Source organism: Oryx dammah, unplaced genomic scaffold (assembly GCF_014754425.2).
Source record: "Oryx dammah isolate SB20612 unplaced genomic scaffold, SCBI_Odam_1.1 HiC_scaffold_2, whole genome shotgun sequence".
Taxonomy (NCBI): Eukaryota; Metazoa; Chordata; class Mammalia; order Artiodactyla; family Bovidae; genus Oryx; species Oryx dammah.
In genome coordinates, this window is record NW_024070186.1 from 167657618 (window position 1) to 167729706 (window position 72089).

Consider the following 72089-nt stretch of genomic DNA (forward strand, 5'->3'; position numbering starts at 1 on the left):
CTCCCCTCCCATCCCCAAGCAACAACCACTGATATGCTTTTTGTTACTATATTTTGCTTGATACTGCGAGAAGTACAATTAAGAAAAGACAACTTTTTTCATTAGAATAGAAATTTTATGAGTGAAACTTGAAAAATATAAATGGTTAAAAAAAGAGAAGGAAATGAAAAATTATTTATATAAAACAACAATAGAAAATACACTATTCTCATGTTTGGGATGTGGAGTTTTGGATATTATTTTCATGCAATGTTTAGTCTTTTTTTTTTTTTGACCATGGGCCTCAATGTATGGGGATCTTAGCTCCCTGACCAGGGATCGAACTGGTGCACCCTGCAGTGGAAGCTCAGAGTGCTAACCACTGGACCACCAGAGAAGTCCCTAGAACACATCAGTATCTGGTGGTACTCAGGGAGAAACTGGAAGGGATTTAGAGGCATCTATATGAAGTTTGTGAGGGAAAATGCAAAACATTTTCTGTAATCTGGAATTATATTAAAGTACACCCTATTAGGAAAAATGAAATATTGAATTTTTATAAAAACTCCCCAATAGTAGGTTTTTATATTTATAAATGAGAAGTTTGAACTTGCTTCTGTGAACATTAGTTCTTCTTATCAAAGCTGTTCGAGATATAATTCATGTTAACATACAATTTACCCTTTGCAAGTGTACAGTTCAGAAGGTTTTAGTATTTTTTTCACAAGACTACAACCATCACCATGAATTCCAGGACATTTTCATCATTCCCCAAAGAAACCTTGTACCCATTAGTGGTTATTCCCATCCCCTCCCTCCCTCTGAACCTGGCAACCACTGATCTACTTTTTGTCTTTATGGCTTTACCTATTCTGGATATTTTATATAAATGAAATCTTACAATAGATGGTCATTGTGTCTGGCTCCTTTTACTTAATACAGTTAAGTCCCCTACATACAAATTCCATTTCAAGAGCAATTTCGTAAAGTCCAACGAAGTTAGTTAGGTACCCAACTAATGCAATCAGCTATATAGTATTGTTTGACCACTTCCAATTTACCTTGATTCATGGACCTAACATTCCAGGTTCCTATGCAAGATTGTTCTTTATGACATCAGACTTTACTTCCATCACCAGTCACATCCACAACTGGGCGTTGTTTTCACTTTGGCTCCATCTCTTCATTCTTTCTGGAGTTACTTCTCCATTCTTCTCTGGTGGCATATTGGGCACCTACCAACCTGGGGAGTTCATCTTTCAGTGTCCTATCTTTTTGCCTTTTCATACTGTTCATGGGGTTCTCAAGGCAAGAATGCTGGTTTGCCATACCCTTCTCCAGTGGACCACGTTTTGTAAAAACTCTCCACCATGACCCGTCCTTCTTGGGCAGCCGTACATGGCATGGCTTAGTTTCATTGAGTTAGATAAGGCTGTGGTCCATGTGATCAGTTTGGTTAGTATTCTGTGATTGTAGTTTTCATTTTGTCTGCCCTCTAAAAGATAAGGGGCTTATGGAAGCTTCCTGATGGGAGAGACTGTTGGGGAAACTGGGTCTTATTCCAATGGGCGGGGCTGTGTTACCTCCCTGTTGTTTGGCCTAAGGCCAATCTATGGTAGGGGTAATGACTGTAATGGCCCTCTCCTTCAAAAGGACTTGTGCATGCATGGCTTTACTTTGCTGACAAAGGTCTGTTAGTCAAAGCTATGGTTTTTCCAGTAGTCATGTATGGATGTGAGAGGACTATAAAGAAAGCTGAGCATTGAAGAATTGATGCTTTTGAACTATGGTGTTGGAGAAGACTCTTGGGAGTCCCTTGGACTGCAAGGAGATCCAACGAATCCATCCTAAAGGAAATCAGTCCTGAATATTCACTGGAAGGACGCTGAAGCTGGAGCTCTGATACTTTGGCCACCTGATGCGAAGAACTGACTCATTGGAAAAGATCCTGATGCTGGGAGATTGAAGGCAGGAGGAGAAGGGGACGACAGAGGATGAGATGGTTGGATGGCATCACTGACTTGATGGACGTGAGCTTGAGCAAGCTCCGGGAGTTGGCGATGGACAGGGAACCCTGGCATGCTGCAGTCCATGGGGTTGCAGAGTCAGACACGACTGACCGATTGACCTGAACTGATATAGTGCTGTAGTGTGATAGGTTTACAAAACTTTTCAAATAGTGCATTAAAAGCAAACACAAAAATCAAGGAGAATATTTTTAATCTTATGATACAGGACCTAGGACAGTACAACAGCTGGCATTAAGGGGCTGGCATCGAGTGAACAGGCAGGAAGAGTGACTGATGGAGGAGGCAGAAGACAGTAGCATTGAGGGATCACCAGCAGGAGGAGATGGAGGGCGAGCTACAATTTCACTCACCCCTGATATTGTAGGCACAGGTTCTGGTTCTTTGCTAGATTCAATTCTATCCACCCTCTTGCTTCCAGACACCCTGGGCTTGAAATAAAGATACCGTACTACTGCACTCTATACATAAAACCACTCACAGAAGATGCACACGTGACAGTATATGCCAGACACGTGAGCCACCTTACGTGGCTGCACAGGCACACACATTCCCACCTTCAAAGTTCGGACTTGGGGGTTAACAGGGCATGGTATTTTCAAGGTCTATCCATGTTGTGGAATGTATCAGTAAGTCATTCCTTTTTGTGGTTTAATAATATTCCATTGAATAGATATATTACATTTTGTTTATCCATTCATCAGCTGATAGACATTGGGTTGTTTTTACTTATTATGATAATGCTGCTATAAACATTCCAAGTACAAATCTTTCTGTGGACCTATGTTCTTAACGTCCTTGGGTGTAGACAAAGGAATGGATGTGGTTAACTCTGTCTTACGCTTTTTCAAAAAATGGCCAGACTGTTTTCCAAAGCAGCTGCACCATTTCATATTCCTATTTGCAATGCATTCCAATTTCTTCATACCCCTCTTGTCTTTTAGGGTCAAGCGGTATATCTTGTGGTTTTGATTAGCATTTTCCTGTTGGCTAATGAAGATCTTTTCAAGTGCTTGTTGGTCATCTGTGTATCTCTTTGGGGCTAATGTCCATTCTGACCCTTTGCTCATTTAAAAAATTGGATTGCCTTTTTATTTGTGAATTATAGGTTTATAGTCTTAAAAACACCTTCCCACAGAACCTAGTTTCTATGGTAAACAAATCAATTATGGTAAACCCCTACATTAAACGTAGTATACTCACTTTAAACAGTCTAAAAGGACAATGGAGTGAGAAAATTTGTTTCAAAAGCTTTCATGATTTAAAAACCTGGAGAACCACCTAAAGCTCTCATTCCTTTAGTCATTCTATTAATCAATGACACGATCTTTGAAAGCATGCCTCAGTTTGTCCTTCCTGTGCTAGTGACTGTATCACTTACTACTAGAGACGTACACTCCAGTTCAAATTCAGTGGGAGTCCCTGCAGTCAGTTTACTGCCTCAGGTATGTTTGACCATGACCTGAAGTTTCACAGTCTTTTCTCCTGAGCTTCCTCCCCTAGGAAAGTAAATCTATGTCGGGTGAGGAGTAATCTGGAGGAATAAGGAAAGGCTATGGGAAATCAGTATTTTCTTGCCTCCAATGTGCAGGATTAGATCCAAGGCTTCTCTAATTGATGACAGTTAATTTCCCTCATCAAATGCATGCTAATTCAGTGATCTGGAACCTTGGGCCATGGAATCAATTATTTTATTTCTGATTCAAGGGTCTTTTCCAAGATCCATCTCAGCATGGGGGCCATGAAACTGGAGTTGGTCACCAGCTCCATGGCTGATTCGCATGTAAGTCCACTAGTGGCCTGCAGACAAGCTCTGGATACATCTGCACAAATTACTGTGATGGAGCTGTCAAGTGGACAAATGGTTGAAAGCAGATGAAGAAAAGAATTATTTCATAGGCATTCAAGTAAAACACCAGCAAGATTTGGAATGCCAACAGTGTATCAGGAAACAAATGACACTTTAATAATAATAAACACAACCACGAAGCAGCACTGTACTTTCCCTCTATTATATCAGCAAATACACAGAAGAACAACAAAATAAATGGACTTACTTCCAACTACTGGTTCTTATACACCCATGAATATGTATCAGAATTACTTGTGGAGGTATTAAAAAATATATTGAAGTCTAGGTAGACCTCACTCTGAGGTTGCAGCAGGGGTCAGAGTCAGAACCCAGGTATTTTTTTCACAAGCTCTTCGGATAGCTGAGTTTCCTGCTGGTTGAGTCTCTGATTTTAGGTTGACTGGGGTACTTTGGGTTTTTTGGGTCGCCGTGTTAGGGTACGGGGGACTTTTTTCGCAGAGTTACTAGCAGTGGTGAAGAACTTGGCCTCTGGCTTTTTGGGAGTCTGTCTTGGGTCTTTTTTCCCCAGGGAAGAGTTTCTTTCTTTCTCCACCTCTTCTTTGACTCTGGCCTTCTTCTCTGGGCCTTTCCCTGGGGTCTTGGGCTCTGCAGCTATTGGGGTCTCCAGGGCTGGGGAGGCCTTTCTCTTCTTCCCACGAGCTGTGTTGGGACCAGGACTCTTTTTCGGAGACTTCTTTCCTGTGGCAGCTTTTTGTATCTAAGAAAAAGAAAAAGGTGGGTGAATACGGGCCAGACTACTGACAATGTAACCCAAAGAGCTTCTGTTCCTAAAATTTAGGGAACCCCAAAAAGGCACACTGCAGCACAGAGTTAGGAATGGCTTTTTCCTTCTGCCTTGCAAATATTTTGAAAGGCAGCTGCATTTCATTATCAACAACTAGAAAGGACCCTAGCATCTTCTTGGTGCAATTAGTGGAAAACCATCTTTTCCTATGGCTGGGGCTAAGGGCTCCAGGAAGCACACACGCTGGGAGCACAGCAGGGAGACTTGTGACCTCATCCTGACTCTTCTTCACCCCCAGGAGTAAATTCCCTATATGTGGGTTAGGGCACTGGGTTACCCTGCTGAAAACCAGGTTGGCTGGCCGGTTACCCAGTTAAAACCAACTGTGGGGCGTGTTAGAAAAAAGCAGGGACTGTACTCCAGGCTGGGACGCCTGGATTTTCCAAGCACCCTAGATGATCCGAGGACAACATTCCAGCAATGGACTGTGTCCCACACAGACAGACAATATAGACAAAACTACCAACAGGACTTTGTTTCTGACAATGTAAAACAACGGATGGAAATTTTGGAAAACATTAAAAACATGATGAAACTTTCTTATCTTTCCCCAAATTTCCTAGGTGGTTCAAAAGGCATACACACTTCTACACTCTTTTCCAACCATGCTACACAGCTTGTGGGATCTTAGTTCCCTGACCAGGGATCGAACCCAGGACCATGGCAGTGAAAGCACTAAGTGCAACCACTGGACCTCCAGGGAACTGCCGACACTTGAATACTCTTGAATCATATCACCCCAGCAGCGATGCTTTCCCCTCCAGCATATCACCTTCCAGTCACATTAAAACAAATACAGCTTACTTCTAGAAACAATTATACTGCTTGTAGTAAACTTACTAATTATCAACATTAATTTCAAATATATTTTAAAAATCTCAATTAGCACTTTAGGGATACCCTAAAAGGAATATTTTCACTAACAGAGGAAAAGTATAATTCTGTTGAAGATTTTAAGGATTAATGTTCCAAAAATATACATAATAGGTAAACTGCAGGGACAGCCGTGGGACGACCCTGACGGACTATGCCCAGAGAGGCTGTGAGTCTCCCAGACACATGGTGAGGGCCACCCTCCAATCTCTTAAAAAGGACCCACTGCTCCCCTCTGAGGTCTCTCCCCAGTAGCTGGATGGATACTCTGAGTGAAAACATTAACAAAGCACCCCAAAATAAAAACTCAGTTCCTTTAAACCACCTCCTCTGAAACCTATGAAGTCAGACCTCCGTTAAGAGCCACGCTGGGCCGAGTGTTTGCAAAGGTGTCAGAGGCAGGACCCAGCACCCAAGTTTCCCCTCAGGTAAGTTTTCTGAGATGAATTATGTGGTGACTGAGGTCTGCTCTTCAAAACCACAGGCAACGTGGTTAATTATTAGCATTATTAATATGGCCGAGTCTCCCATGATTCCAAGGTACATGAAGAAAGCATCGGCTGACTACAGGTCACTCCAATATTTAAGGAGAGGGACAGAGTCAGTCAGAGGTTCTTGGGGCTCACCCTGGCATTTTTCATCCCTTACTTCACAAATTTCTACAAGAGCTGCCTCCCAGGTGTAGCACTCCCTGTCCCTCAGCAGTGCCTGCCAGCACACGTGGGCCCCAGAACCCATCCACAACGGGCACCAATATTAATGAAAGTACCTTGGCGCTTCCTGCAGCTGGAGTTTCCTTCAATGGCACCAGCAATGGGATTTCATCTTCAGAATCGTCCTGTGCTTTAGGCAGGGTGCTCACCCCACCAGTCTCCTCCTGGGGTGCAGGGTCCTCGGCTGGAACGCCCCCAGTTTTGGGGGCCACTGCATCTGTGGCTGGGGCAGGTTTGGCCTTTCCAGCCTGCTTTAGAAGCTTCTTTTCTTTCTTTTCCTGCTGTCTTTTAAGAGCTCTTTCTTTCTTTTTTCGGCTTTTCTTTGATACCTCCAAAAAGAACCAAGCGTAATTTATTTAAGAGTGGAATCTTCTTAGCACGTGTAGTCAGGTCTTTTGTCAGCTCCTAAAAGGGCCTAGACCTGCACAAGATCCAAGCAAACGAGCCCCACTGCCACCACTTAAAACCCAACTCCACTTTGCCTCAAAGCCACAGCTAAAGATGCATTTTATGTGGTGAATTCTATCCAGAATATGGGTATGTGAAGCGTGTGGTCACCGGCTGTGTGGAAGTCAACTTCGTCTATAGGTTGAGTTACGAATAATTTGGAACTGTATAGTACATGTTGTGAAATAGCTGGTCTTCCATACATGCAGGGTTCCATACCTACAGACTCAGCCAGATGTGAATCAAAAATATTCAGGCGGGGGGATCCCCACAAAGTTCAAAACAGCAAAACTTAAATTTGCTGCACTCTGGCAACTCTTTACATAGCATTCACAATGCATTCAGTATTATAACCTAAAGGTAATTTAAAGTATACGGGAAGATGTGTATAGTTTAACTTATATACGGGACATTGTTGTTCAGGCATGTAAACAAACAAACACTCACTGGACACATGGATGAACATGGCTGGAGAAAGACTGAATCAACTAGGAGACTGGTCCAAACAATAACAAAAGGGTCCACTTTCTCTCCTGCCACTTTTTACAGTAGTACCAGCAGTATTTAAAACCGACAAGCCAGAACCAAGAGGCATGTCAGCCTCAAGCAGTCTTACATTTTGCGCACGAATAACCAAGTACTCAACAGCCTAGATTTTGGGTTTCCTCTTCCTCTCAGCCTCTCCTGCAGGCTCTTGTGAACCTCTGTTCTCTCTCCTTGGGCTGTGCTTACAGACATGATGAAGCCTGTCCAGGATATGAACTTCTACTAACCTTTTTCAACAGGTCTCGTGTGTGGAGTCCCTTGGCTTCACCCTGACTGCTGACAAAGGAAGAGAAGACAGGCAGGGAAACTGACCGCTCAGTCTTCACGAACAAGAGCTTCACGCTCTCCCACTTCTGAAACAGAGAGAAAAGCAACGTCACCCATGCGGGTTTTGCTTCTTTTATATGAAGGACTGACTGCGAGATGTCTGTGAGACTGTACCTCCGGCAGTTTCTGTGAGAGCTTTTTCGCAACAGCAACGACGTTTTCAACGATGTGCTGAATTGGCATCCCCGTGTGACCGATGCGGATAGTGCTGTAAAAGCATCCGACACAGAGATGTGAAAATGTAATTTGCTTCTCAAAATAAAGCATAGGCTGGTATGTGACAAACAGAAGTACACAACTCAAACATTTTTTAGGGTAGAAGCACTAAGATCTTCAGGCCCTCCATTTATCTTAAGAGAAGATGATCGTCTTTCTTGTTCTACAAGAAATACCCTCCTCCTGAAATATCAAGGGGTGATTAGCGCTGCTCTCTTGTGACCTAGATGGGAGGGAAATCCAGGAGGGAGGGGGTACGTGGATATGTACGGCTGATTCGCTTCACTGTACAGCAGAAACTAGCTCAACTTTGTGAAGTAACTATACCCCCGCCATCAAAATAAGAAGTGACTGAGGAGCTGGCACATAATTGTGTGAGGCTGGGAGGGTCAGTGGGGAGGGCCACAGGGAATTCCACCTCCATTCTGGAGAACACAGGTCCCCGGGCCAGCCCTCAAGCTTTGCTGAGGGTGATAACCCCCAACAGTGGCTGTTCTGCAAAGGACCCACTCCCAGGAGGACCGCTTGCTATCTTTATAGCCCCACTGCCCTGACGCAGCATCAGCTGCTTGTGGAACAGCTTCTGGCCGAGAGCAAAACTATCTCCTCAACTGAAGCAGAGGGCACCCACAGGCCAGCGGAGAGCCTAGAAGTGCCCACAGCTCAGCCACCAGGTCCCCTGGTCCTACCAGCTCCCATTCTCCCTACCAGGGGAGCTGACAGGCAGGCTGGCTGTTGGTGGGGTATCTGCAGAATGAGGGTGACACAGGCTGGTGATCCCACCCCTCTCAAGCCAAAGAAGGGGCTCACCCATTCTGTGTGCCCACTGGCACTGACCTGCAAGCACACCCTGAACCAGGCCTCTGACCCTCAAGCTAACTGATTCCCATCAAGCACTACTTTTATGTCAGCCTATAATACACAGAGTGAGGGGGTCCAGGCCTGACCATCTACTCTACTTAGCTGACCCAAGTAGGACGGTTCCCACCTGCAGGCAGATGACACCAGAGTCCACCAGTCTCCCCAGCCATACCCTGTTCTAACTCGCCTGGAGACACTGCTGAGGGCTGGCCTCCTTAGTGAGCAGAGCCAAGACATCCTGTTTTGTTATGGATGTGACCACTGGGTCCCCATGAGCTTCTGGGGTATCTCTGGGTGGAAAGGCTCTACAGCCCGGCCCTACTGGCAGCTGCTCATCCCTACACCACAGATGTCCCAGTCATCAGATTATGTGTTTTATGAAATGATGTTGAATTATGTTCCTCCATACAACTCAAACTTAACCCTCCCTTCAAGCACTCAAACTCAACCTGCTTCTCAGTCTAATTAAAAAAAAGAAAAGAAAAGAAAAAGGCTGAGCTGCTATCTGTCCACCTGAAGGCTGGGATGCAGTCACTGTTCTTAGAGGTCTTTGGTGGGTGTGGGGATTCCACCCAGCTCAGCATTCCAGGAAAGAGAAGCTCCATGAGACCATGCCGAGATATAAGATGGGCTGGTGAAACAGGAGATGCAGAACTCACTTCTCAAGAAGTTAAAGCAAGACTGAAGTGGGCCTTGACTTTAAAGGACAAATGATGCTGGTCAACACAGAAGCCCAGAACTACTAACATTCCCTAAGCATCAGTTTTATTCTCCTGTTTTCTTGAACATCTGGAGATACCCTATCCAATACAGTAAAAGTCAGCAAACACGCCTTTTTAAATTCAGCTAAAAACAAGTGGAAGTTGGAAATTCGGTTCTTCAGCTGCAGCAGCTATGTCACAAGCTCAGCGGCCACGCGTGGCTCATTCTCCTGTGAGACTGCACAGCCACAGACCATCTCCAGCACTGGGGAAAGTTCTAGAGGGCAGCACCGTTCTAGAGAACTGAATACTCCTAAGGAATAAATCTTAGTTTATCTGAAGAAATCTAATTTCATTAACACCATCTTATAAATGTTTAAACAGCCACCGCTGTTGTTCAGTCATTGTGTTCGACTCTGCAAGCCCAATAAAACCATTACTAAAGATAAAATTAAACAGAGCACACCTTCACGCCTTTTACCTACCTGCAAGAGCCGCTCTTAGAGATGTTTAAGACAGTGCCCCCAATGCAGTCGTTGATCTCTCTAGATAAAGTCTTGGACTGAAGGTTTACAGATACTGGAACCCTAGAACAACACAATGGCTCTTTACCGCAGCACATAACAGCCATAAACATCACGTTACTCAAGTCCAGTCACTGCTGAGAAACTTACTTCTTTCTGTTGTAGAAATGCCTCCCCAGATGTGAAGGCAAGAGCCGCCTGATTCTGGCATCTGTAATGAAGAAGTCAAAACTACCCAAGAGGCGGAGCTTGGCTTCATAGGCTTTATATTCCTTTTTTAAAGTTCGGAGAGGAATAATCTAGAAAATTTAAGAAAATGTAAAAACATGAATATACAAAATAGTAACAGACTCAGTGACACAGCAAACAAACTTATGGTTACCAAAGGGGAGAGGGGAGGGGGAGGGGCAAATTAGGAGTTTGGGATCAACAGATACAAAACGACATTGTAAACCAACTATACTTCGATAAAACAGAAAAAGGAGAAAGAAAGTAGAGGAGAAAAAAAGAGAAAGTATAAAAACACAAAAACACTAAGAACCTGGACAAGAAGAAGAAATACAGGGACAATTTGTGTTTAGATTCTAAAATGCCCTGGAGTCACAGTTGAGTGGACATGAATGTGCCTGAAACAGCACAGGCACCAGGCTGACTGCTGGGGACACAGAGGAATGAGCAGGACCCTCAGCTAAAGAAATTGCACCGCCAACAACAGAACCGGTGAGAGGTGCCAAGCTGGAGGCAAACCCAGGACACCCCGAAGGAGAAAGGAGCAATTTAACAGAGCAACCTTCTGTAAAATCTTCAAGACAGAAACATCACTGATGCACATGTAGAGCTCTTAGGCCAACCAACCTCAATAGCTCATTCGTTACAAGCTAGAGGGAATATGCCCTACCCAAGTGAAAGTGAAGTCACTCAGTCGTGTCCGACTCTTTGTGACCCCAAGGGCTGTAGCCTATCAGGCTCCTCTGTCCATGGGATTTTCCAGGCAAGAATACAGGAGTGGTTTGCCATTTCCTTCTCCAGGGCATCTTTCTGACCCAGGGATTGAACCTGGGTCTCCCGCATTGCAGGCAGATGCTTTAACATCTGAGCCATCAGTGATTTTATGCCCTACCCAAAGCCAATGAGAATTTAAAAGGGAAAATTACCTGAGAAATGGTTTTGATCCCATGCTTGTTTAGAAGCTTCTTATAATAACGTTCTGTCTGTTCAGAGCTTAGATTTGGTTCATCTTTGGTAAATAAACACACATCTGCTAAATCTGATCGAATACCATGAGGCAAAGACCTGCAAAATACATGAGACAGACCAAAGAATAAAGCATTATAACAGATCATATATACGTTTATATTCCACAGAATACACAATAAATCCAGTCATTTTAATAAACTTTATTCATGGTTTTTAAACAAATAAGCTACTGAGCACAGCACACACACACACAGTTTTCAATGGCACAGAAAAGTTAAGATTCAAATACTAAATCACCACAAATATCCACAGACCGAAATAGCATTAACATCTGGGATGCGATTAAGAGTTAAAATATATCAAGGACACTCAAAATAGTACAAATGTAACTATTATTTGGCCACAACACACATGGTATTTTAGTTCCTTCCAGGGTTCAAACCTATGCTTCCTGCATTGGAAGGTGGAATCCTACCCACTGGCCCGCTAGGGAAGTCTGATCATTATTTTATATGTTTGGTATATATAGCACTATGAAGCGCTAGAATAATCCAGTTTCATCAGGGCAGCTGTGGTTCAGAACGCCACCTTGCAGAAACCTCTGGGCTCCATAATCATAACTCTTTAAGAGCTGAAACAGAAACCGGAGCAAACCCACAGGGACCAGCAAACATGCATTATGCTGAGTCTCAAAAAGGGAAAAAAAGGCTTAGCTCGGGCGCTAGGTCTATGTGTCCTGAGGAAACACGTCCTTAGTTTAAAAGGAGAGCAAGCCACAGCAGCAGGACTTGGACAATGAGGTGGCAAGTGGCAGAAATCACAAGAGCTGAGTGGCTGGGAAAATAACCTGGACAACGTGAGGGCAAAAGTGCGGAATAAACAAAGAACACATCCAGACATGTGAAGCAGTAACTAAAACAACATGGCTAGGGCTGCTCATGGCAATGAGTTAAGAGTCTGAGGGTTAAAGGGGTCTTCCCAGTTTGTAATCATTCTTTAAAAAAAAAATTGTTTTTAGATGTCTTCATTGACTTTGTTACAATGTTTGTTTTTTGTTTTTGGCCAAGAGGCATGAGGGATCCCAGCTCCCCAATCAGGGATCAAACTTGCACCCCGCTGTATTAGAAGGTAAAGCCCTAACCATTGGACATCTGGGGATAACATCTCTAATTGTAGTTATTCGTAACCCCTGTCCTCCACTCTTATGGGGGGGAAAAAAAGCTATCCTGCATCTTGCTTTCTATAACAGATCTAGCTTTGGAAATGAAGGATTCCACAGAAAGGAAGGTTACCAGACAGAATATAGGACACCCAGTAAACCTGAATCATTTTTTAAGTATAATTATGTCCCCATGCTACATGAGACCTACTTACACTAACAAAAAAATTCCCCCGTATTTTTATTTGCTAAGTCTGGCATCTTTGACCTAAGAGTTATAGCAATAAGAATGTGTAATCTTCATGGGTTTCTTTTCTGTAAGGAATTCACTGTCAAATTTTTAATAGTCTCCGTATATAGGAATGAGTTTAGCGCCTCGGTAATTTTAGCTTGGAACTAGTTGGACATGGAAAGATAACAGATTCTATGAAAATACAAAAGCTGCTTCATTTATTCTAACCTTTGTCCTCTCAAAAACCAGGTTTTCAGATTCAACAGAATTGAATCTGGCTTTGGTCAAATCACCCACCAACCATTCAGAAAACTGATGGAATTTTTAGAAAATTTAAGCATGTCTAAATCCAATGGTTTTCAAATCAGATATTTTGAGTTTGCAAAGTTTCCACCAAAAACTAAGTTGACAGTTGTTAAAAGTTCCACGAAACAGCCAAGCAGTTAAGACCAGCAAAAGTAGAGAACAAGAACTTACAATCTGACCCTCAGTTCTTTACTTGGAATTTTCCATAATACCACCATTAAAAAGAAATTTTCATTCTCATTCAGAAGTAATCCATTCGCGTTTTTCCTGGATCTGGAATGTGCCAACAGAGCCTCCACTGCCTTCTTAACCTGCAAAGTGGAGATACACAAGTCAGTCAAATTTCAATTGAATTTAGCAAAATTCAAAATCTAGCCCGTCCCCAGAATTTGCCCCTGCTCAATTTCTATTTTCGCAGGTAATCTCCACAACCATACTCATCAAGATTGTGCAATCTGTAATCAGAGGAATGCAGCCACCTGAAGTCCAGTGGTTAAGACTCTGCGTTTCCACTGCAGGAGGCACAGGTCCCCGCAAGGCCAAAACAAAACATTAAGCGGGAGCATGCTTCCCCTGCACTCAACAATGAAGGCAGCAAACCCCATAAAAGCACAATACATCTGCATCTCACATTTTCTGAGTGCCTATTATGTGCCAGGCCCCCCTGGCCCCCTTGCTTTGTTTGCATCACCTTCTCTGATCCTGGAGAGCAGAGCCCATTTTTAAATCCGAGGAAGTTACCAAGGATCAAGTGACTTGGCCAAACTGCAGGGGGTATGTGTATACATACAGCTTATTCATCTTCCCGTACAGCTGAAACTAATACAACGCTGTAAAGCAACTATACTCCAATAAAAATTAATAAAAAATAAAGCTTTCTAATTTGCAGCTTTATTTCTAACAAAGCCTAATCAGAATGTTAAAGGGAAAACCAGTCCATCCTAAACGAAATCAGTCCTGAATATTTATTGGAAGGACTGATGCTGAAGCTGAAACTCCAATACTTTGGCCACCTGATGCGAAGAACTGACTCATTGGAAAAGACCCCGATGCTGGAAAAGATCGAAGGCAGGAGAAGGGGACGACAGAGGATGAGATAGTTGGATGGCATCACCGACTCAATGAACATGAGTTTGAGTAAACTCTGGGAGTTGGCGGTGAACAGGAAGGCCTGGCGTGCTGCGGTTCATGGGGTCACAAAGAGTCGGACGCGACTGAGAGACTGAAATGACTGATCTGAAAGGGAAAACTTGGTAGGACATTCCTTTAGGATACCCAGAAGGAGTCAAACCAGTCGTGTGGTTTTCAAGGTATAATCTGGGCCTGTTTTAGAGACATTCCCTTTTCTCTTGCCCCACTCTACTGCCGTTGTAAGGTGATTCCTTTTGTGTTCTGATACCTACTCACCTTGTGAAAAACTTACACCATTTAACCAATGTTAAACTCGGAGAAGGGGACAGCAGAGGATGAGATGGTTGGATAGCATCGGACTCAACGGACATACACTCCAGGAGATAGTGGGACAGAGGAGCCTGGCATGCTCTGGTTGGAGACGACTTAGCGATGGAACAACAAAAACTCTGTGAGGCAGTTCAAAATGGAGTCACAGTGGCCAGCAGGAACTTCGTATCAGTTGCTTTAAGACATATGCTAGCAATTTCCCTGGTGGTCCAGTGGCTAAGACTCTGTGCTTCCAACGCAGGGGCCTGGGTTCCAGCCCTGGTCAGGGAGCTAGATCCACATGCAGCAACCTAGAGTTTCCACATGAGGCCACTAAGACCCGGCTCTGTCAAATAAATATTTTTAAGAAACCTGCGCTAAGACTGCAAGTGTCTCAGAGTGATAAACTGAGAGTGTTACTTTAGATGAGAAATTTGATGGGCAATGTGTGTGGAATAGAAGGAGCAACTGATAGAGCCATGACCCACTCCCCTGTAATAACTGTGTGTGCTAAGTCTCTTCAGCGGTGTCTGACTCTTTGGAACCCCATGGACCCACCAGGCTCCTCTGTCCATGGGATTCTCCAGGAAAGAACACTGGAGTGGGTTTCTATTTCCTTCTCCAGGGGATCTTCCCCACCCAGAGATCAAACCCTGCGTCTCTTATGTCTCCTGCACTGGCAGGTGGGTTCTTTACCACCACTCCTCAAAAAGAGACTCTGGAGCCGAGAAACGTGAAGTCTCCTCGCTGCTGAGAGCTGCTCCAGACGGATACTGCCGGAGGCCTTGTTTCAGTAGGAGCCTGCTTCCCTCTCGGGCTTGTTAAGAGACCAGCTGCCGGACTGCTGCTTGTGCTGCGATGCCTCCTCCCAGGACTTCTCCTTGGAGGCTACTCTGTGTTCTGCGCTAATTATTTGCAATCAACTGAGAGGTTTATGAATTGTCAGAAACAAAAGCAAAAAAGGCAAACGGCAGGGAAGCAGAGCCAGGTGGGCCTCACTCCAGGGCCCCAAAATATACCTGAAATCCAATTCAAGGTAAGGGACTCGCCTGGCGGTCCGGCGGTTAGGACTCTGAGCTCACACTGCAGACGGCACGGGTTTCATCCCTAGTCGGGGAACTAGAACCCCGAGAGCCGCGCGGAACGGCCATTAAAAAAAAAAAAAAAAATCAACTCAAGAGAACCAGGCCGCAGAGCTGGAGGCGAGCGTCTAGCCGGCTGCTTAAGGCAGAGGGAAAGCGGAGGACACTGCGAACGAGCGACCCTAAGCCCAGAAGGCGTCCACACCGGCGCGGAGCCCGCCCTCGGAATCCGCGACTCACAAGGCCTCGGCCGCCCCGCTTCCAAACTCCCCGCCCGGGGGCCACTCACCTGCTCTTCGTCCAGCTGCTCCGGGCCGGCCGGGGTCTCCGGAGTCGAAGCTGAAGTCTCGGTTGAGGCTGACGGCGGGATAGAAGCCGAAGCCTCCATGTCGCCTTCACCGCGTGGAGACTCGCGTGCCGACCCGGGAACTCGCTCTCCGTGCGCACGCGCGGACACACGGCCGTAGCCGGAAGCTGGGAGGCGGGAACCGGACGCTCGCGTCACTTCCGGGAGCGCGGGGTCCAGCGCTTCGGCGTCGGGGCGTCAGAGATTGGCGGGCTCGAGCAAACTGAGGTAGGCTCTCCCTCTGCGATCTGAGTCGCTACGGCGAGGGGCATAGATGCCTCTCAAGTTCCTTCAGCTCCCAGTGTCTGTGAGGCGCGGGGAGCAGCCTGGCAACGCCTGGCTCTCACTCTTCCGCGAAAGCGGGCGAGCGCCCTGAAGCGGAAAAGAAGGCCCGCTGTGGGTGGACCCCCGATTTAGGAGCAGGAGGCACGGGGCGTGGGAAGTCTGGCTCCACCACCTACCTGCTGGGTGACCTGGGGCGAACCCCCGCCGCTCCCCAGGCACAGGCCCTTCCCCGCCTGACAGTTTCGTGCACGGGAAACACCGTGCGAGTCGTTAAGCGGTGTGGGGCCCGAACGGTGAGCCGAGGCCGGTCTCCTGAGCTTCGAGTTTCACAGAGGCGGGAGGTAAGAGCAAGTGCAGGTAACGGTGCAGACTGCAGAACGGGAGAAGGCCCCTCTCCCCGCGGCCCCACTGGAGACCACTGGCTACCTGTTTCTCTTGGAGCTTTCCAGGGATGGTCTACGTATGTTTGCTGCTGCTAAATCACTTCAGTCGTGTCCGACTCTGTGCGACCCCATAGACGGCAGCCCACCAGGCTCTGCTGTCCCTGGGATTCTCCAGGCAAGAACACTGGAGTGGGTTGCCATTTCCTTCTCCAATGCATGAAAGTGAAAAGTGAAAGTGAAGTCGCTCAGTCGTGTCCGACTCTTCGAGACCCCATAGACGGCAGCCCACCAGGCTCCTCCGTCCAAGAGATTTTCCAGGCCAGAGTACTGGAGTGGGTTGCCATTGCCCTCTCCGTCTACGTGTGTTTAGGAAGTACTTATACTTTCTTCTCTTTATGGATGGTTGGGCTTCAATTTAGTTTTTTTTTTCTTTTTTAAGACAAGTAGTAGGCTCTGTGCCCATTGTTCTGTACGTTGCCCGTTTCTCTTAAGGTATCTTAGAGGTTGTCCAAGTCAGTACTTATGGCTTTGCCTCTTTTTTTGTTTTTACAGCCATATGGCCTTTCACCACGGAGGTAAACCAGAGGTTTTTTTTAGGAGCTTTTTGATGGATAGTCAGGATAGCTCGTTTTGCAAAGAGCTACAGATACGTGTGTATGTATGGCTGAGTCCATCTGCTGTCCACCTGAAACTCACAACATGGTTAATTGGCTATACTCCAGTACAAAATAAAAAATTAATGAAAAAGATTAAGTACAAAATACTGTACATAAAATAGATAAGCAGCAAAGATTTACTGATAAAGAAATTAGCTGAATCGCTGTGTTGTACACCTGAAACTAACACTATATTATAAATCAAATGTTTCTTAAAAAGCTATGAAAATTTTGATATGAAAGGATGGGAGTGGGATGCTTTCCATGTCAGTTGCTTTCAAGGAAAATGCTCCTTCCCTGTTGCCAAAGCTGAACAAAGGGGAGTTCTGCTGATCTCTAATACTGACTTTGTCTTAAAAAAAAAATAAAATTATTGAAATACAGTTAATTTACAGTATTATGTCTTGTTTTATCTTTAACCAAAAACTTGTAGGAAAAATGTTCTAAACCTTTGGCACCAGTTCCCACTTGCCTGTTTTAGAATCTGGAATTCTTGCTAGCAGATTGGAATTCATTTTAACACGATAATGAGCTGTTACTTTAGGCTTCATATACTGTGTCTCCTAGTGTTCTGAAAAGAACATCGGGGCTGCCACATGTTGTGTCATCGGAATTCAAGTCAAGAGCCAGACTTCCAGGCCAAGGGAACAGCATGAATTCAGGTAAAAGAGGATGGTGGTGTTTGGAAGTAGTAAGTGGCTGGAGTAGGGATGCCCAGAGGGGAGAAAGAGGAGATGAGGCTAGAGTGGGTAGCTTAAGGGATTAATTATCAAGCTGAAGTTTTATATTTTGGAGAAACCATACGGATACAAGGTTTTTGAACTGGTGTCAGGGAAGAAAAGGAATTAGTAATGAATTAGACTTTCGGAAAGTTGATCTTTCCGTGGTATTATAGTGGTTAAAAGAGTCATATGCCCACAAATTCACTGAAGCCTTAAGTGATGGAGTTTCATTCCCCTATCCCTTGAGTAAGGGCTCGACTTAGTGATTTGCTTTTAGTAAATAGAATAGAGCAGAAGTGAGAGGATGTCACTTTGGAGATTAGGTTATAAAAAGACTATAGGTTCAACCTTAAGTGTTCTTTTCCCCTCCCTTTTTCTGTTCAAATTACTTGCTCTGGGTGAAGCTTTGAGAAGTCCTGAGACTACTCAGGCAACCAAGTGAGACTTTGCTGGTGGTCCCATGGTTAAGACTCCAAGCTTCCACTGCAGGGAGAACTAAGGTCCTGCAGGCTGCACAGGAAGGCTGAAAAGAAAAAAGGAAACTGGAAATTAATGAGACTGCCAAACGCAGCAGCAGAGAGTCAGAATACAGGTATGGAGAAACCCTGTTAGGAGACAGGAGGAAAAAGAGCCTATAAAATCGAGAAATTGTTTAGGATGTAAAAGAAAACCAAGAGGGTGCTTAGGAATGGAGAAGTGAGGATGTGTTAATACCGTAAATACTGAAGAACTTCTGAAAAGCCATTTGTTGGGCAGTTAAGTCATGGTGACCTTACAGAAAACAATTTCAGTGAAAGGATTATGAGAGTTACGAGTGAGAGAGGAAAAAAATGGAACGTTGGTATATCTTAAACTTTTATTTACCATTAAGGAAGATGAAAGTGAAGTCACTCAGTCATGTCTGACTTTGCAACCCCAAGGACTGTATAGCCTAACAGGTTCCTCCGTCCATGGGATTTTCCAGGCAAGAATACTGGAGTGGGTTGCCATTTCCTTCTCCAGGGGATCTTCCCAACCCAGGAATTGAACCCAGATCTCCCTCATTGTAGGCAGACGCTTTACCATCTGAGCCACCAGGGAAGCCCGGGCTAAGGCAGATGAAGTAAGTGAAACTATTTTTGTGTCTCAGGGAATTCTTTATATCGCCAGTTCTCCTTACTGTCCATGATAACACATATAATAGCACTTGGTTGTCTACCTCTCTGTCTTCCCTGGTGACTCAGTCAGTAGAGTCTGCCTGCAATGCAGGAGACCTGGGTTCAATCCTTGGGTCAGGAAGATCCCCTGGAGAAGGAAATGGCAACCCACTCCAGTATTCTTGCCTGGGAAATCCTATGGACAGAGGAGCGTGGCAGGCTACAGTCCTTGGGGTCACAAAGAGTTGGACATGATTATATATTTAAATATAGATTTATATAGGTATAAATGCTATGTCAACCTCTAAAGCACTGTTGAATTACTAGTTAGCATTTTTTATTTCTCCACAGATTGAATATCTGTGGTCTTTTCCTATTCACTTTCAATAGGTCGCAACTCTTGTATCTGCTTACTACCAGGGAGTTTACAACTTAACAGGGCAATAGGGCAAAGTAAGACCTATGAGGCAGGATGTGATCAATGCTGTAATTTTTATAAGCTGCCACATGAACTCAGATTACTTACACACTGAAAGAATAGCAATAGTAAGAAGAGTTCTTCTCTAAATTTAGTGTTTTCACCCTTGTGTGATAGTGACTGTTGATTAGTTTGTTTCCTCTATGCACTAGATTGAGTCCTTTGAGACCAGAACTGGGGTTCCAATTTACTTGGTACACACAAGGTCTGCGTGGCACGTGGTGAGTGGACACTGAATCTATGAATCCCTTCTTACCTTCTGAAGGCTTTACTCTTTTAATTTTCCTCCTATTCCATTGTCTTCATTTTCCTTTTCTCCAGTAGCTGTCTTTGTGCTTCATGTGTATTCTTAAGAAATAGTGCCTAGCCAGGATATGGAAGCAACCTAGATGTCCATCAGCAGACTAATGGATAAGAAAGCTGTGGTACATATACACAATGGAGTATTACTCAGCCATTAAAAAGAATACATTTGAATCAGTTCTAATGAGGTGGATGAAACTGGAGCCGATTATAGAGTGAAGTAAGCCAGAAAGAAAAACACCAATACAGTATACTAACACATACATACGGAATTTAGAAAGATGGTAGTGATAACCCTATATGCGAGACAGCAAAAGAGACACAGATGTATAGAACAGACTTTTGCACTCTGTGGGAGAGGGAGAGGGTGGGATGATTTGGGAGAATGGCATTGAAACATGTATACTATCATGTAAGAAGCGAATTGCCAGTCTAGGTTCGATACAGGATACAGGATGCTTGGGGCTGGTGCACTGGGATGACCCAGAGAGATAATATATATAGGGAGGGTGGTGGGAGGGGGGTTCAGGGTTGGGAACTCATGTACACCTGTGGCGGATTCATGTCAATGTATGGCAAAACCAATACAGTATTGTAAAGTAAAAAAAAAAAAATAAAAAATAAACAGCAAAAGAAATAAAAATACTGAAGGGGAAAAAAAAAAAAGAAATAGTGCCATGCTATTTTTTTCCCTACCTTTTTTTGTCTTTGTAGTCAAGTGCTATAAAGCGCTTTCAGCTTTCTCTTAACTCTTTCATTTCAATCACACTATTACTATTCCGTCTAAAGTCACCAATGACGTTTTAATTCAAATAATTTTTTTTTAATCTTCATTCTTTTTGCTCTGTTGTATTTGAAACCATTCTCATGTTCAGTGAAATTTCTCAAGGAATTTTATCCCTTTCTAAATATCCATGCCTGCTATTTATTAAGACCTAAATTAGCCGTTAGTGAGCACTAAGTTTTAAATGTGAATTGTACTTCATTTGTTTCTGTATAGATGTAGTTGCCACAATATGTTATTTAACTTTGGGATTTATGCTGGAAAATATTTTACTCTTATCAATTAGTCTTTTAAAAGAACTAACCTTAAACATCCACATTATTCTATAAAATTTCACTCAATACCTGAGGGTAAATATTTCATTCATAAATTAAGTAACTTAAATTTTTCTTAAACTCCTGTCAATTCTACCTCTTCTTTTTAAAACTTTTTAAACTCAAGATACTGTTGAACATACACAAGATTAATATTCTGTAAACTTTATCCAGACTCCACCTACTTAATTACATTATTTATGCCCATCTATCCTTTATCCACTTTTAAATGAATTAAATATGATAATTGCCAGCCAAAACGAAAATTGTACTTGTAAAGAAATAATAAAAGCAGTTCTATTAGTGGAAATTGAGTTAAAGGAAAAGTAATAAGTATCTTGAACCGTATATGCAAATTGCTTTTTAAAAATTAATACATTAACATCTTGGGGAAGAAATCAAAGTAATTAGCATGTACATTTCTAATGAGACAATTACTAACTCTTGTAGTATTTCTTTTCTAGTAAGCATATATTAAGTAAGAGTCAGTCCCAGATCTCACTGAATACTATTGTTTCCCTGAAGGTACTAAAAGAGGTTTCTCTTTATTTTTGAAATTTTTTTAGTAGTTGCAAAATCTGCCTGCTTATTAACAAAATGGCATCAACTATATGCAAAGTAGTATATAATTATATAAAGGATTTAATAAATCATAATGCAACTACCTGCAAATAATGTATGAAGATGTTGCTGGATGGTAAACAAAGTTAAATAACAAATATAATAATGGAGCTCAAATTCTAGTTACTTGAAAATAAATATTTGCTAGACTCAACTAGTAAATCTAGACAGCCCTGCAGAGTTAAGATAATTATTAGTACAAATGGCAAAACAAGCCATATATAGTTAAATATCCATGTCTAAGTTATCTAAAAGCAATTTTTAAAATGTTCTGTCAGTGTCCTCAAGATCCATCCTGGTATTGAAATCTGCTAGGAAATATTGATATAGGCATGAGGTGAAACAGTGTTGCTAACAGTATAGAGTGTGACATAAGGGAAATAGGAAGAATATAGTCTTTTTGGTCAGAAAGATCTGAGTCTGGATCCTAACTCAGTAATATAGTAGTTTTTTAGCTTTGGACAAGTCAGCTAATCTCCCAAGCCTCAATTTTTTTTTTTTTAATGTGTAAGAGGAAACTAGTTCTCCACTGGAATTGAATGAGATAACGTATATATGTACATAGTACCTGGCACATACTGTAATAGGACAGGGTTAGCCCTTTGCTGAAAATATTCATTATTAAAAGAATTGGAAAGTGGAATGTGCATCTTAGGGTATGAAAGAGGGGAGGCAGTGTGCCTAAACTCAAGGAGGGAAGAAGAGGTTGTTAAGAAATTACTAGATTCTGATAATTAAAAAAAAAAAAAAAATTTAGGGAATGAAGGCCCTAGGGAATGAGAAGCAGGAAAACAGTGAAACCAGAGAAAACTTCAGTAGGGAAACTATTAGCCTGTTTGCTGTTCCTGTTTGGCTCTCTCCTTGTATCTGGGTACAGCTGTGTGGGTGCCTTGAGCACCCCATTTAACTCTGTCTCACAAAGGACACCAGTGCCTCCTTGTACACCATTTAGGAAGACAACTTTTTAATCCTATCAGCCTTAACTTAGAGGAATTATATTCCCTGAGAAATGTCATCAAGACTTCTCAGAAGTGATTTCTAGGCTTAAAAAAAAGTGTGTGTGGGTAGGTGCTTTCAGCACCATTGATCATCTTTTATTATTGAAGATAAGCAGCTGACAACTTCTTGGAGGACTGTGTTCATTTAACCATAACAGTATGTAACTGGTAAATGTTATTGATAGTCAAAGTGCATCTTTACTTAAATTAGGAAGGTTTTCAATAGCCTCAATATTTGGGCTTTCCTGATAGCTCAGTTGGTAGAGTCAACCTACAATGCAGGAGACCCCAGTTCAATTCCTGGGTTGGGAAGATACCCTGGAGAAGAGAAAAGCTACGCACTCCAGTATTATTGTCTGGAGAATTCCAGTCCATGGGGTTGCAAAGACTTGGACAGGACTGAGTGACTTTCACTTTCAGTAGCCTCTGTGAAGTATTATGATAGGTCATCAATAAGCGATCAATAAAAGAACTTCTAAAAGTTATTCATACATGTAATTTAATAAGATCTACCAAAAAAGAAAACAAGGACTTAGCCTTGAGATTTAAAGAGTTAATCAGCAGAGGTACAAGTCAGATGAACTTGGCTCTAACAACATGAAAGTCTGATAGGGACAATCTAATATTTTTTCTCTTAGTATTTATTTATTTGGCTACACGGAGTCTTATCTGCGTGGGTTCTAGTTCCCTGACCAAGGATCAAACCCATGCCCCCTGCATTGCGTGCACAGAGTCTTAGCCACTGGGCCACCAGGGAAGTCCTGGGACAATCCAGTGTTATAACTGACAGGGCACATCAAAGGGAACAGAGTGAAGCAGGCACTCAAGACTGATAGATTGGGAGGGAAGCTCAAGTTATTTCGCCACCTTTGAGGAATACTAAATGGTCTGTGTGTGGTAACAGCTTTATAAAAGCAGATAAAGGGGGGAGATGTGAAGCTTTCCTCTCTGGCTTATTTACTCATTTGCATTTCTAATGATAATTCAAACAAATTACCCAGCAGTAAAGAGAATAAACTAGTGATAAGACAGGTGGGTTAATTAATCTCTGAAACACACCCGCCGCCACCCTGGAAAAAAGAACTGGGTGCATAACATGATTCCATTTACCTGGAGTTCAAAAACAGGCAAAACTAATCTATGGCAGAGTAGTGATTGCCTTGGCAGGAGGAAGGGATGGATTGGAAAGAGGCAGAAAAGAACTTTCTGTAGTGATGAAAATGTTCTATATGTTGATGGGGATGTTAACATAATTGTATACACCAGGTAATTCATTGTTAAACTTGAGATCTGTGCATTTCTGTGTATGCAAGTTTTCTTAATAAAAAAAATTCTCCTTTGTGTACACATTCTGTCTGCTGGACCTTCTTTATAAATAGTAATTACTCTTCAGCATCTACTCTTTCAAAATTTCTTTCTTTTATTCTAAAATTAAGTGTATTTGCCAGGAAAATAGCAGAGATGGCAATGGAGATAGTTTTTGTTTGAAGTATAACAATTTGTGTGATTTATTAGCAAACACAAAGTTCTTTAGGAGGACTGTACTGCTCAATTCAGAGGGGTGAAGTCTCAACCTAGACAGTCACAAACAAGAGTGCAAAGCAATTTCAACGTGTTTCTTTCATTATGCCCCCTCTAGCTAAACTATTGTACTGGTAGAAATTATCAGTAGCCTCGCTCTTCACTAAACTCATAAGAACTTTTGGTGAAAATGCCTTAGAATGCAAAATAGGTTCATATAAATCATAAAATCACAATTTCTTTTACTGCTTATTCTTGTTTATTTCACTTTTAAGACTAATGTTGAGTTTAGAGGACAAATTAAATACAAAGAACCACAAAAAGATGCCATGACTGTATGTGACTTTTCAAAATCATGCTAGCATCAAATTTTGGTTCTTTTAAAATTCAGAAAACTTAAAATCTAATTCTAATTTCGTCATCATTTATTCTAGACTGGGGGATAAAATTCTCCACTACAAAGCTAAAACATCCAAGGTACTAATGCTATTTTTCCACTTTAAGATGTCAGATACAACTTTTGTATCTGACACTGGTTCCATGGGCCATGAAGTATAAAAAATACTCTATTGTCAATCTTGCACACACAGCCTGTGTGTCGTCTGATGCCTGAACACGACATTGAGAACTGTAAAGAAAGCAGAGACACTCAGAGTATGACAGAATACAGTAATTATAAACAAACGGACAAATCCTTCAAAAGGGAAGATGACAATTTTTATTGTTATTACAAAAGCAAATTTTTTAAACTTCAGTCATTTGAATAATTGCAAGAGCAGACTAAGGGCTTAATCCTCACACAGGCACCAAGTCAGGCACAGTAGGTAGCTACAAATTATAAGAAAAAGGTTTCTTTACCTTGGATTCCCATAATTCCTACCTAGAGCATTCTGCCATGCTTTGGAATTAGGTTAAAAACCCAGCAAACCTAATCAGTTCCCTTCAATTCTGTCTTTTAAAAAAGGAGAGCTAGGTATTAACCTGCCATCTAGTGAAAACTAGTCACTAAATCCTGGCCTGAGAGAGATCCCACATTTCTTCTAGAACAAAGAGAAGAAACTAGTTACCTAAGACGTGTGCCAAATGTTAAGTCCTTAAAATGTAGAGCTGGGCTCAGACCTCAGTTTCACCTAACGCATGTGGGTGGTCTGGTCGCCTGAGGTGTGCAGGAGCTCCAGCTCCAGCACAAACACTCTTCCTGGGCAGCAGGCAAGGAGGTAGCAGGGACTTGGGCTGACAAGCACTAGGCTAATGTGCCTGGCAGAGGGGAGCCTTGGGAAGCACGTCATTCTACCTTTGCTGTCCACAAACCTGAGGTTTCCACAGTAGGTAGTAAAGGGCACAGTGGCATGTGTGACAAGGCAGAAAAGACTACCACCATTCTGAGGGTCACTTACATCCTGCCTAATTTTCTGCCTAATCAGACATGGTGCCTTACTGCTTCTCCCTTATTTTGGAGAATACTCCAGTATTCCCACACCTTCATGCCCTTAAAACACTTCTTAATAAACAACTCAGCTAGCACATTACTGTTTCAAGGAAGCATAGGATTAGAGGTATGTGAAAAGTGTATTTACTGAAGGAAGACTCAGTTATGTCCTAGGATATTGAAAATTAAGAATATCCTAGAGCCAAAACCATCGTAAGTTGAACCAAATTTACCCTATCTGAAATTTGGCAGTACACTGGTTCAAATGGAAACCACTGAACTACAGGGAAATAGAAACACTTCCTATTCCATTTACTATGAAATCTAATATAACCGACTGCTAAATTTAAACCTACTAGTCTTTGAGTTGTGCACGTGTAAGTACATTTATTTACTTAAGTTGCTGCCATGGCAAGATCTCTAGAGGAAAGAAACTAAGATCATAAACGTATTAGATGACATCTGCTACAATCATGGAAAAAGTCAGCTGGAGGAAATATAAGCCATGTTATTTGGAGACAGAAAATTGTCCCCTAAATTCTGTTGATTGCTATCTACCTTATGTATGTATGTCTGTGAGAGGATTAATGGCACAGTTTATTCTGTTAAGATAGACCAACACTGAACATTTAATCATTCCACAATCAGCTATCGTGCTGTTACCAGAATTTTCACAAAGGGTTTTTAAAAGCTGGAAGTTGCTTGATGTTAAGAGCTGTAATAAAAACTTTCCTACCCAAACCAATGGAGCTGTCATCCATGAAGCAGCAGTCCATAAGGAGTCCACGCCAGTGAGGAAAGGTGCGAGTGCTGCCAGATGGAACAGCCGTCAAAGACCACGGGGTAACTACAGTCACAACTAGTGTTTCTGAAGATTGCCAGGGAGTTTTCTTGATTTTTTTTTTCAAAAGTTCATCATGAAAGCAGTTTTTGAGCATAAATTCACCTTTTTCTTGCGTTGCAAAACTGCAGCTGGTTGAACATATGACCCCCAATATCTGTAGCACTTCAGCTGAGGATGCCAGTATCTGTCAACTGCATCACATTCAAAGTCCATCCTATTTTGTACAAGTAGTTCTTGTAGTTTATGTAACTAGCAGACAAGTATGAACTACCTCTTGTTACAGTAAATAACCTTATTCTTCTACAATTCACAAAGTTTTTACATTCAATTATCACATATTTCAAGACTCAGTTCAAAACAAATATACATGGGCTTAATTATTCAAGAATACCTTACTATTTGTCACTTAATTTCATAGCATTATATACTCAGTCCATCTCTTTTAGTTTGATTTTACATAATTTTCACTGGATGAATTATGCTTACAAATTAAAAACAAGAAACATATTTCCCCTTCTCCCGTAGTAAGAAATAAAGGTTGAAAAATGGCAATTATTTAATGTTTATTTCAATTATCTTAAGTTTATTAATTTAAAAAACTATGATTAAATAATCTAGCATGAAAGCTGTATAAAGAATATCATTAATGTAAAAAGATGCAAAGAAAATTGTGATTCTAACATATCTATGCTAAAGACAAAAGAAAAATGTTTAGGTCTGTAATATCCTAAGTCTATAGCCAATTACCCTGTTTTTGCATTGTCAACAATATAAACACACTTGCACTTGCAGAAGACAAAATGACAGCATAGGAATCTGTATATTGCTTTTCATAGGTCTAACATCTCCTCACACTGCTAGTTCACTTCAGACACATCTGCCTGTGCAAGGAACCAGGCAGTGTAAAGAAGATTTTAAAATCCGTCAAGTAAGCATTCTTCCCACAGAACTTCAAAGCCAACAAAAATGTATGGTGTTGGTTAATTTAACAATGAGGTTTCTTCTAAATAATCTTACTTGCATAAATGTGCAAGAATCTATCAAAAGTTTTATTTCATAATTATATTTATTCTCTTCATTTTTTTTAGAGGTAGGCCCTTCACAGTTGATATCCAAGTCATTTTGAGTCTTGGCAACATGCACATAATATTCTAAAAGTGTAACTGTTTTAATAGCAAACATAACTTTTTTAAAAAACATGTGTTCGATTTAAAAATGGAAATATATCTCTGGAAATAATTTCAGTGACTCTTGAGCTTTTAGAGATTCATTAAAATCCAAGCAATTGCTAGTACTTTGTTCTTATTAACTTGGAAGTATGAAAAGTTATAATGTACTGATTAAAGCTCCCACATATTCCAGAAAACTAAAAGCCCAGATTTGCAAACATAGTATAAATTAAATTTCATGCAACTTTAATAACCATGAGTATAGTTACAAGAAACTGTAGGACAGTAACTGTGCTCTGTCCATAAGATATAGCCTCATTCATGAAATGAATGGGAATTTTACAGTTATGAAAACATGGTTAGATTTAATTTTTATGTTTTGTGGCTGGAAATAGTCAGAGGAGGCTTTTCTTTTCTAAGGCAGGAAGATTACAGGGAAGGGACATGTCATTAGATACACAATTACGAAGTATCTTATTTAGAGATTAAGCCAACCTAAAAGAGGCTAAGTCTTCTGTAAAAGGCAACACTCAAAATCAAGGTGGGGCTTCCAATAAATCCAGAAAAAAATCCCTGAAAGTATCCCTTCCATTTTCCATTTATTCTCATTAAAAATTTCAAAATCATGACAGTTGTAGCAGAAGGTCAGGATTCAATCTAAAAACCACCACAGTGCTGCGCTCTGGGCCATCCAAATCATAATTGAGCAAATTTCAGCAATATATTTAAGAAAGCAGTTTTGAATAATTGAGAAAAACATAATTCTACTTGTCATTGTTAACTTTAGTCTATGCAGATTCTGATGGTTCTAAATATGTGTTCATTTAGTTACTGGATGAGATTTAGCTTTAACCAGCAAGGGTCAGCCTTTAAAATTACTGATATAAACAATAAATAAACTGAGTAATTTGTAGAACTGGCACTTGCAATTGATACGGTTTTCATACTAGTTGCATGCAGCTCTTATAAATACTACAGGAGGCATTTTTGCCAGGTCTCAACATGCTGTCTTTATTGTAAATTCCACTAATTTAATGAGTTAATGGAATTTTTTGTAGGGGTACAATTTCATTATGCTTTATACTTATGAAAACTACAGATATGCTGTTCCTGTGTCTTAAAACCACTTATTTTGCTTAAGAAACCATGTTAAAATATCAGTTGGCAGAAAATAACCGAGACCTAATAAAGCAGTGTCATAGTTGCATAAAGATATTGTATGTATGCATTAACCATCAAAAGAAGGGGTCCATCTAATTCTTTCTTTTAATACAAACTGGAACATGGTTTCTAAGTGCCTCATTTAAGTAGTGGAGAGGGAGAGTTTAGAAAAGTCCAAGTAATGTACTCAATTACTTGGTCAAGTTAAAAAGCTAATGCAACAATGTTACATCCAGATAGAAAACAGTATTCAAAGCAATTCAAATACCGAAAAGGGTTTCAAATTGAATATTTTATTAACATGGTAGTTGTCTTTGTAACATGTGCACACACACTCGCACACTCAGAATGATCTGCCTGGGGGAAAAAGCCTAGGAATGCCTAAGGGGAAATGAAAAATAAAAAAATTCCTGGTAGGTTTTTCATTATTGTAGGCGATTATGTCCACATCACTTACAAAGCTATTGCCAAATCTGTCCAAGGAAGCAGAGTTTGAGAGGGGAAGAAAAAAATCTTGGGAAGAATTCAACAGTGGCATAGCAGAGCTCTCAATATGAGAAAGCTGACATAATGTGGACTTTTGCTGTGAATTTTGTCTTTGCAAAATATGGGGAGAGGTTTGTCAATGGGCAGAAAATAAGAGAAGGCGGTGTGAAGTAGGCTTTTGCAGTCAATTTTCCTCACAGTATTGTGCAGGGTCATCAAGAAAATGCTTAGTCTTTCTCTGGCACCAGTTTCAGAACTTTTCCAATTGCAATGGTCTTACCTAGAAATGAAAATTTTAAGAAACCTTTTCAGTAGTTAACAGCAAGGCTATGTTAGATATTAAAATTTTATCATTATTTTACAATGTAAATTACTAATTAAAACCTATGCTGAAAAGTAAAGTGTGGATATATCCATACAGTGGTATTATTATTTGGCAATAAAAAGGAATGAATTATATACATATCACAGCATGGGTGAACCTCAAAAACATGCTGTGTGAAATAAACTACACACTAAAGGCCACAAACTATATGATTCTATTTATAAGTCATGTCCAAAAAAGGCAGGCAGAGAAAAAGTAGACATATGGTTGCCTACAACGGCCAGAGGTAGATAGGATAATTGGTGGTAACTTTGTAAACAGGTATTTGGGTTCCTTTTTCAGATGTTATAAATGTTATAAAATCAGGATGTAGTGATGACTGTACAACTCTGAACATACTAATTCACTGAACTATATACTCCAAACAGGTCAATTTCACGGTATTTAAATTATCTCCATAAAAGCTGTTAAAAAGGGCTCTCAGACCCTATTATTAGAAATACAAAATCCATTTGGTCTTGTGAAAAACCTAAAAGCCAAGCTATTCTTTAGGGGAAAAAAAAATTCTGAAGTTAAAAATTCTTGCTACATTAATTTCTAATTGATAAATAAAATTCTCATTTTGTTATATTAATAGGAAAGCCCCAATAGCCAGTTTCACTATCATCAAGAAGACTTTTAAGATAATGATTTTAAATGTATACCATCTTTATATAGTTTCCTCTGAAATAAAGCTCAGGGACCATATCCATCATATTCCCAGTGCTTAGCACAACTCCTGACATTCAGCGGATATACAGTAAAGATTTTGCTGAAATGAAGTGGAACTAATATGTGAACTGACTATTAATAATCTATAAGAGAAATGTTCTGTTAAACACAAAGCCATTTTGTTTCTATGATACCAAAGTGTCATTGCTGTTTGAAACAGGAAAATTACAGCTATTCCAATTCACTTAGGCAGAAGTGGACACACACACAAAAGAACATGAACATTAAACCTTGAAATAAATATTAAAAATATAATAAAATATTTTTATTTTATATTATTTTTTATTTTAAATATTTTTATTTATAAAAATATAAAAAATATAATGAATAAATACTAAACCTTGAAAATATTAGGCATTAAGGCTATCAGTCAATGCACTCCTTTATCTCCCCCCATTTCAGTGCAGTTAAAGTTTATCATATTGGATTTTAAAGTGATTTTTTCTAAAAAATAAGATGTCTACCTCAAAGGTTTGCTTATTAGCAAAAATTTGCTCTATCGGATAAAAACTCTTCCAGATGAGTTTTTATCACACATATTACAGAGGATTTTATCATAGAAATGTCTTATTTAGCAATAAATAAAAGGACTCTCAAAACCTACTGCCTGCAAAATATCAAGATTAAGGTTCTTCATCTAGAGCATTACTACTAAAGTGTATGTTCAAGTCTGTTTAATTCATTCAACTCATAAAACATATGACATATAAACAGGTATCCAAGTTTGCTATGAACTTCTAATGTGCACTGTACTCAGATGAAAACTACCAAAGCTAAGCACCTTAGACAGACCTCTGGACATCAATTTAAAGGCTTACCCTCATCTCTTAAAGTAAAGCGACCCATCTGAGGGAAGTCTTTAAAGGTCTCAAGGCAGATGGTTCCTGCTGTCCTCAAGCGGGCAATGCACACTTGATCCTGTTTCACAAAACGGGGTCGAGTCTTACTTTTTTCTCCTGATTTCTTGTCTACCAAGCAGATTAAGGCCTATCCAAGAAAAAAGGATGAGATTAGAATAATGCCTAATAAAAGAATCTTCAAGACCTGAAGTGTGAATAATGGTCTTAAAAACCCCAATTATCTTAAAACTCACTGTTATTTCGACTTCTTCAATACAGGTATGAATATGCAGCACCGCATTATAACCTGGGCAGATGATGGACTTGTGCTCTATAATCACTATCTGTCAAACAAAAAAAATTATCGTCTTTATCCCTAGGTAAAAAAAGAATTGATGTGTAACTCACAATTTCAGTAGGCCACCAACTTATTTTTGTGTTAGAAGTGATAGGTCAGATTGGGTTACCTCAAAGCATGAATTTTTGATACTTTAAAAACATAGGCATACTTTCTTCTCTGGGAAGCCTTTCCTCTATACTCCCCCACCAAGGCATTCACTGCTGCTCACATGCTAGAATTTTCCCTCCTGATATGAACTTAGTTTTATCTATTTCCCAGTATCCAAGCTCCAAAGTTAACAACCTTGTATCTGACATAAAAATCTAACTTAATTAATCATCATATAACAACTCAAAAATTCTGTGAGTTGTACCAATTACTTACTCTGTCATCCTCCTGGGGAAGTCAGGTTGCTAATAGCATGGAGAAATTAACTGTGTTTTCCTATTTGGAAATTTGCTTGCTCTAAATGAGCAGACAAACCATGACTTCCAAGGCAACTATGCTCTACTTGAAGTGAAAGACACTTTGGGCAAAATATTAAGTATAAATATATATTATCAACAGAAAATAAAAAGTAAAAATGCATACTTTCTACCCAGGACTTGTACCATCAAAGACCTTATAGGTATGAGATGTACATCACAGCTGTTGTAATCTCTGTATATGGTTTATCCTATTTCAGTTCCCCTTCTGCACACAATGGCATATCACCAATAATCAGGACAAAGGGCATTTAAATCCTAGTCTCATTGTGACAGTAAAGGTCATCATGATAACTACAATATCTGGTTTACCTGGGCATCAAATGTGCGACCAGAATGACAAAGATTATTCGGATCACAAAGTATGAACCCTGGAAGAATCTCCTCCTCTTCAATTCCTTTCAGTCTGATTTTGAGGTTTTCACCTGGGGCTACAGAATCGGTTTCCACATCATCGGAAAGGATTCCAAGAACTTCCACATTGTGCTTAAAAAGAAACCAAGATTGGAAAACTTTTGATACATTCACTACATTATAAAATGGAAAATGATCTGTTTGCTGAAGACTTGCAAGTCACATTTTTCTGTGGTTGTTGAGTAGCCAAAGTAATTCTTTTGAGTTTAAAACTTTGTAACATTTGTATGACACAGACTTACTGAAAATCATATCTTAGAATTACAAGCTGCCAATTAAAAGATTTATCTGTCATCTTTTAAATATCACATCCTAATAATTTCCAAACAGAATATCTGCCTTTTTTACTTTTTTAAAATTAAAACATATACCGTTTTAATTTTATAGATATAACTTTTATTATTCTTAAATTTCAGGAGTTAAGAGACATAGCTTCTATTACCTATCAGTCCCCAAACATCTGAAGAATGTATTTTTCTAAGGTTATTTGAACAACTAAGCTTTAAAAGCATACTGACTGTTTAATAGGTAGAGGGTTTCCTTCTAGGGTGATAAAAATGTTTTGGAACTAGACGCTGCACAATACCATGAACGTACAAAATGTCAATAGTGGTAAAATTTGTCTTTTACTACAATAATTTTTTTTTAAAGCATATATATGGGGGGAAATGTTAAAAGCAATACCCACAAAGTAGTCCTTATTTTACTCCATTTCCTCCCTTGGAGATAATTCATATTTTTAAAACACATGCCAGAAAACAAAACAATATAACAACCTTTAAGACAAAATGAACTTTCTCATTGGATGGCAGATAAATAAAGAATCCAGAATCACTGTATTCCATACCAGAATTCTACAAACTGTCATTTGCTAAACTCCAGTAGTTTCTCCCTCATACACATACACAAATAATGGCTTGCTTTCCCAAAAGGTAGCTTATACCTTACTGATACCTGTCTTGAAATTCATTCCAAAAACTGGTAGTACAGCCATATTTGCTAGCAAATTCTTTAGAGTAATGGAATAAAGAGGTAGAAACTAGCAGTTCCATCATATATAACCAAACAAGTATGTTTACTACTTTTTGCCCAAATAATCCAGTGTAACAATTCCTTTCCCTAAATGAAGACTTTTATAACTAAACAAAATAGAGCAAGTCAAATCTGTAATCCATACTTATGAAAAATTAAGATTAATTTTTCTGAGAGGTAGTAAAGATTTTATCTGCTCAAAGTACTTCACAAAAGTAGAGAGTCATACATGATTTATGTATGTATGGCTGGCTGGCTTATTTTACTTAGTAATAATGCCCTCCAGGTTCGTCCATGTTGTAGCCTATATTAGAATATCCTTCCTTTCTAGCTGAGTGATATGTTGTTTTATGTATACACCATATTTGTCTGCTTCTGCTTCCATGTGTTGGCTGCTATGAACATTGGTTCTCCAAGATCTGCTTTCAGCTTTTAAGAGTGTGTACTCAGATGTGGAACTGCTGGATCATGATTATTCTATTTTTATTTTTGAAGAAATGCTGTTAAGTTTTCCACAGCAGCTGCACAATTTTACATTCCTACCAACAATCCAAAAAGGGTTCCAAATCTCGACATCTTCACCACCATTTGTTATTTTCTGGGTTTTTCTATTTTTTAAATAGCTATCCAGATGGCTGTGAGGTATTATCTCACTGTAACTTTGATTTGCATTTCCCTAATGAGCGCCAAAGAATTGATGCTTTTGAGCTGTGGTGTTGGAGAAGACTCTTGAGAGTCCCTTGGACTGCAAGGAAATCCAACCAGTCCATTCTGAAGGAGATCAGCCCTGGGATTTCTTTGGAAGGAATGATGCTAAAGCTGAAACTCCAGTACTTTGGCCACCTCATGCGAAGAGTTGACTCATTAGAAAAGACTCTGATGCTGGGAGGGATTGGAGGCAGGAGAAGGGGACGACAGAGGATGAGATGGCTGGATGGCATCACTGACTCGATGGACGTGAGTCTGAGTGAACTCCAGGAGTTGGTGATGGACAGGGAGGCCTGGTGTGCTGCGATTCATGGGGTCGCAAAGAGTCGGACTCGACTGAGCGACTGAACTGAATGATTAGTGACGCTGAGCTTCTTTTCATGTGTTTGCTGGCCACTTGTTCATCTTCTTTGGAGAAATGCCTGCCTTAAGTTCTTTGCTAATTTTTTAGTCAGGTTCTTTATTTTTGTTGTTGAGTTGTAGGAGTTCTTGATATATTATGCATAGTAACCCCCTTTATCAGATTCATGATATACAATTTCTTACCCCCATTCTGTAGGTTCCCTACCTATAGTTTTTTAATGTAAAATAGTCTTACATCCGGGCTTCTCTGGTTGCTCAGACAGTAAAGAATCCGCCTGCAATGCAAGAGAACTGGGTTCAATCAATCCCTGGGTTGGGAAGATGCCCTGGATGAGGGCATGGCAACCCACTCCAGTCTTGCTTGGAGAATCCCCATGGACAGAGGAGCCTGGTGGACTACAGTCAATGGGATCGCAAAGAGTCGGACACGACTGAGCAATTAAGCACAGCACAGTCTAACATCTTTTAAAACATAATTCTGTTCCACTGAAACTCAGGGACTGAAGTAAACTGAGTTCTTAAGGATTGATTAACACCTGTAAGATATGCTACACTGACCTGTTCAGTAATTAGTGTAAAGTGATAGTTTCTAAAGAGAACTAATATAAGTCCCTTCACCTTTAGCTACAGCCCAGCACTAAGTTCACTTGCCCATAGTAAGTACTTTTCTATTGTGATAAAATACTCATATTTACCTTTTTAAACTGTTTTACATCGTACAATTCAGTGGCATCGACATTCACAATGGTATACAACCATTATCAGTATCTGGTTCCGAAACATCATCACCCCAAAAGGAAGTTCTGTGCCCATTAAGAATCCACTCCCCATTCTTCCCCCAGCCCCTTGCTTCCATCTCCACAAACAAACTTGACTTCTGTGATTGCTCAACAGACAAAATACAACAAGGATTCAAACTGACCATTATTTTCACTCGTTTCACTGCATAATTACCTCTTAGAAAAAAGAGACTATGATAGGATACTCTGATCTCCAATGCATAAGGCATCAAGAAACCCGAAAGTATAATTTGTAAGGTTTCAGTTAAAACTCAACAGTACATTGACAATTATCTTTTGTAATATTCTTTGCCTGGAATAATCATGGTAAAGAAATTCTCAGTTCAATCTAACAAAATGTCTATTTGGAGGTTCTGATAATCCAGGCGTTTTCCTACGTAAACATCATCTTTGGATTGTTAGAGAAGTCCTCTGGAGAAGTTTCTTAGTAACAGGTCATCTGCAATTACCAGCAACTGACCAGTCAAAAATAACACAAAAGAATATAGTTTATTGAGATTTTTTTCATGTTATTTAATGAAACCCTCTCCTATAATGAAGAACTACAATAAGGTATTAAGAGTCAAGAAAAGACCCATTTATGATTTTAAAAATATCCCTTTCTCCCCAAATAAATTGGGAGCATAGCTTGGACACATTTTATAGTATCCACCATAACTACTATGTACAAAAAATAAAAGAAAGCTAATTATATTAATGTTAAACCTGAGTTTTCATCCCTGGCTCACTAATCTAGAATGTTAACAGAAGCAAATCATTTAACCACTTCAGATCTCTATTTACTTCCTATAAAGTAACTAACTGAAGCTCTCATGATGACGTACCTTTTAACTCTGATACGGTGCTAATACTGTCCCTTCTCCATTTGTCAATAAATAACGCCACATATTCTTGATTAAATTTTGCACTTGACATTAACTAGCTCCAATATAGCTCAGTTGGTAAACAATCAGCCTGCAGTGCAGGAGACCTGGGTTTGATCTCTGGGTTGGGAAGATCCCCTGGAGAAGGAAATGGCAACCCACTCCAGTATTCTTGCCTGGAGAATCCCATGGATAGAGGAGCCTGGCGGGCTACAGTTCATGGGGTTGCAAAAGTTGGACACAACTTAGCGACTAAACCACCACCACCACCAATGTTGGATTTAAAAAGTGGTTTCTTTGAATGAAATCCCTAAGATTGAAAAGTTCTGATTCCTTACTAATATTTTCAAGAGAAAATTTAAATGAACAAGAGCATTATGAATTCTTACCTTGTTTGGCATCATCACAAGCTGCTGGCCTTTACAAATAGATCCTGATTCCAGCTTTCCCAGGACCACAGTGCCCATATCCTGTTTAAAATAAAAAGCCAAATGTCAGACTTCTGTTACTAATATACAGGGGTTCAACAACCCAAAGTGAAATCTTGCAAGGCTTATTTAGAAAAGAAAATCTTTAGCTCAAGTGGTAGAATGCTTAGGATTAATCTTAGACACAGGCAACAAATACTCTGTGTCAAAAGCACACATATATATATAATACTAATAAATAAGTATGCCTAGGATTTAAAAAGAAAACACACTGCAGGAGACAGAATTTTAATTGAAGATCTAAATTTCTTGTTCAAATTGAGCTTCTCTCAAAACTGTCTGAGACATTCCCTATTTAAAAACTAAATTTCAAGAAATTCAGCATGAAGCTAATGAAATGATGTATTTGAAAAAAAGCAAAATACTACATATTGATAGTGCAGTACTTAAAATGAAGCTGAAAACATAGTTAAAAATAGTGAAGCTTATTTTTTTCTTTATTTGAAGCTTATTTTTTAAAGACTACATCCAGTTTTGGTTAGGCTATAGTAAACAAGTTCATATACTGCTGGTGGTCATGTAAATTAGCACTGTATTTTGGAAGGCTATTTGTCAGTATCTATCAACTTTAATGTACAAACTCTTTCAGAAGTTTTACTTATAAGAATCTCTCACCAAAAAATGATCACTGGCTCATAGAAAAACAACCAAAATAAACTAAACTGATTTAAATTATGGTCTATCTATATCACTGAATAACATAATCTTTATTAAAAAGATACCTGTGTTATGTTGTTAATTATTAAAGTTATTTCACAGTTTAAAACAGAAGACAAAATAATTTGTCACCTCCCACAAAACCCAATTTCTTGAACATTTTGGGTACCTTGTACTTATCCACAATTGGCAGCCTGATTGGTCCATCAACTGATCTATTGAAGTTTGGCAAATTATCCAGATATGGAATAAATGGCAGTCCACTGAGAATATAATAAAATTAAAGAGTCAACATAAATGTTAAAATTTTAAGAAATTACATGGCTTTAACTTTAGTTCATCTCACTTATTCCTCAGAAACATTTTCTAAAAAAATAACAAAATAGATCAATATAATGAAAAAGTTTCCCTGTAAACTTATAAAAATATTTAATGGCAAATAACCCACATGTTGTAATAAATTGAAACCACTCTATATAACTTAATTTTTCATGGACTTTTTCCAGCTCTGAAATCAAGATTCTATAATTTCCCCTTTAAAACTACAGTATGTGAATTGGGAGGTATAATATTGCCAAGATCGCAATGTTCCCCCCAAACTGATATACAAATTCAGTGCAGTTCTTATTAAAGTCCCACTGCCTTTTTGCAGAAATTTGACCAGCTGATCCCAATGTTCATATGGAAATTCAAGGGACCCAAAAAGGCAAAATATTCTTGGGGGACAGGGGGATAAAAGTCAAAGACTCACATTTCCCAATTTAAATACTCACAAAGCTGAAGTATTCAAGACTTTACCTTATAAAAAATTAATCCAAAAATGAAACACACACTTAACAGCTTCAATAGGCTTAAATGAAAATAACAGGTCTAACTCTTTATGACTGGATTGTGCAACAATTCCTTAGGCATGACACCAAAAGCACAATTAAGGGAAAAAATAAACAAGACTTCATCAAAATTAAAACCTTTTTGTATTTCAAAGGACACTATGAAGAAAGTAAAAAGATAGCCCACAGAATGGGAGAAAATGCTTCCAAATTATGTCTCTGATAAGGGAATTGTACCCAGTGCATAAAGTACCCTAACAACTCAATAACAAAAAAGAAAACCCAGTTAAAACACAAAGGTCATGGCATTTTTAAAGCCAAAGTTACACTCAATATTTTCTTAAATTATTGGGCTTCCCAGGTAGCTCAACCCATGAAGAATCTGCCTGCAATGCAGGAGACCCTGGTTTGGTCCTTGGGTGGGGAAGATCCCCTGGAGAGGGGAAAGGTTACAGTATTCTTGCCTGGAGAATCCCATGGACAGAGGAACCTGGTCCATGGGGTTATAGAGTCAGACACGACTGAGCGACTAACACACATAAACACACTGGGCCTTCCCTAGTGATCCAGGGGGCACGGATTCAATCCCACATGCTGTGTGGCCAAAAAATTTAAAAAAAATATTTACTTAATAAGACACAAACTTTTAAAAAGATTACTTACATGTACCAAGGACAGAAATCTGATTGCTCCTTAAGATTTGCTCCCGTCAGTCCTGAGCATGGCATGAAGTGAATGTCCTTTTTGGGATTAAAGCCAACTTTTTTCAAAAACGGGACCAGTTTCTCTTTACATTCTTCGTATCTATTAATATTTATAAATAACTCAATTATAATGTAAAGCAACTGAACTTTCTAGTTTCAACATTAAACAGAGTATGAACAAACAGTAAGACGTCCAAGCTTGCCTCTCATTGCTCCAGTTTACTGTTGGGTCGTCCATCTTATTAATGAGCACAATCAAGTGCTTTACGCCTGCTGTCTTTGCCAGCATGGCATGTTCTCTTGTCTGTCCTCCTTTCTCAAATCCAGTTTCAAACTCTCCTTTCCTGGCAGAGATTACCTATTCCAAGAAATCAACAGCTTAGTCTTACACATTCAAGTACACTCTTCTAGCAATACAACATTTTTCTTTTCAGTTTCATCAGAAGCATCTTGCAAGAAAATAGAAGTGAGTGAGTTAGTCATTCAGTGTGTCCAACTCTTTGTGACCCCATAGCCTGACAGGCTCCTCTGTCCACGGGATTCTGTAGGCAAAAACATTGGAGTGGGCTCCCTTCTCCAGGGCATCTTCCTGATCCTACATTGCAGGTAGATTCTTTTATCGTCTGAGCATATATATACTTTTGAACGTCACAATGTCTAAATACTTTAAAATTTCAGTATATGTTTCTTCTCATTCCCAATTCTCCAAAATCTAGTACGCCTTTATATTTTACATTTCAAACATATATGTGATTTAGTGCTGGTACAATAACTACCCCCAAGTTGCAAAATGACTGAAGATCTTAAACAGATAATTTCTTACTCGATTTTGTACTCACAGGATTGAGTACAAAATGGATTAGGTTTAGCAGTCAGTGGACACCAATTTCTCACACAGAGATAATAGCAATAGTAGAGAAAAGCAGAAACATTTTCATAAGTAAATCAAATTATGAAGATTTCTTGGGCAGATTAGTGAAACAAAGTGAAAACTGTAACTTTGTATACTTCACAGTTCACTGTAATCTAAATTCTAGATTTTAGAAGGTAAATCCAAGTGTTTACATTTCAAGTTGGGCTGCGAACAAATACAGGGATGAACTGGAAACATCTTTCCTTACCAGTACAGCCAAATCAGCTTGAGAAGCACCACCAATCATATTTGGGACAAAACTCTTGTGGCCAGGGGCATCTAGAATTGTAAAATGCTTCTTTTCCGTTTCAAAATAGGCACGACCCACTTCTACTGTTTTACCCTTGTCTCTTTCTTCCTGATTTGTGTCTAAGGCCCAAGATAAGTACCTGAAATAATTTTAAAATAACAATACTGGTAAGAACATGAGTTTTAAAAATATTCTTCTACCATTAAATGTGTAATTAATGGTAGAAGAATTTTATGTTCAACATACATTTAAATCATGAACAGGACTGGGTAGAAATAAAAGTTAAATGACTAAAACTTACATTCTTCTGATTCAAATACTCAAGAGCTTTTATATATATCCAGTGTCAATTATACATTCTGTAAGCAAATATTATGTATAATAACAAGATGACAACATACACAGAAAGACTATTTAGTACCAATGCCAATATCACTATGAGTTAAGTAATGAGTTCCTTTATTTTCATTTTAAAAATCATGTAGCACAAAGTATGATACAAATAAGGCTGTTTAAGGGTACCTTCTACAAGTGAAGGCCACTAGCCCACCATTTGGGAACAATGGTTACTTGCTAAAAATTATTTGGATATTTCTTTGCCATATAAAAATTAAATATATAAATTCAAACCATCCACAACAGTGTTAATTTAGATTTACTTCATCACATCACCTGTATTTCATAGTAAGTAAGAAATATCAATAACCTCAGATATGCAGATGATACTACCCTTATGGCAGAAAGTGAAGAGGAACTAAAAAGCCTCTTGATGAAAGTGAAAGAGGAGAGTGAAAAAGATGGCTTAAAGCTCAACATTCAGAAAACTAAGATCATGGCATCTGGTCCCATCACTTCATGGCAAATAGATGGGGAAACAGTGGAAACACTGTCAGACTTTATTTTTGGGGGCTCCAAAATCACTGCAGATGGTGACTGCAGCCATGAAATTAAAAGACGCTTACTCCTTGGAAGGAAAGTTATGACAAACCTAGACAGCATATTAAAAAGCAGAGACATTACTTTGCCAACTTAGGCCTATCTAGTCAAAGCTATGGTTTTTCCAGTAGTCATGTATGGATGTGAGAGCTGGATTGTGAAGAAAGCTGAGCGCCAAAGAATTGATGCTTTTGAACTGTGTTGCTGGAGAAGACTCTTGAGAGTCCCTTGGACTGCAAGGAGATCCAACCAGTCCATTCTAAAGATCAGTCCTGGGTGTTCAATGGAAGGACTGATGTTGAAGCTGAAACTCCAATACTTTGGCCACCTCATTCGAAGAGTTGACTCATTGGAAAAGGCTCTGATGCTGGGAGGGATTGGGGGCAGGAGGAGAAGGGGACGACAGAGGATGAGATGGCTGGATGGCATCACCAACTCGATGGACCTGAGTTTGAGTGAACTCCTGGAGTTGGTGGGAGGCCTAGCGTGCTGCAATTCATGGGGTCGCAAAAAGTCGGACACAACTGAGCGACTGAACTGAACTGAATCCATTTTTTAGTATTATATTGATTAGGAACTTTTCCCCTTAACACAGAAATACAATTAAAAAAAAATAAAATACCACCAATGTCCTATTGAGATAAAGCTTGTTAACTTAAGAAAAAATAAGATAAGGTTAGAAAGAAGAAAAGAGCTGACCCTCTCTCCATGCAAAGGCAACTACTGTCAATATATTATTCCATATATTCTTTTATCTTTCAGGTGTTTACTCCCATAATGATCATACCCTTAAGTACTATTATGTTATCTGCTTTCTCCCCAAATCCCACTGTAACATCTGTTCCTGATTATTATAAATTCTGTGAATGAAATTTTGTAGCCAGGCAATGTCTCAATTAAATAGATGCTTTATAATTTATCCCACAAGCCTCCTCTCATGAATTTATATGTTAGTAGACTACAAAAGCATTAAATAAGTAGTTTCCTGAAAAGTAACTTATAGTGTCATAAAAGTTTACCAAGTTTCTCTGTTTTTTTCTTTAGCTTCTCTTTCATATTTCTCAAGTGTCCTTTTGTCAACCATTCCAGTCAAATACCTGAAAATGTTGAAAGAAAAGAGAAACAAACATTTAATTACTCATGAATTGCTCAGTTGTGAAGTTAGGAAATCTTTAAAGCGCTCAAAGGGAATTTGAACTCCATAAAAAAGCTACTTTAAAGTACAAGTGCCACTGGGGTAGATGCTGAAATCATGGAAAATTTCAGTGGAAAAGACATTTACAGTCTCAGATTACCTCCCCCAAGATAATGGGAAAAAAATAACTTTACAGTGCTAAATTCTGGCAGGGGACACCTTAACCAAGTAATCATGGCTATTATCACCAGTAATAGATAAAACATACTGAATATTGTGATCATCTGCGCTCTCATACGAGCACAACATACCTTCTGAGATATTCTCTTCCAAAATGCATACCCTCAATCTAATTATTAACATCGTCAAACCCAAATTGAAGAACATCAGATAAAATAACCAAACAGCACTCTTCAAATTATGAAGGTCATGAAAGACAAGACTGAGGAAATGTCACACGTTGGAGGAGACTAAAGAGACATAACAACCAAGAGTAAGGTGGAATTCTAGAACAGAAAAAATGATGCTGGTTGAAAAACTGGTGAAATTCAAATGAGATCTATAGTTTAGTTAGTTAGTTTGTACCAGTGATAACTCGCTAGTTGGGATGATTATACAATGGTTATTTAGTATGTTAACATTAAGGAAGCCTGAATAAAACTGTCTAACAATTCCACTACTGTTTTTGGAACCTTTCTATAAGTCTAAAATTATTTCAAAATAAATGTTTTTTTAAAACAGCAAATGTAAATACTAACATAAAGGAATTCTGAGTGCTATCCAAGCAATTAAGTCTTACTATTTAATATTTAAAACATACTAGTCAAAATGAGATCGTAAAATAATTCCTTAGTAATACCTAACTGCTTCCCTTGACTCTATCCAAATCAAATCCTTTTCTAAGGTGTCTCTGGGTGTTCTCAATAGTCATCTAAATCAAAAAATATACACTCTCCTAAAACACAACATCAAATGGGCCTGCCACTTCTTTCCACAGAGTCTTAGGTAAGAATCCCTGTATAATAGCCTGCTTTAGGATCTGTTGTAGAAATTTTCAGCAGTAACTGGCAAATTTACTGATTAAGATTTCTTAACAAAGCAAGACAATGAAGATATGCAGTCTAGACCCCATGTTATCCTTTAAGATAAGAGCTTAAAGAAATGAGTCTACTTTAGGAGAGATTAAAAAGATATTTTAATTAAAATATTTTTCAATTCTAGAACACATCACTAAACATCAACCATGGCATTTTCATACCTAGATACCTTCTATATATGATAAAAAAGAAAAAAAAAAGCATGTTAGCCAGACATTCTGATTAAATCCACATATATTCAAGGAGTTGATGAATGAGGAAACACCAGTTCCCCCAGATTCATTATTCCCAAGAAAATTATATTTAAAACAAAGTAAAATTTCTTATAATCTAGGGTTCTATATTACTTTTTATTAACAAATCTAAAAGACAGCTTTTAGAAATACATTTAATTAAGGTTTCATGAGAGTCTTACAGTGATAACAAAAAATATTTAACAAAAAATATACTTACATTATTTGTCCTCCAATGGTTGACTTGCCAGCATCTGAAAGTAACAACATGATCAACAACAGGCAAACCAAAGGTGTAGTCAAACCAAAACACAAGGACTATATAGGAACACAACCAAAGGCCCATTTAAAATACCTAATTGCAGCTTACAAAAGCTACTGCAAAGAATAGAATCTGGGTCAGAAGTTCCGGTTAGTTACCTTCTCTCCTTGAATCTAAGAACCCCCAGCAGCTCTGTAGTGACTTAGGACTACTTTACTGATAATATGAATTACCCAAGGGGAGCCTCAGAAGAACAAAAGTAGCCAAGACCCCTGAACTACATTTAGGTAGTCTGCTTTGCACTTTTAGCCAATATAGGTGTTCCTTTACAAATTTCAAAGGAGTTCTTGCTACTAAAAAAAGCAGAATGGTGTATCATCAAATTCAAAAGAGGGCAGAGATAAGAGAAAGGAAAGAAAACGGGGCACATAATTCTGTTATTTTCTTTTTACACAAAAAAATAGACTTTAAAAAAATATATTAACTAACAGATGTCATAACAGGCTGAGCTATCACCAGTGGCCTACAGACCAATTATGTATCACATACAAATATACTTATTTTCTGCCAGCTACCATGCCACCACAACCTCCAAGAATACACTGCTGGCAATGTTCTGCCAGCTAAAAAATCTATTGAGTTAAAAATCAAGACATTTTAGCTTAGTTCAGTTTCACTAAATACTTCAAGTAGCTAAATAAGATGTTCTCTGTCTGATGGATTCAGTAACTTTGGTCATTTCTTATCATTGCTACAAGTGCAACTCACCTACGTGCCCAATGAATACGACATTTACGTGTTCCTTCTTAGGAGCGCCTGGCGGCGCAGCCACAGATTTAGGTTTTGGTATTTCCTCTTCCTCCTCCATCATTTCCTGGGCACTTTCCTCTGCGGGCCTTCCATCTCCCAAAGAACCACCATCTGGCTCTGCTTCACTTATTTCTTCTTTGTTCTCCCATGATTCTTCTGGGGACATCTCTGTCTCCCCATTTTCTACTGAAATAAAACATTTTAGTTCAGTATTTTGAAAAAGGTTTATCATCTATCTATACATTAAAACACAGATGCTTTTAAACAACAAACAGAACTAACATATTCAGTTCCATATCCTAACATCTAGTAATACACACAGACAAGCCGGCCTCACAGGTGACATCAGAGGTCTGACTCAGGTTAGGAGAGACTGTTTTAATGGAGCTTCATCTTCATAAGGACGAACAAAATATGAATAGGACATCTAACACTCCCAACAGCCCAATTATTCTGGCATCAAGATGTCCTGACAGAAAAGGGGAAGTTCAAAATCAGAATGCAAAAAGATTTAGATTTCTGTTTTTCCTTTGGAAGTGTAAAACTTCAGTATCAATGTTATTGAACACCTTGGGAATATGAAACCCTTAAGGGTAAGAAAGTTACAAAATGGAAGAAAATTTTCACAAACGTAAATTAAGTACACCTATTCAGACTGATTTAGCATTTCCTCCACTTGATTCTTTTATATTTGCCATCACTAAATTTATCATGGCAGTGTTAATGCCCCATTAGCTCTGCTTGCTAAATCCTAATGGCAAAGACTCAGTTGTCAATGTAGTTTCAAATGTAGGCATTATAATAATGATAACGCTTAAACATTTGTACCTTAAATCTTGAGACTGAAAGAGTTTCATATTACTGTATTAATATGGTCAGAAATTTTCTTACCAATAGGTTCTGAAAGTTCCATGCTAACAGCTGAATTTGAACCTAGACAAGAAATTGAGATATATATTTACAAAACACTATCTAGATTTACACACCACAGACAATTTAATGCTTCCTCAATTAGTTGTTCAGAGTCACATCATAGAAAATTACCTTCACACAACAATGACTGTTCCTCTTGAGAAGATTCCACAGGTGCTGTTTAACAGAAATAAACTCTATTAAAAATTGAGACCTATACATCCATTTTACTTATCTTTTAAGAAACAGGAAAAACAGAAGTTCAATAACAAAAACCTCAGTAATTCAGAACAATGACAACTAACCCAGGCTTTCAAATTACAAATCTGTTTAACCTAAAAAAAAAATCTACTAACTACAGCAAATTTTAAAACATTTTCAGTAATTGAAATGTATTCACAAAAGCATGTTTATTCTGACTCTACTTCATAAACTTTTCCTTTACAGATACTGTAAAAGTAACCTGCAGCCCAGCCCAGATCAAATTAGATTTTACTCACCACATACACATTACTACTCTAGATTTTCTAGCCCAAGAAGTAATGATTAGTCTTTGTTAAGATTCTATAATATATGTTATCATCAAGATCCTTAAATAAATTCTATTTGATACCAATAAAATGAAAAGGACATTGTATATAGTATCTGGAATGCATCCTGGCCATTACATCATCTCAGAAAAAGTGGTTATAATGATGCTAGTTTTGTCCTATATTAGAATTCTAAGGTCAAGCAATAACCCAGTTTCCATAAATATCACATTACAAATTTTATGACACCACTGGAAGGGATGTATGTGAAATATACACTAATATCCCAGTCCATACATTTATTTATACTAAATACTTCAATACTTAAGTACTCTTGCTTTAAAGAATCTATAAGAGGCAAAAAGACATCAGAGAATCTGAAGTCATGTGAATCCTCCACACCAATAAAGAACAGTGAATTCTTAACCTGCAAGACTCATATTTAAATCAGTGTCCAGTCTGCCTCCTTAGCAGAGTAGGCAGCACATCAGTCTCATAAAATCAGTGCCCAGGAAGTAACACCCGTAAGTCAACAAAAAGCTTGGGGCCCAATCTCCAACAACATGAAGTGCTGAAGAAAGTTAATTCCTGAGAGTTCCCTGGTGGGCTATTAGGCTTTCACTGCCACAGCCCTGCGGTTCACTCTCTGCTCAGGGAACCGAGACTGCACAAGCCACATGGCATGGCCAAAAAAAGAAAAGAAGGAAAGAAAGAAATTCCTGTCCCTGAAAGGTCGAGGGCAACCGATTTTTTTTGAGGAAGGAAGTGACATGCCAAGTGTGACTTAGGGAGATCATTCTATGGTAGTACACAAATGAACCAGAGAGGTAAAGATACCACAAGTCAGAAAGACCAACACCACCACTTACAAGAAAGTATGCTATCAGAACAAATGAGTGGCACAACCAGAGAAGGAGTTCAGTGCAAAGATAAAGGGAGCAAAGATCTGACAGGAGCAGGGAGGAAGAATGAAAAGTCTAAGATGACCCCACCCTATGTGATTAACAGGGTATTTTAACAGGAACTGGGGGGGAAAATCCTTTTAACTCAGTCCACAAAGTAAAAGGAATTGTACTTCAGATACAATATAGATTAGTTTTTGTTTGTTTGTTTTCCTATTAAGAAAAGCTTATAGCTTAAGATAAGGAAAAACTACTCAATTTTCAGAAAAAGTCAAGTTCATATGCCACCCTGGGAATGGAAGAGGCGGCACAGGGTAGTAGCAAAAGGACAGAACTGAGCTGATTCCTGGCTTGAAATCCTGGCTTGTCATTTGTTAGTTTTCAGATAAAATTATTTCACTGGAGTCATGAAGATGACATGCCACTGCCAGACAGGATTAAATGAAAGAATAATTTGTTTAGTTATCAAATAACTCATGGCACCTAGATATTCAACAAATGAGTCTCTACCTCCTAACATGGACTGAGTATCAATTCTATCAACTAACATACTGAGTGTCTATTATGGTCTAGACAGGGATTAAGAAACACTCCCCAAGTGCTGGAGGTAGGGAGGGAGTTGGTGGCAAATTACTCCAATTGCAATTAACCTTTCTTGAGCCCTTATGTGCTGACTGCTGTCTCTTCTAATTCCCCTGAAAACCCTATGAAATAGACAACTACCATCTAACATTCAGATGGTATCAGACTCAAGTAGGCTTTTTCAGGTTATATAAGTACCATCCTGTCCTTCCTCAGATGGCCCCTGTTGAAAATCACTCAGAAAAAGTGAACTGAATAAATGATGGTATACATATATTCTAAGGCAGGAAAAGACTAAGATAACTGGTATAGTAGACTCTCCTGTCACTTAGTAAGATAACCCAAACTGCAACTGAGCTTTATAAAATGAAATAGTACGTACACCTGACCACCTAGTTCTAGAACCAACTGTTAAACTTACAAATACACAACATATGCGTTAGGCTGTAAGACACTTCTCCTGACAGTGACATCAGCCATGAGTTCACCCCCATGGGTGCATAATGCAAAATCTGTTCATGGTTTTATTTTTCAAGGTGTCTTACTTTTATTGAATATTTGTCTTAAGTTTATGAAGCTTAGAGACAAAGTACCAAAAGCAATCAAGTGCTTAATATACACCTAATGATATGCATTCACACCACAGAAGATGTTATAAACTTATTGGTAATGCTGGTGACATTTGCAAACTGATGTTTTTGGAATTAATAAAGCAGAAAAATCACATATAACAAGATGTTCCTTAAATTTGAGCTTCTCAGTATCGTTGTGCCCAGGCTTTACACATTCATGTGTGCCCTTCTTGTTCATTTTACTCTGGTCTTATTCACCATGTGCATCACACCCAGATTTCACTGGCTACTAGTAATCCTGGGCTTAGAATTCTACTAGACCCAAAGTCCTTTGTTCATGGTTAGCAAACAGGATTATTAGTGCTTGATTTCGCAAGTCTTGCACAGTTCATACCAATCAGTGAAAGAGAAGAAAACCCTCCCAAGGAATGAAATTATGGTTTCATATATTCCAATGGTATCTCCATGTTCAGACACACATTCTTATTGAGTATTCAAAGGAATAATGCTAATAAAGTAGGAACGTTATCAGAGTGTACAAGTGATTAAAACTGCCACACCTTAAGTTAAAAGGAGAAAGTAATAATTGTGGTGAAATTATTACAATTTTTAAAACATGACTTTACCAAAAGACAGCCAGACAACAATACTGCCTGTGTTTTAACACAGATGATAATCTGGGTCTTAAAACTGCTAGTTAAATATGATCATGGTGAAATAAGCCAGTCACAAAAGGTCCCATGTTATACCATTCCACCCATGAAATATTCAGAATAGGTAAATCCAGAGAGCAGAAAGCAGATTGGTGGTTAGCTGGAAGGAAAGGGAAATGGGAAGGGGTGGCGAAAATGCTTTGGAACTAGACAGAGGTGACAGTTTTTACAACACTGAGAATGTTTTAAATGCCATGAATTGTTCACTCTAAAATGGTTAATTTTATGTTATATAGATTTCTTTTTAATATAAAAAATTTAAAGATACAATCATGGATCAAAGGACTTCAACATGGCAACTCCTATTTTGCCAGCTTATAGTAAGGACAGCACAAGTTAGTCAAGACCATACATGTGGCAGGTAATGAAAGCTATGTTTTAATTTAAGTTACATATTTTAAACATAAATGATGACCAATTCTCAAAAAGTGCTTAATCCATCTATTTCATAAATCAGCAAGTTAAATTTGTACTGCTTTAGCTATAAAACCAGTCTCTAATCCCCTTTACATACTAAAACAGCTATTTATAATGCCATCTTAACTAAAATATCTTATTCCTGTTAGCTAAATGGTGTGTTCATTAAAGAAAAATAAAAACAACTTCAGTGCTGTCACAGAAGTAACAAGTGTCCCACACTGCACAGATCTGAGAAACAGTGTGATGATTCTGAGTTTCTACAATGATAGAAATATCTGTGCTGTGATAATAGCCACTAGCCACATGTGGCTACTGAGCACTGGAAAGGTGGCTACTGTGACTGAGGAACTGAATTTTAGATTTTAGTTTTAAAATTAAACACCCACATGTGCAGTTCTGGCTCCTCTGAAGGAGTCACCTCAGTTGCCCTATGAACTTGCCTTATCTGGTTTTCCACTTTGCCCTATTCTCCAACCACTCTCCACCTGAAGGGCTAATGAGCTGGCTTCTTGACTCCTCTAAGATATGACCCTCTTTCAATTATAGATCACCCACATACACAGCTTAGTTCTTGTTTCTTAGGAGATTATGGACTTCTAGAATGACTGGTTTTCTGAAACATGGAGACTTTTTCCTCTACTTTGTCTCCACAGGTAGGCACAGTGTACTGTATAGGATAAATACACACTTAATTTTTACTGAATTAACTTCAGCAGTAGGGTTCAGAACAATTTTATTTGTGCCAATTTTCTAAGGGAGTTACAGAAACAATATCCAAGAAATGTTAAAGAACAGTTTGAGTAAGGAACTAAAATTCCCTGGCACACAGGTGACCACATGGTCTCACAAAAGCTGAGGCATTTTCTCCCAGACAACACTGGAAACTAGTAAAGGCAGACATCAGAAAGAAAAGCCTGCAGAACATGCTCAAGAGCCCACGGTTTTGCCGTAACTACCTAACCCTCTAAAAAGGCACAATGTTACAGATAGTCGTGATCACAGCTGTTTATTTTACATCATTTCCTAAAATGTTTTAAATAATTTCAAAATGTTACTTTAAATTATAGCATTGCGGGCTTCACTGGTGGCTCAGTGGTAAAGAATTCGCTTACCAATGCAGGAGACACAGGTTTGCTCGCTGGTCTTGGGAACTAAGCCCATGCATTCCACAACTACTGAGCCTGTTTGCTGCAACTGCTGAAGCTTGTGAGCCACAGACAGAGAAGCCACTGCAATCAGAAGCCTGAACCGCAACTAGGGAGTAGCCTCCACTCACAACTAGAGAAAAGCCTGCACAGCAACAAAGACCCAGCACAGCCAAAACCTAAAATAATAAAATTCTAAAAATTAGAGCATTGCCTACTCATGATGTGTACCCAGCTACTGCTGAGAAAGAACACAGAGGCAGTGCCGTGGCGCACACTCATAAGCCCCGTGTCTCAAACAGTGTCTCAGCCAACAGACTGTGTAACTTCCAATTGCAAGGAGTTACTATTGCTAGGATAAGCTTGGAAATCAGATCTAGGTTCCAATCCCAACTCCTCTGTTTATTCATGGATGTCACGTCCCCTATTTATTTAGCTTCTCTGAAACTTAATTTTCTTATCTGTAAAAATAGGTCATCAGTATCTATACCTCAAGAGGTTGTGAAGGGCATTTTAACCAAGTGGTAACTGCTCAATAAATTTATTATTATAATAAGCATTTCAATGTCCCATAATGACTATAGAAACTTTTAAGGATGAAATGTAAGAAAAGCAAATTCCAGGGCCACTCTCTCAGAAGATCCATTTGTAGTAATTAGCTCTGGGCCTGCTCCCTTTTTTTGCCATTATTAAACAGCATGGTGTGGTGGAGAGCACTAAATTAGCAACTGGCAAATTTGGATTCTAGACTCAACTGTGTCTTTAAGTCTGTGAGTGACCTTAGGCATTCACTCAGCATCTCTTATTATTACTGCCAGGTCACCTCTGGTCCTAACACTCTAAAGAACCTATTTACTCAGTCACTAAAGCAATATCAACCTGATACAGCTTTTCTATAGAATAACTTAAGTTCTACTCTATTTTTCAAACAATGCTAAAGGATAGTCTTTATAATTTATATACTATCTGCTGCAAAAAGAAGGAGATATTAAATTTCAGATACCACAAAAAAGTACAAAGATAACAGAATACCATCCAGGTGAAACCAAACACCACAAAGGAGATGGGCACAGACTGCTTAGTAGTACTATAAGAACTCCTACTGGAGTTCTACAGAAACAGGCAACCCGATGACATTCTAAGGTACGTACTTTTTTAAATAAATTGAGCGATAGCTGATACACAATATTGTATAAGTTTTGGATGTACAACACAGTGACTCACAATTTTTTTTAAATTTATTTTTTTATGATTCCAATTTTTAAAGGTTATACTCTATAATTATTATAAAACACTGGCTGAATTCTCTATGCTGTACAATATATCCTTGTAGGTTATTTTATACACAGTAGTTTGCTAAGGTATGCTTTTTTTATTTCAAGTGAAGAGAAATACAGTTACTTAGAATATGGTCTGGAATTAGGTTTGACCACTCTCAGACAAGGCTAGCTCAAAAAATCCTTGCTAAGTGTTCCTCTCACCTAGGAAGGAGAGTATGATGGGGATTGGTTTAACTTGGAGTAGTAATGTAACACCTAACCTTTCCTAAGAACAAAGTCATTTATGAAAAAACCAACAACACATCTGTAGCCTAGCCACACTTTATTAAAATCTACCGAAAGCAGGAATAAAACTTTTAAGTTTCGGTATGAACCATCAACTGACAGCTTAAAAAGGATTATGAGGACCTCAGAACAACCAAGTAGCCAAAATCTGGCTTCTCTCAAAATTTTAAGAACTGTGAATTCAATGATGAAATTCTAAATAAGGAGCCAGAATCAAAGTAACTCACCCATGTTTAATACAAAATAAGTCTTTACTTAGAAGTGTGCTCTCCTGGTAACTCACATGGTAAAGCGTTTGCCTGCAATACCGGAGACCCGGGTTTGATCCCTGGGTCTGGAGGGTCTGGAAGATCCCCTGGAGAAGGAACTGGCAACCCACTCCAGTATTCTTGCCTGGAAAACCCCATGGATGGAGGAGCCTGGCAGGCTACGGTCGATGGGGTCGAAAAGAGTCAGACATGACTGAGCGACTAACACTTACTTACAAGTGACGATGACTGGTACTCTAGCAAATTCCTAGGAAACTTGAAGTACAGAAATACAAGAAAGGTGAATTTTATGTTAACTGTACCTTGGATAGTCACAGAGAACACCTAGTAGAAAACAGATCTGTGGTTTTATGATTAGGGTGACACGAGTGAAATTATTTATATAAGGGGACCTGTGAACAGTGCTTCCCAGCTTTGAAAGCCCTCTCTATGCACTCTGTGTATGGCCCTCTTACCATGAAGTGTCTTCCAATAGAGTAGACTGGGTATCTGATCCCTTTCTGGACTCCTTGAGAATCAGTTACCATCTTGGTGGTATCACTCTGAGTGCCTAGCACAGCATCCTGCCTTCTGCAGGCAGGCAATGTCTGTTCATTAACTGCCATACACATACCTGAGCAAAACCAGAGATTCACATCTCGAAAAATTCCATTCCAATACAGCTAACTCACCAGGAAAGATGATCAAATCTCTTTTTCATTCCTTCCTCTCCAATTAGAAAGACAACACTATTTTAACACTTTAAGACATTTCCTCCCCAGCAAACAAAACAAGGCTCAAAATGTGTTCTCTACAATATTTCCCAACACGCCATGTTATGTTTTCATCATCTTTTTATGCAGTACAATTCCAGAAAAAAAGTGAAAAATAAACAAAAGAAAAAAAAAAAGCAGTGACTAAAACCTGCTCTAAAATTCCCATGGGAATTCCCTAGCAGTGCAGTGGTCAGGACTCCATGCTTCCACGTCAGGGGGAACTAAGATCCAACAAGCGGCAATGTGACCAAATAAATAAAAAATCAAATTTATTCCCAAACAAAGTTTCTAACAGTTGAAACAGCTGCTCAACATAGTGCAGCCCTAGTGGATGCCCTCACTTGTTCCCTGAACCCCCACATCTGAGCCACTCCACATGTAAAATCATGAAATGAGAGCCAAAATGGAATGATCTCTAATAATCAGTATGACGCGGTAGGAAAAGAAATAATACTCCAGGAACAATACTTTCTCTGATCTCCTCAGCCCACTTATTCCATTCACTGTCTCATCTGAAAAGTCCTTTCTATTACAATTGTTACTGCAGAACAATTACAAGGAAAACAAAGGGGCAACCATATCTACCATCTCTTTAAACTTAACTATCAGTCAACTGGTATTCTTTAACATAAAAAAGTGTTAAGAGCCCTTCAGGACAAAACGACTATTACTTTGAGTCTGTATCTTCTCTACTCTGGTGGCCCAGAAGAGGTCAGTCACCTTTGGGAAAATTCAGTAAATAACAGCATCCACCAAGTGACTTAAACCCCTTCTAAGGACTAACTGGCTTCCCTGGTGGATCAGCAGTAAAGAATCCGCCTGCCAGTGCAGAGGACATGGATTTATTCTTGGATTCCCTGGAGAAAGAAATGGCAACCCACTCCAGTATTCTTGCCTGGGAAATTCCATGGACAGAGGAGCCTGGTAGGCTACAGTCCACAGGGTCGCAAAGAGTTGGACATGACTTAGTGACTAAACAACAACAAGGATTTACTGAGGACTGCTGGTTTTGTTCCATATCCATTTCACAATGGCAGTTTTGAAAGGCAATGCGGAGGGATGATAGAACTCTATACCATTACTTTAGAAGCTCTGGCCAAGTTCTATGGCCTGTTTTGTGTTCCTCCCCAAATTCGTATGTTGAAATCCTAATGCCCTAAGTAATGGTATTAGGTGGGGTCTTTGGGTGGCCTTAGACCATGAGGGCAGAGCCTTCATGAATGGGATTAGTGCCTTAATAAAAGAGGCCCCCAGAGAACTCCCTTGCCTCTTCAGCCCTGGGAGGACACAGAAAGCAGTCAGTCAGGAGTCTGTTATCCAGAAGAGGAAAGAGAGCCCTCACCCAACCAGGCTGGCACCCTGGTTTCAGACTTCCAGGCTCCAGACTGTGGGCAATAAACTTCTGTTGTTTACAAGCTACCAAGTCTACAGTATTTTGTTATAGCAGCCCAAACAGACCAAGACACCAACCAATCCTGATGAACACTGCTGAACTTGTTTCTCATTTAAAAATAAAAAAGCCTGAACTTGGTGCAAATTGGAACTGAAAATAAGTACATTCGATTATAGAAAATGTTTGTTCTGGCACACACAGCACTGGTCTACATTTTCATTCATGTGAAGGACTCTAAATGACCATTACTTAGCCATTTTACTTGGATCTGGAGAGAACTGTACTTAAATGAATTACATGTAATTACACTTACATGGGTTCTACTTAATCATTTCTTTGGAAACTTATGTTAAAAATTTTCAGAGATCCAAGGTCAACACTGAATCCCAAGCTGTGACTCAGGATATCCTATAGCTGGATATAAAGATTAACTAGCAGCCTGCCAGTGAAAGTGGATGACTTTTTATGCAAAAGCATCTCGCCTTACCGGTTGCTCCAAGTACCACTGGGGGAAAAGAAAAAAGGAAGAGAAAAAAAGAGAAAACTAGCCTTCTTTCAGGAGAATGACAGATACTCATCCTACACACGTACATTTTAAAAACTGTTGATTCTAGGGCTTCCCTGGTGGTCCTGTGCTTAAGAATCTGCCTGCCAATGCAGGGGACCTGGGTTCAATCCCTGGTCCAGGAAGACCCCACAAGAGGTGGAGCAAGTAAGTCTTTGCACCACAACTACTGAGCCTGCAGGCCTACAGGCCCTGCTCCACAACAAGAGGCCGGTGCACAGGGAAGAAGACCCAGTGCAGTCATAAATAACTAAATAAAGTCGTTTGTGATAGTGCTCTACCTCTAGACTCCTTCAAGAGCTCTCCTGGTATCCAATTTAAAAACACATCCACCACTAGTTTTAGCTATGACTTAACAACAGAAGAACACTTAACAGAAGCTCTGACTTAACAACATGCTAGCCCTACAGTTGATTTCCTCACAAAAAAATACTTGCACACTTTATGGGCTTCCCCTTCACAAATTTCAACTTAAGTGCCATTTCAATGTTTTCCCTGCTTCTTCCAAACACAGTTCTTTGCTCTTATGCTGGTATAATCTATGGGCCTGAATTTATGCTGGAACATGCAATCCAGCAGTGCCACATTAACTCTGGACCATCCATTCTTTCCCAAATAGACATCCTACAAAGGATGGATGAGTTGTTTTTTAAATATTAACTGGCATTTTGTAGAAACAGCTAGTAAGAGTCAGTAACACCAAATTAGGTTTCTGACTTACAAAAAAAAAGAAAAAACTGACCATAATGTAGGGATCCCTAAGGTAGGGACAACCACTCCCCTACACGTATTCTACATCTCCAACTTCTGGCAGTGTCACAGAGGAAAGGATTAAGAGTAAAACTTCAAATCAGCAAATAAATATCAGGAAGAGAAAAAACAGTCCTTCATAAGAGGCAATGCCTACTCATTCAAGAATGACCACCCTTCCAGACCACTGCTCTAATGACTGCCATCCCTTGATGACTGGCTGATGGCTATATAGGCTGGAAATGGAGTCCTAGGTCTAGTCACAGTGATACTAGTAACTCCAGATTTACAAGGGAGGGTCAAAAAAGAAAATGGCCGGATAAGAGCAAACTGCATAAGGTTTGGGGAACTAGGCATTTTTAGGAGATGCTAAGTGCAGAAGTTTATGTAGACCAAAGTAGTAAGCAAAGCTACGCTTCTGTTTAAAGGGAAAACATCAAGAGCTTCACACAAGTAAAAGAAATACCAGTCAATAAAATAACTAAATCCAACTGTGTGCCCAAAAGCATTTCCCCAAACTCTCTTTTTGCCTCAAGAGAGAAAACTGCAGGCAAAGTTTCTGAAGAAACTAAACTCCTAGAGCACTTTTACAGTGTCTACCTATCCAAGAAATAGGGCAACAAAGAACTTCAGAGAGGAATCAAGTTCACTCATTTGACACTCCTACAAAATAAAATCAGTCCCTGAAAGCATGCTATCACTTAAGCAGCCCTAAGTACAGTGAGATTTTTGAAGACTTAACTTGAAGTCACAGAAAGTCACTCGACTAGCCATGGTCAAAACTGCATGTGACTCCTAAGAAGTTTTAACAAATGCTCAGGTGTCTGAACAGACTAACTCCTGACACAAGAACACAGAGAATGAGTTACACCAAGCAACCTGAATGAGGCAAACGATTTTTAACGCAATAAAAATTCTAAACGTGTCATCAACTAAGGGGAAGAATCCAAGTCCCACTTAAGAAAAAGGGCACAAAGATCAACGTCATTTCCTACACAATTTAATGTTAAGTACAGAACTCTAACTTTGGGACACTCTATTAACTTCACAGTCTTACAAAATGTTAAGGATCTATTGACAGCCAAGAGTTTCAGCCCGGTGGCAGGGCTGCAATGCATCCTGGGATTCCTTCGGGACTGTTCGGGTCCGTGGACATTTAAAGCGTAATTACCCTTTCGATAACAGGCATTGCAGCGGGGGAAGCTCTCTCGCCTAGGCCCAAGGTGAAGGGAAAACGCGAGCTTTCGTCCGCCCCAACTCCTCAGCGCTCTCAACGCCCATCCGGCCGACTCCGGGCTCCATCTGTCCTGGCTTCTAGGCCTCGTGGCACTGACCCGCTCTCCGTCCCATACGGTTCCCACTTCCCAGCAGGGAACTGCGCCCCTGGGGGGGGCGGTGAGAGGCGGACCCCAGGCCTCACCCGTGCGCCCCGCACCCTGCTCCCGCCCCCCCACCCCGCCGCGGTCGCCCCACGCAGGCCGCCTCCCCGGCCCTGGGTCGCCCCACCCAGGACAGCCGGCGCCGCTGTCAGCGCCCCCACGTGTCTCCCGGCCCCACGGCCACGCGTCCCTCGCCGGGCGAGGCGCGCCCCCGATCCTACCCCGCGCCCCGTCCCAGTGGGCTCCGGCCCCAAGGCCAGCTGCCCCAGCCCTCGCAGCACGGCTTCCTCCCGTCCCGGGGGCTGATCCCGGCCCTTTACCCGAAGGGCCTCCCGCGCCGCTGCCGGCTCCGTGGTTGTTGGCGGCGGCGCCAGCTGGAGATGCAGGCGACTGGGCCGGGCCCCGCAGGAAGGACGGCACGAACTCGGCGGCGTGGACGTTGGGCACGAAGGGCTTGGCGTTGACGTTGAGCTGCCGGCTGAAGGCCGCGCTGAGGTGCTCACGCTGGGCCTCGGCCGCCGCCGCCGCCAAGGGGCCGCCGGCGCCGCCGCACGGGCCTGGCCCGGGAGCTTCCATGTCCGCCTGGTCCCAACAGTCGGGCGCCGAGTCGCTGCTGCTGCTGCTCCCGCCGCCGCCGCCGCCGCCACCGCCACCGCCACCACTGCCGGGATCCATGATCGGGGGGGCCGTGTGTGTGGTGAAGAGAGGGCGGGAAATGGAGGCGGGGGAGACGGGCTGGGGAGGAGCAGGCCGCGCTGACCCAAGAAAGCGGCAAGACAGAAGGGCCGGGGGCTAGCGGCACAATCCCCGGCGTCGTCGCGGCGGCAGCTCAAGTCCCGACTCCGCACTCGCGACGGCGGCGGCGGCGGCGACTCAACCCTCCTCGTGTGTGCGCGCTGATCTCCACCCACCCAGCCCCAACCACCTCCGACCGTCTCAGAGCCAACCCCACGCCCGGCGCGGTTTGACCCCTCGCCGCCACCCGTACCTTCGCCTCGGTAGTTCTCGGCCCCGGGCGACCCCGTTTCCGCTTATGAAGCGCGGCAGAAGGCGAAACTACGAGTTCCGGCAGCGCCCGCGCGACCCCGCTGCAGTTTTCCCGGGGGCTGACGGGAGTCGGAGTTCGGGGCCGACAGCAACCGGAAGCGGTGCCGGCTCCCGACAGGCAGCGCGAGGAGGCGGAGGTCTGGTTGCCGCACGGCTGCCCCACCTGTCACCGAATGGGGGCGGGGATGGGAGCGAGCCCTGGCGCGACTCAGCGCGGGGAGGCGGACCGCGGGCCTCTCAGGTCGCGGGGGTGGCCAGTTCCGTGCTGTTCTGCACAGAACGCGGGAAAGTGGACAGCAGTTCCAAGGTGGAGAGAAAAGCCTTCAACTCCTGAAAATCGTTCCCTTCTCGTTTCACCAGCCCTCTGCGTTCCCTGCCTCACAGGCATCCTACCTCGTTCTCTTTCATTCCACCTTCCTCCTCCCTGCCCCCAGTCAGAATTTGCCCTACATTTCAAAGACGACTCAGGGCGTCTTTCATTTTCTGTATGTATTTGGTAGAAGAGACCATAAAACTGTGAGCCATTACCACTTAAACTGCTTTGTGGCTCATAAAGCCCAGCCCGGCAGAGGGGATTATTAACTGGAAACTTACAGTGACTCACTGTCTGTATGACTAGTCATTTAAAGCCTTCACTCAAACTTTTCCATCCCTTCCTCCTCTCGGCCAAGGGCTTTGTAAATTAAATAGAGGATTACCATATTCCATGATGTAACCAGCTAGTCCCACATAACAGGGTTATTTTTGTGCTTCATTGTACACCTTCCGGTGAAGTGGTTTTATTTTGAATGGACGAATTTGCTCAGGTTTTCCCGAAGTACTTTATTGACTGCTGCCAGTTGCCGTTTGGTAAACATGGAAAAAGGGGGTGGAGTGGGGGGAAGCAAAAGATAAATATATAGATCCAACTGCTTGAAGTAGGAAGGTACCTGTTAAGTTTTCCTGTAATTCTCCCTTGCGGAGCCCAAGACTGAGAAAAACATATTGTTGATATTTTTCTCCAAGAAGTCTAGACAGAGTGCAACTAACCAGCTCAGTAGAAATTATACGGCGTACAAGCGGGAACACAGAATGTTTCTTAAGAACCTTATGTGAAGATCCCAAATCTAGATTTTAAATTTAATTTTAAGTGTCTGTTTTAAGGATAAAAGAGGACCCAGCCTAATGAGACGAATCAAAATCAAAGCTGTCAGTTACCTTTGAGAACGAATACTACTCTAAAGTGGTTTGAAATTGTGTTTAATATGAAGTTAGCAAATTTGCTGGTTGCTTTGTTTCTTTAACACGTAACACTTGGGAAATTGAACCCTATAAATGTAAAGAAACCAGAAACCTAAATTACCACAAGGCTGGATTTAAGCTTCTGGACAGGTCTGTGGTTCATGTTCCCTGAAATTTTCTGGACCTAAATCCCCGCCCCGCCCCGCCCCCTCCCCCCCAATAACAGAGGATTTATTCCTCTCATTAATACAAAGTTCTTGTTACAGCCTATTAATATAGTTCTCTGAAGACTCCACTGAATCGTATATGTTCCGCTTTAAACTTGGTGTTAAGTGGATTGTCCTTAGGTTTACAGAGAATTTATCAATGATTGATATAAAAAACAGACCTTCTTTTATATATAGGAGGCCACCTTTGCTGTTGAATCAGTCAGGAGAAGAAGAAAATACAATGTATCCAAAATAAAGTGCCTAAAGTGCTCTCACAGTCAAGATTTGCTCTCCCCAACCTGCTCCTAAGAAAATGTCAACACAAGCAGCTGACTCAAATAGTGAACCAGTGTCCTTCTCCAACCCCATGTCATCGGATACCACACTTCAAGAGGAATCACCCTGAGGGCACTGGGTGATCACTGATAGGTTAGTTCTTCACATCTAATTAAATCAGCAGAGTTTCTTTGGTGTATTTTTCCTAGGGACAAAGAAACTACTAAGACTGCAACTTAGAAAAGTTGATGTCATTATGTCATTGATGTCCCTGAATAGGATAATTATTCAGGAAAGAATCCACTCTGTTGGTTTTCAAAAGCCTTAACCTGCCTGGGTAGAGATACTGCTCCAAATAGAAAAGGAAGAAGCTTTTTTTTTTTTTTTTTCCTTCTCTTTTTAAATTGAGGTATAATTGATTTACAGTGTCTTGATAATTATCGTTGTGCTAAGACTGAGCAATTTGAGATTAGAATCTTTTTTTTTTTTTTTTGAGATTAGAATCTTTTGTTCATCTTCTTTATGTTTATAATGCTCAGAATAATGCCTGGCATAGAAAACGTGCTTAATAAATGTTAGATGAATGAATGGGGGAATCAGTAGGGAATCTGGGACAATACTGCCCTTTTCCACTCATTGGGGCTATTGAGACACAGGATTCTCAACTTTAAGAGTTAGTTTTCCAAGGACAACCTGGTAGTCCCTGTGATGCACACACAAAGTTAGTTGACAACAAGAGGAATCACCCTGAGCGCCCTGGAATTGGAATATGGAATAGCTCCAAACTGAAAACAACCTAAATGTCCATGAACAAAGACATGGTTAAGTAAGTGATGTATGTAGCACGTGCTAAGTCACCTCACTCATGTCAAACTCTTTGCGACCCTATGGACTGTAGCCCACCAGGCTCTTCTGTCTATGGGATTCTCCAGACAAGAACACTAGGAAATGGAGTTGCCATTTCCTTCTCCAGGGGATCTTCCTGACCCAGGAATTGAACCGAGATCTCCTGTGTCTCCTGCATTGGCAGGCAGGTACTTTACCATTTGAGATAACATTTAGCTATGAGGCCAACTTACAAGTACATGTGTAATGAATATGATGTATCACTATTATGGAGTAACATGTAGCTATGAGGCCAAAGAATGCTCAAACTACCGCACAATTGCACTCATCTCATGTGCTAGTAAAGCAATGCTCAAAATTCTCCAAGCCAGGCTTCAGCAATTCGTGAACCGTGAACTTCCAGATGCTCATGCTTGTTTTAGAAAAGGCAGAGGAACCAGAGATCAAATTGCCAACATCTGCTGGATCATGGAAAAAGCAAGAGAGTTCCAGAAAAACATCTATTTCTGCTTTATTGACTATGCCAAAGCCTTTGACTGTGTGGATCCCAATAAACTATGGAAAATTCTGAAAGGGATGGGAATACCAGACCACCTGACCTGCCTCTTGAGAAACCTATATGCAGGTCAGGAAGCAACAGTTAGAACTGGACATGGAACAGACTGGTTTCAAATAGGAAGAGGAGTATGTCAAGGCTGTATATTGTCACCCTGCTTATTTAACTTCTATGCAGAGTACATCATGAGAAATGCTGGGCTGGAAGAAGCACAAGCTGGAATCAAGATTGCCAGGAGAGATCTCCATAACCTCAGATACACAGATGACACCATCCTTATGGCAGAAAGTGAAGAGGAACCAAAAAGCCTCTTGATGAAAGTGAAAGAGGAGAGTGAAAAAGTTGGCTTAAAGCTCAACATTCAGAAAATGAAGATCATGGCATCTGGTCCCACCACTTCATGGGAAATAGATGGGGAAACAGTGGAAACAGTGTCAGACTTTATTTTTGGGGGCTCCAAAATCACTGCAGATGGTGACTGCAGCTATGAAATTAAAAGACGCTTACTCCTTGGAAGAAAAGTTATGACCAAACTAGATAGCATATTCAAAAGCAGAGACATTACTTTGCCAACAAAGGTCCATATAGTCAAGGCTATGGTTTTTCCTGTGGTCATGTATGGATGTGAGATTTGGACTGTGAAGAAGGCTGAGCGCAAAAGAATTGATGCTTTTGAACTGTGGTGCTGGAGAAGACTCTTGAGAGTCCCTTGGACTGCAAGGAGATCCAACCAGTCCATTTTGAAGGAGATCAGCCCTGGGATTTCTTTGGAAGGAATGATGCTAAAGCTGAAACTCCAGTACTTTGGCCACCTCATGCGAAGAGTTGACTCATTGGAAAAGACTCTGATGCTGGGAGGGATTGGGGGCAGGAGGAGAAGGGGACAACAGAGGATGAGATGGCTGGATGGCATCACTGACTCGATGGACGTGAATCTGAGTGAACTCTGGGAGTTGGTGATGGACAGGGAGGCCTGGCGTGCTGCGATTCATGGGGTTGCAAAGAGTCGGACACGACTGAGTGACTGAACTGAACTGATGAGGCCAACTTGGAAATACACGTATAGTATGTGGTAAAGAAGGGGGAAAGCAAGATATCTAATATGTGTATAAATATGTAGTGGATCACTGTACCTAGTATACAGTCTTATTTCTGTAAAGATATCTAGCTTTTTTTTAGTATTTATTTTTATTTATTTGGTTGTGCCAGGTCTTAGTTGCAACATTTGGGATCTTTAGTTGTGTCATATGAACTCTAAGCTGCAGCATGTGGGGTCCAGTTCCCTGACCAGGGATGGAACCTGGGCCCTCTGCATTGGGAGGGTGGAGTCTTAGCCACTGGATCACCAGGGAAATCCCAAGATACCTAGGTTTATTTCCTTTGTCTTGAATTCTCTTTGCCTAGATCATCACCTCCCTAACTGTCATCACTCATTTCAGAGGCTGTCGTTCATTTCAGAGATCTCTACTAGCCACCCTGGCCCTCCACCAACCCACATCACTCTCTGGCATCTTTCCTACTTTTATTTTTTCACAGCATTTACCACAACTGAAAATCACATTCATTCCCAACCTTACTGCCCATCTCCTACTAGAAAATTAATTCCTCCAGCCTGTCTTGTTCACTATTGAGTTTCCCATCACCTACAACATTGCTTGGCTGACGTGGTTATAAAGTCTTCAGTAAACCTCCAGGAAAGAAGGAAACATATGTATCTCTCTGGATGCTATAAAGCTTTTTAAAGTTTGGAGAGTTATTATATATATATAAACAGTTAAGGGAGGCTTCCTTGGTGGCTCAGTGTAAAGAAGTCACCTGTCGTTGCAGGAAACATGGGTTCAATCCCTGATCAAGAAAGATCCCACATACTACAAAAGAGCTAAGCCCGTGTGCCCCAACTACTGAGCCTGTGCTTGAGAGAGCCTGAGAACTGCAACTACTGAGCCCATATGCCATAATTACACAGCCTGTGCACTCCAAAGCCTGTGTTCCACAACAAGAGAAATCACTGCGATGAGAAGCCTGGGCGCAGCAACTAGAGAGTAGCCCCCAGTCTCTGCTGCTAGAGAAAGTCTTAAGTGCAGCAGCGAAGACCCAGGACACCCAAAAATAAATAAAATGCAATTATATATATAAAAAAAACCTCCTCCCTATAAGACTTCCCTTGTTAACTTAATAAAATTTAAAAAATAAACAGTTAAGGGAAGGTATATTTGTGGGATGGGATTGGACATGGGGATGAGCAGCTGGGAAAAGAAATTATAATTTTTTACTTATACCTTTATGTTTAGATTTTCCTACAACAAGCAAATTGCTTTAAAAAAAACTTCTTTTAGTAAGATAAAATTCACATAGCATAAAATTGACCATTAAAATAAGTAAGCAATTCAGCAGTATTTAGTGAGCTTACAGTGTTGTGCAATGACCTCCTCTATCTAGTTCCAAAACATTTGATCATGACATAGGAAACCCATAACTGTTGTGAGAATAATCCTCATTCCCATAGGGTCTTGCTCCCCATCTCCTCTCCCCACTGCCCCTGAGACTCACCAATCTCCTTTCTATCTCTAGGATTTGCCTAGTCTGGTCATTTCATATAAATGGAATCATACAATATATAACCTTTTGTGTCCGACTTCTTTCACTTAGCAAACTATTTTCAAAATTCACCCATATTGTAGTATGTTATTGTTTAGTTGCTCAGTTGTGTCCGACTTTTTGGGACCCTGTAGACTGCAGCATACCAGGCTTGTCTGTCCTTCACTGTCTCCCAGAGTTTGCTCAGATTCATGTCCATTGAGTTGGTGATGCTACCTAACCATCTCAGTCGGTTACAACTGAGCAACTGAACTGACTGACACATATACATGTGACTGTATAGTCCATGGAATTCTCCAGGCCTGAATACTGGAGTAGGTAGCCTTTTCCATCTCTGGGGGATCTTCCCAACCCAGGGATCAAACCCAGGTCTCCCACATTGCAGGTGCATTCTTTACCAGCTAAGCCACAAGAGAAGCCAAAGAACACTGGAGTGGGTAGCCTATGCCTCTTCCAGCAGATCTTCCCAACCCAGGAATTGAACTGGGGTCTCTTGCATTGCAGGCAGATTCTTTACCAACTGAGCTATCAGGGAAGCCCTATGAGATCCATCTATTTAAAGATATATATACATATAAGTCAATGAAAAATACACTGTATTTAGAATTTACATATAATATGCAAAATCTGTCTTTTACTTCATGTGTTTAACTACTATATAATAACTCCATCTATGTTTATACATCTTTTTTTTAATTCACCCATTTCCCTAAACTTTTAGGTTATTTCCAATTTTTTGTTATACCAACAATAATTATACAAGTGTCAGGATCCTTTCAGAACCAGTTATAGAAATTTCAACTCAAAGTAAATTTAACTTTAAGAAATGTATTTTCTTACTTAACTATAAACCCTAAGATAGGACTGACTTCTTAGTCCATAGGTTTGGGAGCTTAATAACATCACCAGTGACCTACATCTTTCCATCTGTCTGCTGCCTTGGGTGTTGGCTTCATTCTCCAGCTGGCCCCAAGATGGCTGCAGGGTTCCAGATAAAAGAGAGTTCCAGATGTGCCCAAAGAAGTAAGAGAGAGCATCTCACCCTGCAGCCCTCTTCTAGGAATGAGGAAACTTTTTTCAGAAGTTCTCTATGAGATATCTCCTCTCATGTCACTGGCCAGAATTTGGATCACCTTCCCATTCTTGAAAAGGAGGTCTCTCTCTTTTTATTGTAAAATAGAGATAACATAAAAAATGTACCGCTTCAGCCATTTGTAAGTGTACATTTCAGTGCCATTAAGTACGCTGATGCTGTTGTGCAGTCAACACCACCATCCGACTCCAGCACTTTTTCATCTTTCCAATCTGAGACTCTGTATCCATTAAACAGTAACTCCCCATCCTCCCCTCCCCCAGCCCTTGGCAACCACCATTCTGCTTTCTGTGTCTATGATTTTGAACACTTTAGATGTCTCATAAGTTTCCCTGGTGGCTCAGAAGGGAAAGAATCTGCCTGTAATGCAGGAGACCCAAGTACTATTCCTGTGTCGGGAAGATCCCCTGGAAAAGGAAATGGCAACCCACTCCAGTATTCTTGTATGGAGAATTCCATGGACAGAGGAGCCTGGGGAGGCTACAGTCCATTGGGTCACAAAGAGTCAGACATGCCTGAGCACACACACATATACACATGCACACAGATGCCTCATAGAACCCTATAGTGACAAATACTGTACTTAATTTAGCATAATGTCCTCCAGTTTCATTCATGTTTAGAATATATTAAAATTTATTTCCGTTTTTCTTTTCAGAATTTCCTCTTTAAGGTAGAACAGTATTTCATTGTCTCCATATACTACATTTTGTTTATCCATCAGTCGGTAGGTACTGGGGTTGCTTCCGTCTGTGGGCTATTGTGAATAATGCTGTTTGGGTTATGAGTGTACAAATATCTGCTCAAGTTCCTGCTTTCAGTTCTTTTATGTATATACATAGAAGTAGAATTGCAGAATCATATGGTAATTTTGTTTCATTTTTTGAAGAACTGCTATGCTTTTTTCCCACAGTGGCTGTGCCATTTTACATTTTCACCAGTAATTCACAAGGGCTCCAGTTTTTCCATATCCTCACCAACACTTGTAGTTTTCTGTTTTTGCTTTGTTATTTTTTTTATTATTATTAATTTATTGGCTGTGCTGGGGTTTCGTTTCTGCCTGCGGGGCTTTCTCTAGTTGCAGAGAGTGGGGGCTCCTCTCTAGTGACGGTATGTGGGCTTCTCCTTGTGGTGGCTTCTCCTGCTGCAGAACGTGGGCTCTTAGGCATGTGGGCTTCAGTGGTTGCAGCTCCGGGGCTCTAGAGCACAGGCTCAGTAGTTGTGGTGCGCGGTTTAGCTGTTCCCGAGCATGTTGGATCTTCCTGGATCAGGAATCAAACCCGTGTCTCTTGCATTGACAGGTGGATTCTTTACCACTGAACCACCAGGGAAACCCTGGTTTTGTTATTTTAAATAATAATCATCCTCATGAGTGTGAAGTGGTATCTCACTGTGGAAAATGGATCTCTTAAACTAGTAGTTTGCACTGTTGGTTGTATAAGAAAATTACCTGGGGAAACTTTAAACCCAACCCATATCTAGATTCTGATATACTTGGTCTGGGGTAGGACCATGGACACTGATGCTTTTTAAGTACATTCCACGAAAGGCTTCCCTGTGAGGCCAGGCTTGAGAACCACTGGTCTAGTTGTTTTCATTCTTTAAAAAAAATTTATTTTTTGGTGGCACCTGGCAGCATGTGGGATCTTAGTTCTCCAACCAGGGATAGGACACATGCCACCCACAGTGGAACCTCGGAGTCCTAATCACTGGAAGGCCAGGGAATTCTCCCCCTAAAATTATTTTTAAATTGAAGTATAGTGGTGGTGGTGGTTTAGTCGCTAAGTCGTGTCCGACTCTTGCAATCCCATGGACTGGAGCCTGTCAGGCTCCTCTGTCCATGGGATTCTCCAGTCAAGAATACTGGAGTGGGTTGCCATTTCCTTCTCCAGGGTATCTTCCCGACCTAGAAATCAAACCTGAGTCTCCTGCATTGCAGGCAGATGATTTACCAACTGAGCTATGAGGGAAGCCTCAAATTGAAGTGTAGTTGATTTACAAATATGTGTCAGTTTCAAGTATGTGAGTGTGTGTGTGTGTGTATCAATATCTACATATATTTTTTTTTTCAGATTCTTTTCCCTTTGGGTTATTACAAAATACTGCATATAGTTAGTTCCCTGTGCAGTAAATCCTTTATTATCTATTTTATATATAGTAGTGTGTATATGTTAATCCCAAACTCCTAATTTATCCCTGCCCCCACCCCCGCCAGCATTTTGTTTTTTGCTAAGTACAGTCAACTCTCACTTATTGATAGAAACTTGGAACCAGATAGCAATAATGAACAGAAAATACATGACTTGTCTTAATTTCCTCACCCAGCAAACATTTTGTCAAAATTGGCAACAAACACTGTGATAAATTTATTGGTTCTGCACTTTGGCTAGACTTTCTCATTTTATATGTCGTGTTTGTTTTTAACAGCTTATTGAGATTTAATTCACAAGCTGTACAGTTTGCCCATTTAAAGGGTCCTGTTCAGTGGTTTTTAGTCTATTCTCAGGTGTGACACACTGTCACCAAATTTAATGGTATTTCTTTGTTTTTTAAAGTCTAGATCAATGAAAATGCCCCTTGGAATGAAATTACCTAAGAGCTGACATCCAACAGAAAAGAAGCAGAGAAAAGGGCTCTCAATGAGTCATAAATAAATAAACAAAGATTGTACTGTGCAAGATATAAAGGTAAGGAAAGACTGAGTTACTACAGATGATGATGATGTTGATGGTGATATTATTACCTGAAAAACTGGGTTCGCCTCTGGGTAGGTGTCAAGCCGAAAGATTTATTACCTGCCCCAAGTAAAGATGACACTGGGGATCTTTCCCTAAGCAACGTCTCCCTGAACAACAAAATTGGGAAAGTTTTACGGTAAGGGTTTATGCATATCCATGAAGGGGCTTGAGCAGAGGAGAATTCAGGAAGGAATTGGGGCCACGGTCAACAGAGTCTGAGCATTAGTTGATCAAAGTCACGAGGGTCCACATCACCATTCCGTTCTCCACCCGAATTACTGCAGAACTCAAAGTTTGTTATCAGATTGTTCCTCCCTTGAGGAAGAACCAGGACTCTATGTTATCGCTGCACTATGGTTTCCTGACTGCTTATCCTTTGTTCCTGTGCTCCCCCATTTCCGAGAGCCCTGTTCAAGGGCAAGCCTGATGGCCAGACTTACATCACAACATGGCTTAGGCCAAAAACAGCTTATTTTATGTCAAGAAATTGTGAAATGTCTTCTGCTCTATGCTTTACTGGTAAACAAGGAACGAGGATGTGAACAATCAAGAAAACAACTTTGGCCCCAGATAGCTAGATGCATATGAAATGAATGATTTCAGCAAGACTGGACGCTTGCATATTCCTATACACAGAAGATCACTCATTCTCTTCAGTTTTGTTAATCTTTTGATATTCAGATTTCCTGCCCCTTGCTGCAAACTTGTGTGTAGCCTGGCTCCCACTCCACCTCCTCATAATCAGCTCTCTCGGGGATCACCTCAGATACTGTCTCCCAGACTCGAGTCCTTAACATTCCCACCAAACAGAATAACTCTCTATTTACAGGTTGTGACTAATATTTTTTTTTCAGTCGACAAAAGCCCTGCCTGGTCCTCTTTCTCCAGGGACTCCCTGCCCCACTTGCTTACAATATTGTTAAAATGTGGTGATGCCAAGGAGATTACGACTTTGAGCCTGAGAACTCTGTCTTAATCAGTCAACCTGAAATTGGTTCTTGTCGTGAAATTGGCTTCCTCTCTGATCCTGTGTATTATCCACCTTTCCGATGAACTGCTACAAAAACCTGTTGTTCTGGTTGCTCCAGAATTCAGAGAGATGCTTCTGTGAGTAAACCTTGTATGTCACTTTTCCCGTTCATCTGAAGCAAATGCTTGTTTTCAGAGCTCTTAGTTAAATCCTGGTTCCTTCCATGTCCAAAATCCAGAAAGTTTAATGACTGCTGAACCCCTGGGATCCCTTTAAATGGGTTTGTCTCCCTGAAGTAGAATGAAGCCACCAGGACCACCCTAGAAGCTGCCTGTTTCCTCAGCCAGCAGAGCCCAACTCTCCCTGTGTTATCAGAGCGGGGCCATTAAAAGGTGTCTATATAGCAGCAGTCCCCAGGTTCCACTGGCTTATTGATTTACATTTGAAATAGCTGTCTCAGTGCTAATGATTATCTCATTAAATCCCCTTTGTGAATGTAAAAGACCCGTGTTGGAGAGCTGAGAGAAAGTCTGATAGTAATCAGCTGACTCAGATAAAAAGTTGATTCATTCTGCAGAAATAAGGATTTGTGATTCCTGAGGTATGAATGTAATGCTGGTGAGGTTTGACACCTAAGAGCCCCTCACCTTTCATTCCAGGGTCCCCACTCCCCCACCCCCTCCCAACATTTCTACAGACCTCTTGCTGGGAAAGGTATGTTGTAGGTGGGAAAAGGAAAACTCCAACTTGGTTCAATAGTTTTAAACTGCACAGCTAGCCTATGAAATCATGTATATATTATACAAATATGTAATAATAGCAGTGATATTTTATTAACAAAAATAACTAGCTTTACATGACTATTTTTTAAAGGATCGGGGTAAAATATACGTAACACAATTTACCATTTTAATCACTTTTATTAAAAAAAAAAATGTATTTGGCTGCTCCAGGCCTTAGTTGCGGCATTCCAGGATTTTCAGTTGCAGCATGTGGGATCTAGTTCCCTGACCAGAGTTTAAACCCGTGAGCCCTGATTGGGAGCTCAGAATCTTAGCCATTCGGTCACCAGAGAAGTCTGTTAGTCACTTTTAGTTCTGTGGCATTAAGTACATCCACATTCTTCTGCAACCATCACCACCATCCATCCCTATAACTTTTCCATCATCCCTGACAGAAACTTTGTAAACAATAACTCCCTTCTCCTAGCCCCTGGTAACCTCTATTTTGTTTTCTATCTCTATTAATTTGCCTGTACTAAGTACCTCATATGTGGAATCATACAGTAGCTGTCCCTTTTTTCTGGCTAATTTTTCACTTAGCATGTTTTCAAGGTTTATCCATGTTGTATCAGAATCTGATTCCTTTGTAAGGCTGAATAATATTCCATCATAGGTTTATACCATATTTCGTTTATCCATTCATCCATTGATGGCCTCTTGATGGTTTCCACTTTTTGGCTATTGTGAATAATGCTGCTATGAACATTGGAATACAAGAATTTTTGAGTCCTGGCTTTTGGTTCTTTTGGGTATATATCCATAAGTGAAATTGCTGGATCTTACGTCTGCGACAGTGCACAAGCGTGGGCGAGAGAAGCTACCCCACGTCCGAGGTTAGGGGCGGCAGCCGAAAGGAGTTATCCTGCATCCGAGGTCAGGGGCGGCGGCCAGGAGGAGCTACCCCTCACCCCGAGGCCAGGGGCGGTGGCGGGGAGGAGCTACCCCTCACCCCGAGGTCAGGGGCGGCGGCGGGAGGAGCTACCTCTAACCCTGAGGCCAGGGGCGGTGGCCAGAGGAGCAACCCCACGTCCAAGGAGTGGTGGCTGCATGGACGCAAAAGGGCCTAGAGGAGCTACTTGACGTTCAAGGTTAGGAGGGGCGGCGGTGAGGAGATACCCTTCGTCCAAGGTGAGGAGCAGCGGCTGCACTTTGCTGGAGCAGCTGTGAAGAGATACCCCACGTCCAAGCTAAGAGAAACCCAAATAAGATGATAGGTGTTGCAAGAGGGCATCAGAGGGCAGACACACTGAAACCATACTCACAGAAAACTAGTCAATCTAATCACACTAGGACCACAGCCTTGTCTAACTCAGTGAAACTAAGACATGCCCACGGGGCAACCCAAGATGGGCGGGTCATGCTGGAGAGGTCTGACAGAATGTGGTCCACTGGAGAAGGGAATGGCAAACCACTTCAGTATTCTTGCCTCGAGAACCCCATGAACAGTATGAAAAGGCAAAATGATAGGACACTGAAAGAGGAACTCCCCAGGTCAGTAGGTGCCCAATGTGCTACTGGAGATTGGTGGAGAAATAACTCCAGAAAGAATGAAGGGATGGAGCCAAAGCAAAAACAATACCCAGTTGTGGATGGGACTGGTGATAGAAGCAAGGTCCAATGCTGTAAAGAGCAGTATTGCATAGGAACCTGGAATGTTAGGTCCATGAATCAAGGCAAATTGGAAGTGGTCAAACAGGAGGTGGCAAGAGTGAACGTCGACATTTTAGGAATCAGCGAACTAAAATGGACTGGAATGGGTGAATTTAACTCAGATGACCATTATATCTACTACTGTGGGCAGGAATCCCTCAGAAGAAATGGAGTAGCCATCATGGTCAAAAGAGTCTGAAATGCAGTACTTGGATGCAATCTCAAAAACGACAGAATGATTTCTGTTGGTCTCCAAAGCAAACCATTCAACATCACAGTAATTCAAGTCTATGCTCCAGCCAGTAATGCTGAAGAAGCTGAAGTTGAATGGTTCTATGAAGAGCTACAAGACCTTTTAGAACTAACACCCAAAAAAGAAATCCTTTTCATTATAGAGGACTAGAATGCAAAAGTAGGAAGTCAAGAAACACCTGGAGTTACAGGCAAATTTAGCCTTGGAATATGGAATGAAGCAGGGCAAAGGCTAATAGAGTTCTGCCAAGAGAACATACTGGTCATAGCAAACACCCTCTTCCAACAATACAAGAGAAGACTCTGCACATGGACATCACCAGATGGTCAACACAGAAATCAGATTGATTATATTCTTTGCAGCCGAAGATGGAGAAGCTCTATACAGTCAGCACAACAAGACCAGGAGCTGACTGTGGCTCAGATCATGAACTCCTTATTGCCAAATTCAGACTGAAATTGAAGAAAATGGGGAAAACCACTAGACCGACCATTCAGGTATGACCTAAATCATATCCCTTATGATTATACAGTGGAAGTGAGAAATAGATTTAAGGGACTAGATCTGATAGAGTGCCTGATGAACTATGGACTGTGGTTCGTGACATTGTACAGGAGACAGGGATCAAGACCATCCCCATGGAAAAGAAATGCAAAAAAGCAAAATGGCTGTCTGGGGAGGCCTTACAAATAGCTGTGAAAAGAAGGGAAGCAAAAAGCAAAGGAGAAAAGGAAAGATATAAGCATCTGAATGCAGAGTTCCAAAGAATAGCAAGGAGAGATAAGAAAGCCTTCCTCAGTCATCAATGCAAAGAAATAGAGGAAAAGAACAGAATGGGAAAGACTAGAGATCTCTTCAAGAAACTTAGAGATACCAAGGGAACATGTCATGCAAAGATGGGCTTGATAAAGGACAAAAATGGTATGGACCTAACAGAAGCAGAAGATATTAAGAAGAGGTGGCAAGAATACACAGAAGAACTGTACAAAAAAGATCTTCATGACCAAGATAATCACGATGGTGTGATCACTCACCTAGAGCCAGACATCCTGGAATCTGAAGTCAAGGGGGCCTTAGAAAGCATCACTATGAACAAAGCTAGTGGAGGTGATGGAATTCCAGTTGAGCTGTTTCAAATCCTGAAAGATGATGCTGTGAAAGTGATGCACTCAATATGCCAGCAAATGCGGAAAACTCAGCAGTGGCCATAGGACTGTAAA

The 72089-nt window shown here is 40.6% G+C and overlaps 2 protein-coding genes across 4 annotated transcripts; both read right to left on the reverse strand.

Moving 5' to 3' along the window:
- Positions 1-3681: 3681 nt before the first annotated feature.
- Positions 3682-16250, reverse strand: RSL1D1 (ribosomal L1 domain containing 1). The gene is made up of 9 exons (XM_040230620.1): positions 15577-16250; positions 12937-13076; positions 11026-11164; positions 10022-10170; positions 9833-9934; positions 7684-7777; positions 7470-7595; positions 6306-6578; positions 3682-4576 (listed from the first exon to the last, which is right to left on the reverse strand). Exons 1-9 carry the CDS (start codon positions 15673-15675, stop codon positions 4250-4252), a joined length of 1449 nt encoding a protein of 482 aa, XP_040086554.1. The 5' UTR covers positions 15676-16250; the 3' UTR covers positions 3682-4249.
- An 8279-nt stretch (positions 16251-24529) lies between these two features.
- On the reverse strand, positions 24530-58004 carry GSPT1 (G1 to S phase transition 1). 3 transcript variants are annotated; one of them, XM_040230649.1, is made up of 15 exons: positions 56951-57515; positions 45223-45267; positions 45070-45111; positions 44137-44364; positions 43327-43360; positions 41661-41738; positions 39664-39844; positions 38746-38900; positions 38502-38642; positions 37178-37271; positions 36253-36333; positions 31996-32169; positions 31113-31202; positions 30838-31006; positions 24530-29203 (listed from the first exon to the last, which is right to left on the reverse strand). In XM_040230649.1, the coding sequence occupies exons 1-15, from the start codon at positions 57303-57305 to the stop codon at positions 29151-29153; spliced, it is 1920 nt and encodes a 639-aa protein (XP_040086583.1). In that variant the 5' UTR covers positions 57306-57515; the 3' UTR covers positions 24530-29150. The 3 variants fall into 3 exon arrangements, with proteins under 3 accessions (XP_040086583.1, XP_040086601.1, XP_040086593.1); XM_040230667.1 differs by lacking the exon at positions 56951-57515 and adding an exon at positions 57619-58004 and having other exon boundaries at positions 28710-29203; XM_040230659.1 differs by having other exon boundaries at positions 28718-29203; positions 44137-44361; positions 56951-57562.
- Between the last annotated feature and the right edge of the window lie 14085 nt (positions 58005-72089).

Coding starts and splice junctions, on each gene's coding strand:
- RSL1D1 (XM_040230620.1), bottom strand. CDS start 15,675: ATGGAGGCTTCGGCTTCTATCCCGCCGTCAGCCTCAACCGAGACTTCA. Junction 11,165..12,936: donor AAAGAACTGAGGGTCAGATT/GTAAGTTCTTGT, acceptor TGTATTTTGCAG/GTCTTTGCCTCATGGTATTC. Junction 4,577..6,305: donor CAGCTGCAGGAAGCGCCAAG/GTACTTTCATTA, acceptor TCTTTTTCTTAG/ATACAAAAAGCTGCCACAGG.
- GSPT1 (XM_040230649.1), bottom strand. CDS start 57,305: ATGGATCCCGGCAGTGGTGGCGGTGGCGGTGGCGGCGGCGGCGGCGGC. Junction 44,365..45,069: donor GGAACTTTCAGAACCTATTG/GTAAGAAAATTT, acceptor GTTTTATTTCAG/TAGAAAATGGGGAGACAGAG. Junction 41,739..43,326: donor ACCATTGGAGGACAAATAAT/GTAAGTATATTT, acceptor CAACATTTTCAG/GTATTTGACTGGAATGGTTG.